General features: G+C 31.8%; 3 protein-coding genes across 3 annotated transcripts; all 3 read left to right on the top strand.

Annotated features, from left to right (window-relative positions):
- The first annotated feature begins 7228 nt into the window (after positions 1 to 7228).
- On the top strand, positions 7229 to 13968 carry LOC142628241 (respiratory burst oxidase homolog protein B-like). Its single transcript, XM_075802301.1, has 13 exons — positions 7229 to 7381; positions 7890 to 8417; positions 9059 to 9218; positions 10312 to 10360; positions 10477 to 10590; positions 11069 to 11497; positions 11613 to 11999; positions 12113 to 12208; positions 12324 to 12439; positions 12529 to 12631; positions 12718 to 12791; positions 12949 to 13463; positions 13573 to 13968. The coding sequence occupies exons 2-13, from the start codon at positions 7913 to 7915 to the stop codon at positions 13680 to 13682; spliced, it is 2658 nt and encodes an 885-aa protein (XP_075658416.1). The 5' UTR covers positions 7229 to 7381; positions 7890 to 7912; the 3' UTR covers positions 13683 to 13968.
- A 4601-nt stretch (positions 13969 to 18569) lies between these two features.
- LOC142629552 (respiratory burst oxidase homolog protein B-like) lies at positions 18570 to 27641 on the top strand. Its single transcript, XM_075803559.1, has 12 exons — positions 18570 to 19065; positions 20984 to 21143; positions 21785 to 21833; positions 21960 to 22073; positions 24845 to 25273; positions 25392 to 25778; positions 25887 to 25982; positions 26106 to 26221; positions 26478 to 26580; positions 26693 to 26760; positions 26922 to 27436; positions 27532 to 27641. The coding sequence occupies exons 1-12, from the start codon at positions 18573 to 18575 to the stop codon at positions 27639 to 27641; spliced, it is 2640 nt and encodes an 879-aa protein (XP_075659674.1). The 5' UTR covers positions 18570 to 18572.
- A 10342-nt stretch (positions 27642 to 37983) lies between these two features.
- On the top strand, positions 37984 to 40023 carry LOC142627392 (heavy metal-associated isoprenylated plant protein 35-like). Its single transcript, XM_075801242.1, has 3 exons — positions 37984 to 38237; positions 38344 to 38419; positions 38794 to 40023. The coding sequence occupies exons 1-3, from the start codon at positions 38160 to 38162 to the stop codon at positions 39777 to 39779; spliced, it is 1140 nt and encodes a 379-aa protein (XP_075657357.1). The 5' UTR covers positions 37984 to 38159; the 3' UTR covers positions 39780 to 40023.
- Positions 40024 to 58031: the final 18008 nt, after the last annotated feature.

The following is a 58031-nucleotide window of genomic DNA, read 5'->3' as shown; positions in this document are numbered from 1 at the left end:
TCTTTTTTATTCTTATATATTAATTAAATTAATGTTTATTTAATATTTTTATATTATAAATTATTTCATTTAAAATCTATTTTTCTTGTCTTTTGAGATGCAAATTGACTAATTAAATTTTTGTATTCAAGTTCTCCTTACATCTCATTTTCAATCGATAATATAACTAATCTACTTAATCTTTCTTAGGACATTGTCGATCTTGGACATAATCTTTCTTCTTTTTTGAGATGCAAATAGACTCAATTAATTTTTCTTCTTTTTTTCTTTTTTTAAGTTTTTCATATCCAAATGCATATTTTCTAATAGACATTTCTAGTCAAACAATATATTTATAAAGACTAGAATAAAAAATAACTTTCAAGTGTAGAGCAAATAAGAAATAGAACTTGATTTATATAAAAAGTATTGTTGTAGTTTTACCGAATAATAACAAGTTTTTAGTAATTTCAACCTGCATAAATAAAGACTTATTCAATATATTACCACTAACTAAAATATATATATATATATATATATTTATATATAAACACAATATTAAAATTTTTTTTAAAAAAAATTTAAGCCTAAGCATAACAAAAATTTAAGCACAGCCATAATACAAGACAAGGCTTATTAATAAAACCCACCCACAAAAAAACACAAAACAAATCCTATCTATAACCCAAAAAAACAAACGTAGGCTTTAAATAAATCTTAAAAAAAAATTGAAGTCCCAAACAAACAAAACACATACAGTGCGCAAATAAAATATTTATACCTTAATGTCCAGCCATAAACAAATAGAAACAGGCCCAATCTATCTTATTATCTCTAACACATAAAATGAAGAGAAAGCCCCAAATATTTATACCTGATAGTCTGATACGGTGAGCAGTTGAGAGAGGTGGAGAGCAAACTGCAAAGAATCAGATTCAAAGAAAGAATGAGAGAGGCGGATAAAGCTTGCTTGAGCAATTGAGAGAGGCGGTCCAGGCAAAGGAAGCTTGCAACTTGCTTGAGCAGTTGAGAACAGTGGAGAGAATCAAAGAGAATGAGAGACACTGAGACAGAGAGAGGTGGAGAGCTGAGAAAAATGTAAAATTTTTAGGGATTTGAGTTTTATTTGTTTTGATTTGTGATTGTTTTATGGTTAATCTCTTAAACTGGATTTGTAGTTTATCTGGTTGATTTTTGGTTTGTCTAGAGGATAATAATGTTATTTTGGGCAATGATATTGTTTAAAACCAATGTTTAACCGAATTTACCAAAATTTTTGTTTTTTGGTTAAAAGGATATACTAGATTTTTGTAATTCAACCGAAACTTTTTTTTTTTTGCTCTTGCTACCCCTTATTTTCTAAAATTTTGGGGCCCCTTTCACTTGGGGGCCTTAGGCAATTGTCTAACTCGCCTAAGGGAAAGGTTGGCCCTGGTTACAATTTTTAACATCAGTCCATATGAAAATTCTAATAGTGCAAATAGATACTCTTTTACTTTTTCATAAAATAAATCTTCATTTTCAAAGGTATATATTCACTTAAATTTTAAGAGTGAAATTTTAGTTAACTTTATTGGTAAAAAAAATCTCTTATTATTGAATAAGGAATTTCAATTCGAATCTCGTGATGACCAAAAACAAACTCATTAACGTCTTAATCTAAAAGCATGAAGCAATTAGTATAAAGTGGATAATATAAATTTCAAGTCATATAGCTTCTAGGAAAAAAAAATCTCTATTGCATTTATCGTAAATAATGAAAATATCACTTTACGTAAATTAATATATATATATATATATATATATAGTTGAAATATCACTAGATCATATGATCATTAGTTACATCAAATGTTGAGATTTACAAATAAAAACGATATATGCATCTCTTTCTTTATTTTCTTTTATTTTCGTTTCTAAGTGGATCCCAATGCCATTGAGTTTAAAAATGTACTCTTAAAACTGTTTTTTGAGAATGTAAGTTATGAATTCTAAAATTCATTTTTACCATAGTTTTACGATATGTTATCTTTTTTTTCTTTTTTCTTTTTTTAGAAAAAAGACATCAAAAATTTTATTAAGAAAAACTGGCTAGATCAATTTGAATTACTGAAATAAACTGTGGTGAAACATCCTCTATTCACACAATATAATCTAAGATATGTAAAGCATACTTAACTAGACTTTGGTGAACCTTATTACCTTCTCTCTTAGTACGAGATTAACGTAATTCATTAAAAAAATTGGAATAACATCGTACACCTGCAATCAATAAACCACTAGTTAACAAAACCTCACTATCATTGATCAATCTTGTCATCAATACTTGGGAGTCCCCCTCTAAAACAACTCAACTACAACCAATTTCCGAGGCAAAATGAAAGCGATATGTTATCTTGGAAAATATTATTTGCATCTTTTCTTTTTCTGATTCTTTATAGTAAAAGTTAGGTAAAATTATAAAATTGACCCTTTAATTTTCACTCTTTTTTATTTTAGTTCTCTAACTTTCAGTTTTGTTAATTCAGTCCTTTACCTTTTAATTTTTGTCAATTCAAGATTTTGTTAAACCCAGTTATGGGCTACTGTTAACTTTTAGTTTTTTTTTTTAAATAAATAATTTTGGAATTAAAAGAAAAAAAGAAAAATCTGTAAAAAAAGAAAAGAAAAGAAAAGAAAACATTTAAGGGGAAAGGCTTGTCAGACTTGATGCTGAGCTCATCGGACTTGATACTGCATTACCAAATGGACCACCAAATGGATTTGATTTTGGAGCAGTTGCAGTAGGGGTTGAGCCAATACCAAATGCACCAAGGCTTCCCAAACTAAGTTATGCTGTGTTACTTGTTTTAGGAGCCTCCTCCTCCATCTCATCCTCTTCTGTTTTTACAACATTCAAACTTTCATTCTTTTCTCTAGTTATGCTTGCAGAAGTTGGGAGTGGTGTTGGGAAATGGGAATAGAACACGTGCAGTAGATGGCTTTGCTGGTTAAGTGGTACCTCCCCTTATTTTTTATTTTTTTACAGATTTTTTTTCTTTTAATTTTGAAATTAAAAAAAAAAATTGAAAGTTAATGGTAGCCCATAACTGGGTTTAACGGAATCCTGCATTGACAAAAATTGAAAATTAGAAGATTGAATTGACAAAACTGAAAGTTAGAGGACTGAAATGAAAAGAAAAGAAAGTTAGAAGGCTAGTTTTGCATTTTTGCCTAAATGCTAACAAAAGTTCTAAGGCGTTAGTTTAAAATATAATTTTAGAAACTTTTTATAACAAAAACAGCTTTTTATATTTTTTATAAAAGTAGTATCAAAATTTTCTTTAAATTATTAGTCACTCTCTTCAGCCTGTACACCAAAATATCTGCAACATGATTCTCAAACAAAATATATACAAGATAATCATCAACAACAGCATCATTGCTTTTCAATTTAGCATCGTCTATTTCAAGATTGGTCTAGAGTCGGTAAAAAGTGGTTACCACTTTATGACCCCATATTAACAACCATACGAAAGCAATTTTGTTTTCCCACGAATTCAGGTAAAAATTTTCACCTAAACTTTCACTCGCTTTTGACATATTCCAAAGATGCTAGCTACTAGAATATTATGAAACACATGCAGCCAAGCTTTAACTCGTTTTGACGTATTTTTCTAATGTCATAAATCTTTTGGAAAAATATTGCTTCCCAAAGGTCAGAGATCTAGTGCCTTCAAATTTGGACTGGTTTTTAGTGAAACCAAGAGGCAGCGATGGCTGGTTTTACATAACATAATTAATTAACATTCATTTGGCATTTTCAAAATGCAGTCCATGCTTTATATATCTTCCACCACCTTTCCTCTCTTTCAGCTTGTATAATTAAATTCATTATCTTCGTCTTCTTGACTCCTAAATTAAAAGTCAAAAGTTTGGGCTTGGAATCTTCCTGGAATTAATGTACAACAGCACAAGTTAACCACAATTGTTCTATTTATTAATATTAATCAAGCATAAAAATATACGTGCTTAATATCTCCTTTCTAAAATGTTCCCCCAAACAATTCTTTGATTTCCAACCAAAGAGCTTCAAATATTTATTAACATAAAATCTTAATCATGGAATAATACTGGTATTTTAGTTATACTTGACTGGTTTTTGTAAGTTGACCCATGCTAATTAAGCATATCGTGAGATCTTTCCGTAGACACCCATTTCACTATTTTCACTTCTCCATATTTACTACATAATTAAGGCTATTTAAGACTTTAACTATCACCCAAAGAATTCTGTTTCCTTGAGAAAATATTTTTCAAGAATAAAATATCCTGGTAAATTAAAATCATATTTAGGTGTCTAGAATTAATAATCTAAAGTTTAGTTTCTTAAGCACCTCACAGTTAGCTCAAATAGAAAATTCATTTATGTGCAAAAGAAAGAAAATCAAAATATAATGGAGCATTAATTAGTAGAAATTTAGGCTCTTCATGATATTAATGAGATCTTAGATTTAAAACTTTTGCCAACATCTAGGGGCCACCCTTGTGAGATTCCTCTCTGTAAGTGTGTATGGGACGGGAGAACTATATACACCTGATGGAATAATCAGATATTTAAAAAGGTCTAAATATTTTTGTTTGTAAAAAAAAAAACTCATACTTTTCCTTTTCATTTTTTTTAAATGAAAATTGCAACCACATGAAGGTTTTTAAAGGGATATATGTTAAATGGAAAAGTTAATTGATGTCTAAAGGACATTTGTTAATGAATCATTTTGAAAAAAATTTATGAAAAAAGAAAAAGTAATTAGCTTTTTTTTTTTTTTCTTATATTTTTCATGAAAGTGATATTAAAATTTAAAATTTTCTTAAAATAGTTTATTAACAAATGTGATTCCACTTGCTTGGAATGTAATTAATGAATGCCTTAATAATGACAAGAATGACTAATTCTCAATGAGGTTTTACCCAACTACATCTTGGACCTAATCTTTTGTGGTCCTCAATTGTGAGGTCAATTGTCGGAGGTCATCTATTGGAGCTTCAATGAATCAATCACCAATATGTTGTTATTATATTATAATGAGTTTGATTATTAGTATTACCATAAGAAAGTCGCCTTTCAAAGCGGGATAACCATGAACACACTGGAGAAACTATAGCTTACATTTATTATTCAAAATCATGGAGTAGTGGCAATGTCAATTTTTGGTATTATTATAATTATTGTTGTTGTTATTATTATCTTTACCACGTGATGGTCGTTATCACTATCAAAGGCTTTTTTGGAATCTGTCTTGCTTCAATAAATTTAACTAGATTTTTTTTTTATAATTGAATTACGCTCAACAATCTGAAATTAAATTTTTTTTTTTCTAAATAACTCGTTAATTCTAACCATTTTTCTTATTATTAACGAAAGTGTTCAGATTTTTTCGAGCATCTAGCTATTCTCTCATGTGTATTCAATCTCCCTGTTCCACGTACATTATATTATTACACAAATGAAGTTCACATTCTCGTGATGGTAGCCTAAAGATAATGATAAGAGATTTCAAATTTAAAATGTATTTATTTTTTAAACATAGAGAAAATGTTTTTTTTTTTCCTTTTTATTAGGGAGGATGTTTACATCTATCAATTATTGACAACATGTGTAGTCCTCCGACACCAAGGAAAACATTTTAACTTTATGTGACTCGTGTAGTCGTGGAAATGGACTTGCCAATTGCGAAATATGAGCACATTGTGCATTTAGAAATATATTATTTACAATTTTTGCGATAGGTTTTTGTTTTTCTGACAAGAGTACTGTCCCCTGTTCGAGATGGCTTTAATAGACACAACAAAATGTGAAATCGTTTTCACCATATCTTGCTGATATTTGCGAGGGTGTCATGCTATTATACCAACAATATTAGGTAGAATGCAAAACATGAAGCAATAATTTGATTTGACATAGGGCCAACCCCTATCCAAAGTAGAGGACGATATTAGGTTTGGCAATGTCATTTAGTGGTAAGCAGATTATTTGTTTCAACAGAACCTAATCATGGCTTTATGTCCTATGATTGTTAGTTACGTTTCCACAATTGCTAATTTGTTTCACTACATGACTCAGACTGTGTAGCTAAAGCATCTGTAAGTGCTTAGTGGTACCTTAATTTCTTTATATTAATTTTCTTCTTTTAAAACTATGATAGATTTGAATTTATGAAATCCTTTTTATGATGACGATTCATCAAGCCAAGATGTTACTTGAATTTTTTATGTAAATAGAATTTGAATTTAAATCCCTTGTTCAAAGATAATAAACTTTATCAATTAAACTAATTGAAACTCATATCTTATCTTATATTTGTATCGCGACCCATGTCGTAGCAAGTGGCATAAAAGCATAACATGTATTTTTTGCTTAATTAAGTTAATAATTTACATTCTTTGCCACAACTTTATTAAAGTTGACCTTAGCACCAATCAATTAAAGTCTTGGATAAATCATATTTTTTGCCTTTGTATGTAAGTTCAGTTTGATCCATCAAATTTAAAAAGATTGAATTTGTTCCCTGAAATTAGAAAAGGGAACTATCTCCATCTATTTTCTATTTAAATTACAAAAGTGAAGTAGAAATGTCTCATATTTTAGAGATCAAATTAGTCAAACCACATATTAAAGATTTATTTAGTACTCTTTGAAAGCAACACTCTCCCTTCACACAAAAGATAGTTCTCTCTGTGAATCTAATTAACAAGACGTTTTTATGTAAGAGAAGGGCGCATTATTCATTGACTACTGAATAATTACTCTTTTTTACGAATTAATGTCAAATGAACCCAATAATTAATGGCACAAAATCAAATTTTATATAAAAAAAAATCATACATTTAAGTGAACAAAAAAAAAAAAAAAAAACTAAGCCCTTTGACAAAGGGACAAAATTGTTCTCTTTTGAAATTTGAAGCACAAATTAAAATCCAAATTTTTTAAAAGTGAAAGATTAAAATTGTACATGCTGAGCAAAAGCATACTTTACCCTCAATCTTTTTAATCTTTATTATGATGGTAAGATTTTCACTCTCTCATATACTGTACATCTTTTTACTTTTTCTTTTCTTTTGGTCGAAACTGGGTTGTTGATATGTTTGAAAATTGACAATTTGACATATCACTAGTTTGAAGCCTAACCACTCCCACACAACCAACACACTCAGCCAACCCAGATGCGCCCATGGATTTCTGTCTTTCTGACTTGTCCACCTAGGCCCTAGCTAGTTCTTTCACATTTAGCCACCAATATAAACATTCCCACCCTCCTCAATTTCTTATCCAGCTTTCTCAATCTTTCTGACAAAGTGCAATCTTCTTCTATTCAAGACCAAACAATCATATTACATTTCTTAGAAACTCCAAAGCATTCACAGGGTAAGGCTCTGGCTCAAGCCTTTCACACACATTATCCAGTTGTCTAAGAAATGTTCTTCAATTTATTTGTTATTTCAATTCAATAATTTCTCTATAAGTTTCCAAGTTTTCAATGTTGCTCAGTCTATCAAATTCTTTGACAGTTTGCCTTGCCTCATAGGTATCTTATTCATCAAAATCTGATGAGCATTTTTTAGTTAGCTAGTAATATTAGGAACTTAGCAGAGGTATTTTTCTAAGAATGAGCCCCTTTATAATTAGCTTTAAAGTCATACATTCCCTTGCATTAAACATGTCTTAAGGCTCGTATAGCGCATATTAATTAGCAGGGTGTACTTATTTGTTTCGTTGTCAAGAAATTAGCACCATGCCCCTTGTTCTCCCAATGGAAGTCTTGGAATCATCATCAATATAATTGCTTTCCTAATCCATAACTAATTTTCTTAGTCATTATCAGGTTTCATTGTCAGGTTTGTAAACTTTTTGTACTAAAATGTTTTCTTTGCAGAGCATTGGTTTAAGCTGCTAGACATGGAGATCCAAGAAAACCAAAGTGACTCATTGTCAGAGTGTGACAGCACAAGTAGCACACGAGTAGGCTATAGTGGCCCTTTAAGTGGTCCATTAGTCTCCAACAAAAGAAACAGCAGCAAGAAGAGTGCAAGATTCAAAGATGAAGAATGTTATGTAGAGATCACACTAGATGTACGCGATGACTCAGTTTCAGTGCAAAACATTAGGGGAGGAGACTCAGAGACTGCATATTTAGCGAGCCAGCTTGAGAAAAGGCCTAATTCATTTGGTTCCCAGCTCTCATTTAAACTTAGGCAAGTATCACAGGAGCTAAAGCGAATGACATCTTCGAAGAGGTTTAACAAATTTGATAGGACAAAATCTGGGGCTGCTCGTGCCCTCCAAGGCCTAAAATTCATGAGCAAGAATGTGGGAGCTGAAGGTTGGTCCCAAGTTGAAGCTCGGTTTGATGAATTGGCTATCAATGGGACGCTTTCCAAAGCGCGGTTTGGCCAATGTATAGGTACGCAATTGTTTGATTTCTTAGTTTTGCTTGTGTTTGTATTTGTTTCTTTTGCATATATTTTCAATACACCTGTCCTTGCTAGTAAGAATTTGTGTCTAACAATAGACTAAGAGCATCTATATATTGTAACTCTTCAAAATGGCAAATGTTTCAATCCTAGCACCGATTTTCTAACTCTTAGTCAAACTTCGTACACACCAATCAACCAATTACAAAGTGTAGACATACGGTATTCACATTTTTCAAATCAATGTACGTGGAAATTAAAAACGTGAGACAAATAATTTGCCGTTAATTAATCCCCTAAAAAGGAAACAAACTTATATTTTTTTTTTGTGTGAATAAAAGTTACTGACTTATTTTGATCAATATATAATCTCTTCAATAGAATTATAAAAATAAAAAATACATGCGACTCCAAATAGTTATTGAGTATACATAGTCATTCCTAAAATTTTGAGAGTAGACTTAGTTGGTGTTATTGTTATAACATCTTGAATATGTATTTCTAAAAGAAATTATTATTATTGCTTATAATGACATCGTTTTGATTGAAAATTTCTAATTTAGGCACAATTTTATTTTTGGACTATTAATTTAACCCAAAAGTTGATGAAATTTAGTGTGATTGTGGTTAGGGATGAAAGAGTCGAGCGAGTTTGCAAGCGAATTGTTTGATGCATTGGCTCGTCGAAGAGGAATAACATCATCTTCCATAACCAAAGCTGAGCTGCATGAATTTTGGGAACAAATTACTGATGAGAGCTTTGATGCAAGACTGCAAACTTTTTTTGACATGTAAGTTTTTGTCATTCTTTTACAATGCAACTTCTGACCACGCTTCAGTTATGTTCCTCTCTCTCTCTCTCTCTCTCTATATATATATATATATATATATATATATATATACATGATATGTTGCTATTCCCTTTTTTTTTTTCTGAATTCCAAGTATTTTATATACGAGGAGGTACCAATTCAACTTCCTGTAATACATAGATAGAAGATATATTGAATTTATAATATACTTTTTTTTTTTTAGCAAATTATAATATACTTTTTAAGTCAAGCAAAGCATCAACCAATTTTCATGCATTTTGCATGTGTTTTCTATGGTTATAAGAATACTGCTACAGCCTGCAGACACCATTTTTCTTTCCTCTGATTGTGACAACGGATGATGTTATTTTAATAATTAAGTTGTCTAAACACGGAAACTTTTATGTGGGGCTTAGCATGGTGTCGTAGAAGATAGAAGTGTATCTCTTTGTAGATAAGCTTTAAGTTTATCATAGTTCTATGATTATACATTTGCGCCGGAAATTTTGACAATAATTGACAGGTTTGAACAGGGGATTTTTTTTTTTTTTTTTTTTTTGTGTGCGCTAAATAATTAACAATAATTGTACAGAAACATGTGAGAATAATGATTGTAGTCCAAAATTAGAGACTCACTGAATTATAAATTATAGATTCAAATACAATTTCATTTTAAATTAGAGTAAAATACTACTTTGATCCTTAAACTTTATTAAGAGTTTGTTTTTTCTTCCTAAACTTTAAAGAGTTCTCTTTTCATCCTTAAATTTTGTAAAAAGTTTTTTTAATTAGGAATGAAAAAAATAATTTTTTCAATATTTCAAGGATGAAAAATAAACTTCAAGTCAAATTTAAAGATAGAAAGTATAACATTTTTAACAATTTAGAGTAAAAAAAGAAGAACATTTTAATAATTTAGAAACGAAAAATGAACTTTTTAAAGTTTAAGGATAAAAAATAAATTTTTGATAAAACTTAAAGATCGAAATAGTACTTTTTCCTTTAAATTATAATTTTTTTTTAAGAAGTTACATTATTTTCATAAGCACTAGCTAACTCTATCCAAATGCAGGGTCGACAAAAATGCTGACGGTAGAATTACAGAAGAAGAGGTGAAAGAGGTGAGATTATGGAAATTAACATGTAAAAAATGAATTAATTTTAAATTTTTACTACAATTAATTATTTGATAGAGAAAATATAGATGATTTTAAGTTTAATTTGCTTAATTTTCCAGATTATTGCCTTGAGTGCTTCTGCAAATAAGTTGTCAAATATCCAAGACCATGCCGAAGAATATGCTGCCTTGATCATTGAAGAGCTGGACCCAGACAACCTTGGATACATTGAGGTTTATATCTTATTTTATATAATTACTTTTACCTCAATACCACATGATTTAATTAGAAATGCACGTTGGGCTGAATGAAATGGGCTTAGATAGTTCGGCCAGTCAGAGCTTAGCCCAAAAGAAAGATCATTAGAACAAGTTTGACCCAAATTTTCCGTAGCATAGGAGCCCAAAGTATAATCCAGAAATTGAAAATTGACTATAACCTGTTTGGAAGTGAAGAATTAGCTTTTCTTTTATGATTTAAAAAAAAAAATGATATGAAAACTGTTCTCTGAATGTTTCTCCAATAATTTATTTTACACTTTTGTAAGAACCCATTAACCATTGAATGCAAAACTGGCCGAATTACTCATAATAGGGATTAGCCTTCCTAGATTTCAAGCAAATGGGCTGAGTTCACTTTAATTGGGCCAAGTTAGAACTTAGTAACCAAGTCCCAAAGGACCAAAATTTAACCAAAGTTTATGTCTTGCAGCTGTTCAACTTGGAAATGCTACTCCTCCAAGCTCCAACAAAATCAGCCGACAGAGGGGGTGATAGTCGTGTTCTAAGCCAGCTACTGAGCCAAAAGCTAGTCCCAACCAAGGAGTATAACCCCATCAAGCGGTGCTACCGGGGAGTCACCTACTTCATCGAAGACAATTGGAAGCGGCTTTGGATCATTGCCCTATGGCTTTCAATTTGTGCAGGCCTTTTCACTTGGAAATTCATTCAGTATAAGCATAGGGCCGTGTTTGATGTCATGGGCTATTGTGTCACAACTGCTAAGGGTGCAGCCGAGACCCTTAAGTTCAACATGGCCCTAATTCTTCTACCCGTGTGCAGAAATACCATTACTTGGCTTAGAAGCAAGACCAGATTAGGAATGGTGGTACCCTTTGATGACAATATTAATTTCCATAAGGTACATTATTAATTGGAAACTCTATTGCCTAACTCAATTGAATCAAAATTCAATAAAAATGAGAGCTTACTAAATTTCACCTTTAGTTTTTATTAATTCAACTCAAATTCTTCAGGTAATTGCTTTTGGAATTGCAATTGGAGTTGGGCTACATGCTGGTGCACATTTAACATGTGACTTTCCTAGGCTACTACATGCGACTGATGAAGAATACGAGCCAATGAAGCAATTTTTTGGTGAAAAGAGGCCGGATGACTATTGGTGGTTCGTGAAGGGAACTGAGGGTTGGACCGGCGTGGTTATGGTGGTGCTTATGGCTATAGCATACACATTAGCCCAACCTTGGTTCCGTCGTAGCAGGCTACACCTTCCAAAAACTCTAAAGAAGCTCACAGGGTTCAATGCCTTCTGGTACTCCCACCACTTATTTGTTATTGTCTATGTCCTCTTTGTAGTGCATGGATACTACCTCTACCTCTCCAAGAAATGGTACAAAAAGACGGTAAGCATCTCATATTCTTGTTCCAATTTGGAAATGGCCTTTTTCTGTGTTGTGGAATTCGTTTTCTCCCAAAATATTATTTCCTAACTTTGATTTGTGCTACATTGTCACAGACTTGGATGTATCTGGCTGTCCCAATTTTACTCTATGCATGTGAACGCTTGATTCGTGCATTGAGGTCTGGCTACAAAACTGTGCGGATATTAAAGGTACATTTTAATGACACTGACACAATCATCATTTACAAATTCAACAATGAAAATAAATGTGTGGTTTATTTATCTCTACGAGTTGAAGAAATTAAATTTTGTTGTGTATTTTCAGGTTGCAGTGTACCCTGGAAATGTGTTGGCATTGCATATGTCTAAACCTCAAGGCTTTAAGTACACTAGTGGACAGTATATATTTGTAAATTGTTCAGCTGTCTCTCCCTTTCAATGGTAATTCAATAGCTACTTCTTATTATTATCATCATCAACATTATTATTATCATTATGATTATCATTGATGAGAACATATTGCATTTCAGGCATCCTTTTTCAATTACTTCAGCCCCAGGAGATGATTATCTAAGCATTCACATACGCACCTTAGGTGACTGGACATCACGACTCAAAGCTGTTTTCTCCAAGGTTCATTTTCCATAATTTTACCAATCATTCAAGAAAAAACTGTGTTCTTTTCTATGAGCCTAAAGATTTTCTCTCTTCTTTTATAGGTATGTCAGCCTCCTTCTAGCGACCAAAGTGGCCTTCTAAGAGCCGACATTGGACAAGGCAATAACAAACCAAGGTGATTTTTAATATTTTGTTTCAAAAATAAAACATCTAGTCATTTTAAAATAATTTTAAAAAATAATTTCTCACTTTTCCTCAATTGTGTACTTTCAAAGTGTAAATGAACTCTCAATATTGATCATTAATTATGAAATTTTGGAACATATTAACAGGATGCCAAGACTAAAAGTAGATGGACCCTATGGAGCTCCTGCACAAGACTATAAAATGTATGATGTCCTACTCCTCGTTGGCCTTGGCATTGGTGCCACCCCTTTAATTAGCATCGTTAAAGATGTGCTTAATAATATTAAGCAGCAAGGGGAAATAGATGAAGGGATGGTAGAGAGTGGTGTAAAATCCAATAAGAGAAAACCTTTCGCTACCAAACGAGCTTACTTCTATTGGGTTACTCGCGAGCAAGGATCGTTTGAGTGGTTTAGGGGTGTGATGAATGAGGTAGCGGAAAATGATCGAAATGGGGTAATTGAGCTTCACAATTACTGCACTAGTGTTTATGAAGAAGGAGATGCTCGATCAGCTTTAATCACTATGCTTCAGTCGCTACAACATGCTAAAAATGGTGTGGATATTGTCTCGGGCACACGGGTCAAAACCCATTTTGCTAGACCAAATTGGCGTAACGTTTTTAAGCATGTAGCCCTTAAGCACCCCAATGAAAGAGTTGGTAAGTCTTCCATTTATTTAACTCGATCACATGGGATTATTTCTATCCAAAAAAAAAATTTAATGTTGAAATTTAAGTTAAGCTGATTGTGTTGTTTCATTTGTTGTAGGGGTCTTTTACTGTGGTGCGCATGGATTGGTTGGGGAGCTAAGAAGTCTAGCTCAAGACTTTTCCAGGAAAACCTCCACCAAGTTTGATTTCCATAAGGAAAATTTCTAATTTCGTTCTTTATCCTTTGGTTTTTCTACATGAAAATGTATTATAAGTATAGGTTATGTGTTTGTTTTTTGTTCATAGGTTTTATCCCTTGTTGGGAATACAAGTAATAGAAGGGTTGATTCATATTGTAATTTATATATAATTAATTAATCTTCATACTTTATTATTTCGTTCGCTGGATGTAAATCAGAAAACATGAATTGTATTTGTAAAAGAATTGCACAAATCAAAATTGCTTGTGCTTTTTCGTATTTTCAATGTAGAGTACTTCTCAAATTGTAAATGACATCTTAACCTGTTCATTTGCTGTGTGCTCTCCAATGGAGTGGTCAGGCTTCAAGTAGACGTACTATATATGATTTTATTTTTTCTACTTAAAGGAAAAATTCATTCCACAGAAACTCGCAACACAGAGAGAATGGAGGAAATATAATGCATTCCTCTACCATTATAATCACAAGCCTAACTAAAATTAGCTCGCCTTACTACATGAAATTCTTTGCGCGCACACAAAAAAAAAAAAAAATGGAAAAGAAGAGAAGAAGATTAAAAACATGACAGAGCATTAGAGATAATAGAATCTACGCTTTAATTAGTGGGACAAAGAAGTGGAGAAAGGGAACAATTTAATATTTTAATGACATTTAAAGTATCTTTATCCAAATATAATTCTCGATAAGCCTTTTAGATAAAAAGTAACCCTTTCGACTATAACGGGAATTTTAAATTTTCATGTAAAGGTAAATTTTATCTTATTTTCTAGCAAAGTTGTTACAGTTCTCATCAAGGACTGACGCAAGGGAGGGCCTGAACAGCCTGGTTCTAGGTGTTTGTTTGTCTAGACCCCTCAAATCAGATTATTGAATCTAATATATTAACCAAGTGATTACTTAGATTAATTATTCAAATTTAGGTTAAACAAGCATATATCATATTATGCACAAAAGCAGAAAAGTAAATAACACCACGATATAATGACCTAGAAAATTGATGAAACTAACTGTTTCAAGGTAAAAATCTGGGGAGGATTTGACCTAGCTATCCTCAAGGTAAAGTAAATCCACAAAAGATAATTGAAGTTTTTACAATCAGATTTAACCCTAAATCTATTGCTACCTCATGTAGTAACTTACTAACACAACCACATGCAAGCTCCTAATCCATGGACTCCTTCTCTTCTCGAATTTACACCAACACAAGCACCATTGCTTGTGACTTTAAGATCCCACTCAAAGATTTAGCAACACAAACTCTCCAGTTTGTGACTCCAAGACCACCCTTGAAAGGTTAGATCATCAACTATTGTTGATCTTGTTACAGCAACTTCAGATCTATCGGATCTAATGATATGCAAATGATTTCCGATGATGACTTTGAAAGAGGAAGGCACAATACTTTTAGATCTCGCAAGAGCACCTCCAAAGTCTATAAGAGCTCTGAAAAACATAGTTAGGGTTTTCCTTTTATACGTGGAGAAGTTGAAATGAAACCCTAAACGTTTAAGCAGAGTTTGGGCTGAAATAGAATTTTGTAGAAATTTCATGTCTTCGATTTTTGATCGGTCGGATCTGATTTCCAATCGGTCGGATTTCACAGAATTTGAACTCTCCTTTTTGCAGCTTGAATGTTCTTATATTTTGACTTGTAACACCTTGAGTATTATCTAATAAACTCTATAGACTCTAAGATCTATATCTAGACAAGTATGTGCTTACAGTTTGTCAATTGTTCTAAAATCTTAAAACCTAACACTAGGAATTTATTTATTTGTTTGTTTTACTACTTATATTTTTTTTTTCATTTTTTACAGTTGAGTCCCCCTCTTCCAAAACCTTAGGCCTCCCTCCCATCCAATTAATGTAGTTAGCTCAGCCTATTTAACAACTACTCAACCCAAAATAATTAATAAAAACAAAACTTAAAAAAAATTAAAAAATCATAGCCAGCTTAGTAGTCAGTACAAAGAAAAAAAATATCGTTGTGTGTGTGTGTTTTTTTAAAATCTTTATTGATAAATGATTGCATCTTAATGTATTAAGAAACAATGATTTTGTTCATTTATCTTAATTGATAATTTGTTAATACAATATGAATATCTATTTGGATTTTTTTTTTTTTTTTTGCTTATATTCCAGCCCCTAACTTGAAATCTTGAGTTTGTTCTTGGTTCTCATATTTTTTGAAAAATTTGAGAAATAAATGTCCGCTACCATAGAAATTAAATTAAAATGAAGTATAAAAAAATTAGTTTTTAAATGGCAAATAATAATAATAATAATCATAATAATAATAATGTTCTTTATTTTTCTTTCTTTCTTTCTTCCTTTTTTTTTTTTTTCTCTCTTTTGGTTAACAAGACGCTATTACAAATATTAAAAATGATAGTTATTACAAACATTGACAAAATGGGTTGAAACCCGTTTGACAAATCAAAATCTGGCAAAGCTTTAAGTTGCAGCCTTGCAGCTAAGATATGTACAACAAAAGGTCATTGTAAATCCTCCACTTTATGCATTTAACCCTGGAGCAAAATGATAATTTCACATCTCAAAGCTTAAATTATAATTTTGACCGTTAGATTTTTAATTGTTTTGCATAAAATAAATCTTGAAGTCTTAATAATATGTAAAGTTTTAGACCTCAGGAAAAATAAGTGTTTAATCTAATTTATTAGCAAGTTGTTACGTAGGTTAATTATTTAGATTTAGGTTAAACATTCATCACAATCAACATGAAATCTAAATAACACAAGCAATGATGATTCAAGAAAACCAATAAAACAAATTAGCTTCAGAGTAAAAATCTAGAGGGAACGATCCTAAGAGAACAATCCACTATATCAAATTGAGATTTACAGTTAAGAATATCAATTCGTAGTAAATCTAACTACAGTTACCAAACTAAGCTCTGAACCCCTCAGACTTATTTGATTTTGATTTGCTCTCACATGAACCTCCAATTCACGCTTTAGATCTTTCACATAGACCTCCAATCTATAACTCTAAGACCACCTTTGAAAGTTTAATTCTAGCACCTTTGATGACTAGTATACAACAACTTCAGATTAACTAATTCTAATAGTATGTAGATTGATCTTTGGTAATGACTTTAAAATGAAAAGGCATAGAACCATTTAGATCTCAAAAGAGAAGTTCCAAAATCTCTACCAAATGTGCCTTAGGGTTTCCTTTAAATACTATGTGAATTAAATCTAAAACCCTAATCACTTGATAGGTCAATAGGTTGTTGGACCAAAATTAAGATTCTACAGAAACACAATTCGATCAGTCAAGCATGGCATGTTTCAAATCTTGAACCTACAGCTTCTTTATTCTTGTATTTTGACTTACAACACCTTGAGTATTATTTAATGTACTCTATCGATTCTATGATCTATACACAAACAAGTTTATGTTCATAATTTGTCAATTGTTCTAAACTTTTTGAACCTAACACAATCAAATTATATATCATGATAGCTTCAGCCTCCAGTCTGACTATCAAATTGAAAGATAAAGTTTAATCACATATGATTATGATTATGACGGTTAATTTTTAGTAGTTCCTTGAGGAATTAATAATATCACTGTTTTTGTAAGTAGTATTTTGACTTTATCCATAGTCAACTTTTTCACTTATCGATAGAGACTATATATAATTAAGAATTAGGTTCTTTAAGACTTTAACTATCACCTGCTTCTCCAAAAAAGAAAAAAGAAAAAGACTTTAACTATCACCTAAATAAATTATTTCCCTGAGAAAATTTTTTTATTCTATTTTTATAAAAAAAAAAAAGTGAGTTTTCAAAGGAATATGTCAAATGCCAATTTGTGGGATTAATTAAAAATTAAAGAAGGTTGAATTACAACGACCATAGACCATCACGTGATTTTAGTTCTATAATAGCGTTAATAATGACATGCATGAATAATGAATGACTAATCCTCAACATTGTGGCTCCCCAAATACATCGTTGACCTAATCTTTTGCGGTTCTCAATTGTGTGGTCAATTGCTAGGGGTTATCTATTGGGCTTGAATCAAATCAATCACTGATATGTTGTTATTATACTAAACAATTATTTTTATTAACCTTTCACTGCAGGAAGAACATGAACATACTAGAGAAAATTCTCTTTTACTTTTATTATTCAACATCGTGGAGTAGGTTATTCGGATTAGAAGTTGTTTCCAAATGGATGCAGTGGAAACTTCAACCATTTAAGCTCCTTTTTCTCGTTTTCTATACCGTGAACCTGTCAAAATTTGGTATTATTATTATTGTTGTTGTTGATGTTGTTGTTGTTTGAACTTATGACATTTGTTACATGATGATTTTGTTTTATCATCAGGTGAAGACGGTAACTGGTTTTTGCTGTAGTCAAGATTCGAATTCAAGTTTCAACAAAATTCTTTACCAGTTAAGCTAACTAAAAACACCAGTTATTTTTATTATCATTGATATTATTATGATCATCATGTCGTGGTTATCATCCTTGTCATAGGTATTTGTTGAAAATTTTTTACTCAAATTTCAGTTTTTTAAAATATAAAATGATTGAAGTCATTAATTTTAGGCTAAGCAGTCTGAAATCTCGTGGAAGCCACAAGCCTTTCCCCCCCTATACCCCATTAAATCTAACCATTTTTTTTAAAGAAAAAACAAAACACAAGGAAGATATTTTAAGTTTTAACTTGATGTGGTCTTGGAAATTGACTTGCCAATAGCGAATTCTACAAGTCTATATAACATTTTAAAAAAAAAAAATCGTTTTCACCATATCTTGATGATATTGGCGAGCTTTTCAGGCTACAGTACCAACAAGTTTCATTTTCATTTCAGAGCACCGGTTTAAGGCTACCAACACAAAGCAATACAAGAGAAATAAGGATGAATAATCAAGAAAACCAAGATGACTCATATTCTGAGTCTGGAAGCACTAGCAAACTAGTAGGCTATGCCCCTTTAAGTGGTCCATCCTTCAAAAGAAATAGCAGCAAAAAGAGTACAAGATTCAAAGAAGATGAATGTTATGTAGAAATCACAGTAGACGTACATGATGACTCGATTTCGGTGCAAAACATTAAGGGAAGGAACTCAGAGACTGCAAGTTTAACAAGGAAGTTTGAGAAAAAGCCTTCTACACTTGGTTCCCATCTCTCATTTCAACTTAGACAAGTATCACTGGGGATGAAGCGCATGGCATCTTCAACTAGGTTTAACAAAGTTGATAGGACCAAGTCCGGTGCTGCTCGTGCCCTAAAAGGCCTAAAGTTTATCGGAAAGAAGGTGGGAAGTGAAGGTTGGTCCCAGGTTGAAGCTCGGTTTAAAGAATTGGCTGTCAATGAGATGCTTCCCAAATCTAGGTTTTGCCAATGTATAGGTATGCATTGATTTGGTTACAGTTTCAACATTTCTTACATTTGTATTTGTTTGATGTTCCTATGTTTTCTACACGCGTATGATAGATCTAGCATGGGTTGGGTCAAATTGAGTTCAAATTAGGCCTATTCAAGTTCCAATGAAATAGGTCAAGTCGATCGGGTTTCATGTTGGTAGACATGGCAAAACGGGCGGGTCAGGTCAATCTAATTACAGGTCAAAACGGGTTTAGGTCAATCGGGTTGTGGATCGGGTCAGGATGACCTGTATTTTTCACATAAATTTTTTTTTTTATATAAAGAAAACATATATTTGTCATTTGGACAGTTATACTACAAATTACTTAATGTAAAATGCATTACTTTAAATTCACCACTTATATAAAAAATGAACTCAGTTAAACTTATTAGTACTTATTCAATAATTTTAAAATTATACAAATCCTAACATTGCTATCTAAAACAAAATTACATAAAGATAAGTAAAACAAATACACAAGTTTTATTTCTACATAATATCAACATTCCAAAATATATTAAAGAAAAAATACAAATGACTTATTGAATAATGCATTTGTTAAAAAATAAAACATGTAAGAAATTTACAATCTAATTAATTTTATAATCTATTATCAATTTTGATTGACACTCTATTTCAATTTGAGATATACATTAAAGTTTGGTTGTTTATTTATTTATAAATTGTCTCTTTTATGAATATCATATCATTGTTAAGTAATACACACTCTAGAAAATATCATAATTTATTTTGAAAAGCCGTTTATTTTGAACATAAATTGTTTAAAAATAAGTCTAAGCATTCATAATTTATGCTAATTTGATACTTTGGCTTTTATGTTTTTAACTTTACTGTAACCAAATTATTTTGGCATGTATTTTGCTATTTCATGTCTAAAAATCTTTACTCATTACAGAATGTTCAACCATTCATCTTTCAATTAATTTGCATGTAGTTATGTAAATGTATCAATTGTTTCCTTAAAACTCACAATAAACAATTAAACCATTATTTTCTTAATTTTACTATTTTTTTTACCCAAAAAAAAATGTTTTAAAAAAAATGGTTCGGGTTCAGGTTGGGTTGCAGGTCGGGTCGGGTTGACCATCAAAAAATGTTTTAATGTCTAAAAATCTTTACTCATTACAGAATGTTCAACCATTTATCTTTCAATTAATTTGCATGTAGTTATGTAAATGTATCAATTGTTTCCTTAAAACTCACAATAAACAATTAAACCATTATTGTCTTAATTTTACTATTTTTTTACCCAAAAAAAAAAGTTTTAAAAAAATGGCTCGAGTTCAGGTTAGGTTGCGGGTCGGGTCGGGTTGACCAGCAAAAAATACGGGTCGAGTCACGGGTCAACTCGTTTTTGTTTCGAGTCAAAAACTCAAGTTCAGGTTTGGTATTTTTTTGGGTCGAGTTAGAAAATTCTGACCCGTTTTGCCATGTCTACATGTCGGGTTGAAATGTTTTCTCAATAGGTCCAAAAATCTCAAATTCAAATTTAATTTTTTCCTTCGGGGTGGGTCAGGTTAACGGGTTAGGGTGGAATTTTGTCAGTTCTACATATATACTAACTATAAAGTACACACTCACAACAGTAGTAACTCTTGGAAACGCCAAGAGGACCATTCAAATTTCAATCCTTCAATTCCCTAAAAAAAGGGAAAACTTATATTTTTGTTTGCAAGAAAAAAGTAACCTATCTTGATCAACTTTGTAATATGCTGTACTAAAAACGGACCAAAAAAAAAAAATATATATATATATATATATATATATATGTCGTAATAATCTCATGTTAATTGGTATTTTCTAATCTAGGCACAAATTTAATGTTAAAACGAATCGTATAACTTTTTAAAGTTTATGAAATTTGGTGTGATTGTGATTAGGGATGAAAGAGTCAAAAGAGTTTGCAAGCGAACTATTTGATGCATTGGCTCGTCGGAGAGGAATAACATCATCTTCTATATCCGAAGCTGACCTGTTCGAATTTTGGGAACAAATTACTGATCAGAGCTTTGATACAAGATTACAAACTTTCTTTGACATGTAAGATTTTACCATTCTTTTGCAATGCTGCTTGCGACCAACAAAACTTCGGTTATCTGTCCAATTTTTAATTGCTAGAGAATTTTGTAAACGTTGATAAGTAGATATATTGAATTTATGAATACTTTCATAGTCATTCAAATAATCAATACAACCTTTTTGTGCCAGAGTGTGAAACAATAATTATCTTTTTATCAAAGTGTATTATTAGAAGAATCAAAATGTGGTTGGCATTTTTGTACAAAACAATTAACAATAATAATAGAAAACATGTGAGAAAAATCATTCAAGTCCAAAAATAGAGACTTACATTTTCAAGTACAATTTTTGTAGTCTAAAATGTTTAAATTTCAATCAATATTTAAATTTCAAGTTTTTGTAGTTTAAAATTTTGTATAAAAAATAAATTCATAAATGAAATAGTAAATAAAATCCGACTATTGCAAAATTTGACTTAAGTGTTAAGAATATAAAGAATATAATATCCAATGGTTCAATTTTTAAAATATTTAACTATGTCAATTTTTTTAGTAGGAGTTATAGCCAAATTTTTTTCCTTAAAAAAATACGTATAAAATTTTGTGAAAAACTTATATTTTTGTCATAAGCTCTGGCTAACATATATTACATACCGAATGCAGGGTGGACAAAAACGCTGATGGTAGAATTACAGAAGAAGAGGTGAAAGATGTGAGATTTATGAAAATTGATAAGTCAAAAATGAAGTAATTTTACATACTTTTAGTACAAATAACTGATAAGTATTCAATATAGAAAATCTAGATGACCGTATATTAATTTGCTTAATTTCTTCAGATTATTGCCTTAAGTGCTTGTGCAAATAAATTGTCAAAGATCCAAGAACAAGCCGAAGAGTATGCTGCACTGATTATGGAAGAGCTGGACCCAGACAACCTTGGATACGTTGAGGTATATATCTTCTTTATATAAAATTTTTAATTATACATATGTATACATTTCCTCTAAAACTAAGGTTCTATTTGGTTGAAAATATGGAAAGGTAGGAGAATAGAAGAAATTTTAGTTTTCCTCATTTGTGTTTAGTTAAAAGGGTGGAAAACTTTTTTTTTTTTTTTGAAAAGAAAAATGGAATAATAAAAAATAGAATTTGTATAAATTTACCCATATGCCCTTATTAAAAAATGATGTCCAATTAAAAAAAAATTAAAAAGGCATTCACCCAAGTTTATTAAAAAGGAAAAATCATGACTAGTACAAAAGAAAAAAAAAAAAAAAAAAAAAAAAAAAAAAAAAAAAAACAAACAAACAAACAAGCAAGAAAGGGAAGTCACGTATCACACCCATGAAAAAAAAATATATGAAAGGAGGGATAGTTTAGTCATTTGACTACAACTACTATTCTCCTCTCTATTTTCTCCCCAAATTGGGGAGATAATATTTTAGTAAGCTTGGAGAGAAAATATCAGGGCACCACCAATTTTCCATCCTTAAAATCCACCCAACTAAACACCCCAAAAAACATTTTCTCTACTCTTTTTTCTATCATACTAAAATCCATCCAACCAAACGGATTAAGTGCCCTTTTGTTTCAACGTTTTGAGCCCAAAAAGTCACTTTTTCAAAAAGCTAGCTCTTTATGTGTGTTTGGTTAAGCACAAAACGCAACTTTTTGAAAAAAGTTGCATTTTGTATTTGTGAAGAAACGCGCAAGCCAATTATGGAGCTCCGGAGGTCCATAACCAAAAAGTTCATGCACGTTCTGAAGCTATCCGTTGGGCTCTTCCAAAAATTACCAAATTACCCATGAAAAATCATCAGTTCTCACGCTAATGCTCAAGCCCTGACCTGAGAAATTTTTTTCTAGGAATAATTCTCAAAGGTACCGAAAATTACCAAATCACTAACGCCTCTCAGCTAAGGAAAATAATAATAATAACAACTATCCAAATCCAAACACACAAAAATTTATAACAAATTCCCAAATCAGCTAAGGGAAAAAAAAAATCAATCCCTTGCAAATTAGGATTCCTCAAAATGCAAAATAAAAAAACATCAGAATATACCAAAATTTTTCAAATGGAGTTCTGTGGACGGATGATTTCTTGACAACGGATGAGTAATTGGCCATCCCACACAAGGGTTTCTTGCGGTAGCTCTGTGGACAAATAAGTTCTTGCACAGAAAAAAAAAAAAAAAAAAAAAAAAAAAAAAAAAAAGGAAGAGGAGAGCTCTGTGGAATGTCTTGAGTAAGGACGAAGTGGCTGGAGGAAATGGCTAGGAAGAAGAGAGGAAAGAAGGAAAAAAGGAAAAGTGTAATACGTGGGTGGAGGAGAAAAAAAGAGTGGGAAAAAAAAAAGAAAAAAAAAAAAGGAAAAAAGATGTGGTGCAGTACGTGTGTGGAGGAGAAAAAAAGAGAGAAAGAAAAATGAAAAGAAGAAGAAGAAGAAAATGCTATTACAATATTTTCACAATAAATTTTAATATAGGAGAGAAAAAAATAATTTTTTAAGAAAGAAAAAAAAAATAATTTTAATAGTACGTTCAAATTAAAATTAGTATCAATTTTTATCACAATATTTTCACAATAAATCTTAAGTGATAAGTGAGAAAAAAATAATTTTTATAGAAAGAGAAAAAAATAATTTTAATAGTATGCTCAAATTAAAATCAGTATCAATTTTTTATCACAATATTTTCACAATACTTTCACAATAAATCTTAAGTGGTAAGTTATTATTAGCTAATATTGGTGAGAAAAAAATAATTTTTTTAGAAAGAGAAAAAAAGAATTGTAATAATACGTTCAAATTAAAATCAGTATCAATTATCACAATATTTTCACAATAAATCTTAAGTGACAGATTATTAGCTAATATTGGTGAGAAAAAATAATTTCACAATATTAATTTAAGTATGAAATAAACTTCCTTATATAGACATTGTCATTTTTAGTAATTTACTCCTCAAACTGCCACTTTTATAAGTGCTAGCCAAATACTCAGCTTTTTCAAAAAGCACTTTTTAACAGTTTTTACCAAACACTCAGCTTTTTGAAAAATCACTTTTTCATTATACACTTTTTAAAAACTCAACTTTTTTATTATGCACTTTTTCAAAAAGCCCAACCAAACTCACCCTAAGGCTGTTCTAGTTAGGCCAGTCATAGCTCAGCCAAAAAGAAATACCATTTGATTAGACCTAGTTCAACCCACATTTGCCTTAGCCTTGCAGACCAAACTATAATCCACCAATTGAAAATTTGAATATAGCATGTTTGGATGTGAAGAATCTGCTTTTCTATGATATTTTTCAAAAATGAAAATTATATGAAATTTGTTCATTTAATCTTTCTCCAATAAGGTCCAATTAAAAAAATTACCTCTCTCTCTCTCTCTCTCTCTTTATATATATATATGTGTGTGTGTGTGTGTGTGTGAACATTAACCTTTGAACGCAAAACTGGCCAAATTATTTAGAAAATGGATGAGCCTTTTATGATTTTAAGCAAATAGGCAAAGTTTACTTTAATTGGACTAAGAGCATTGTAACTCAACTGATACTTCTAACGTGTTTAAATTTTGATGAATGAAAATATCTAGAATTCAAGTCTCTCCTCCCAAAATATTAATTTTTAAAATATATATTAAAAAAAAAAAAAGGAGGCTTACAACTTACTAGCATTCCAAAAGAACCAAAATTTAAGACTATTTGACTTGCAGTTGTACAACTTGGAAATGCTGCTACTCCAAGCTCCAAGCAAATCAACCAACATGGGGACTGATACTCATGTTCTAGGCCGGCTACTAAGCCAAAGGTTAGTCCCAACCATGGAGTACAACCCCATCAAGCGGTGCAACCGGTATCTTGTGTACTTCCTCAAAGACAATTGGAAACGGATTTGGGTTATAGCCCTATGGCTTTCAATCTGCGCAGGTCTTTTCACTTGGAAATTCATTCAATATAAGCATATGGCCGTGTTTGATGTTATGGGCTATTGTGTCAACATTGCTAAGGGTGCAGCCGAGACCCTTAAGTTCAACATGGCCCTAATTCTTCTACCCGTGTGCAGAAATACCATTACTTGGCTTAGAAGCAAGACCAAGTTAGGGATGGTGGTTCCCTTTGATGATAACATCAATTTCCATAAGGTACATAATTAATTGGCAACAAATCTATTGCTTAATTCAATTGAATCAAAGCAGAACAAATACTTAGAGCTTACAAGATTGCACTTCTTTGAACAAAAAATTCACCCAAATTCTTTAGGTAATTGCTTTTGGAATTGCAATTGGAGTTGGGCTACACGCCGGTGCACATCTAACATGTGACTTCCCTAGATTATTACATGCTTCGGATGATAAATACGAGTCAATGAAGCCATTTTTTGGTGAGAAGCGACCAAATAACTATTGGTGGTTTGTGAAAGGGACTGAGGTTTGGACTGGCATGGTTATGGCGGTGCTTATGGCTATAGCATACACATTAGCCCAACCTTGGTTCCGTCGGAACAAGCTAAACCTTCCAAAAACTATTAAAAAGCTCACAGGGTTCAATGCCTTTTGGTACTCCCACCATTTATTTGTCATTGTCTATATCCTTTTATTAGTACATGGATACTACCTCTACTTCTCCAAGGAATGGCACAAAAAGACAGTAAGCATCTGAAATTCTTGCTCTAATTTGGCCATGGCAAAACAGATTTTGTGCTAAAGATTTCCCAAAATTGTATTTTCTAACTTTGTTTCTGCTACGTTGTCTCAGACATGGATGTATCTGGCTGTCCCGATTTTACTCTATGCATGTGAACGCTTAATACGTGGGTTTAGATCTAGCTATAAAACTGTGCGGATACTAAAGGTACTTTTGAATTTCACTGACACTCTTTTCTCTTGATGATGTTCATCATTTTTGAAATTATAGTAAAATGAACGCATGCTATATGTATAGTTCAAGGAATTAGACTTTGTTTTGCATTTTCAGGTTGCATTGTACCCCGGAAATGTGTTGGCCCTGCATATGTCTAAACCTCAAGGCTTTAGATATACTAGTGGGCAGTATATATTTGTAAATTGCTCAGCTGTCTCTTCCTTTGAATGGTAATTCAATATTTACTTCTTATTATTATGATTAATGTTACATACAAAAAAATAAATTTTAATTTTTTCACACATGTTGAATTGGTAAGCTTTCATTAATTCTCATCTGAGTTCACACTGATATTACTTTTGTACTTAATATTAACAATCAACCACGTCAAGATGTCAAATAGTTTGTATCGATAGACTTTGTATATTATTATTCCAATCATCAATATTGTTATCATTATCGTTGATGATGATGTGTCGCATTTAGGCATCCTTTTTCGATTACTTCAGCGCCAGGGGATGATTATCTAAGCATCCACATACGTACCTTGGGTGACTGGACATCACAACTCAAAGCTATTTTCTCCAAGGTACATTTTCAATAAATTTTACCATTCATTCATGGATTTTTTTTTTTTGGTCTTCATTTTTTAAAGTCTAAACATTATTTTTCTTCCTTTTAAATTGGCATGTTAATTATAGGTATGCCAGCCTCCTTCTAGCGACGAAAGTGACCTATCTGACTCTGCACAAGACAATAACAAACCAAGGTTCCTTCTGATATTTCAATTAGTCATTTCAGAATACTTTAAAAAAAAAAACTCATTTCTAATATTATTTTTATTATTCAAAAAAGTAATAAGTATTTTTAAAATGTAAATGAATTCTCAATATTGCTCGATAAATTTTTATTTTTGGAACATATTCACAGAATGCCAAGGCTCTTGATCGACGGCCCTTACGGAGCTCCGGCACAAGAGTATAAAAAGTACAACGTCCTCCTCCTCATCGGCCTCGGCATTGGTGCCACGCCTTTAATTAGCATCGTTAAAGACGTACTTAATAATATTAAGCAGCAAAAGAACATGGAAGACGGGATTGTAGAGAGTGGTGTAAAATCCAGTAAGAGAAAACATTTTGCTACTAAACAAGCTTACTTCTATTGGGTTACTCGTGAACAAGGCTCTTTTGAGTGGTTTGAGGGAGTGATGAATGAGGTAGCTGAAAGTGTTTGTAATGGAGTAATTGAGATTCACAACTATTGCACTAGTGTTTATGAAGAAGGAGATGCTCGATCGGCTTTAATCACTATGCTTCAGTCGATACAACATGCTAAAACTGGTATGGATATTGTCTCAGGCACAAGGGTTAAAACACATTTTGCTAGGCCAAATTGGCGTAATGTCTTTAAGAATGTAGCCCTTAAGCACACCAATGAAAGAGTTGGTAAGCCCTTCCTTTTACTAAACTTGATCATATGGGATTATTTCTATCAATATTTTTTATATAATTGAATTAAAGTTGAGCTGATTGTGTTGCAGGGGTGTTCTACTGTGGTGCGGCTGGATTGGTTGGGGAGCTAAGATGGCAAGCTCGAGACTTTTCCAGGAAAACCTCGACCAAATTTGATTTCCATAAGGAAAACTTCTAATCTTTTTTTTTTTTAAATCAAAATGTATTATAATTAAAGGTTATGCCTTTTTTGATTGGCCGTAAGTTTTGTCCCTTGTTGGGTATACAAGTAATGGAATGTTCATGCTTTATTATTTACTGTCCTCCGGAGGTAAAACAAAAAACATGAATTCGTCCTTTGAAAAGTGCAACACAAAATTTGCTTGTGCTATTTCATAATTTGCATGTAGTCAAATTGTCAATCACATCTTAGTCAAATTTATACGCTGATTAAAGGGCATTTGCATGTAATGGGGGAATTGATCAGCTTGTAAGGTAAAATTTAGCTTTTTTCTAGCAAAGCTGTTACTGTTGTTCAAAGGATGGAAGAAATTGATGCAGTTGGTGCTTGTGTCTGCTTAAGCTGCAAGTCGTTTTCTAATCAAAACACAACACCTACAGATTACAATATAAAAGGGTCATGCGAGAAGCACATGCCAACTTAAGTGAGTCTCACATGCTGCTATATGCTTGTTTAATTGTAAATCAGTGAGTTATTTCAGTTTTGAATGTATAACTGCTAGATTAGGATTTGTTATTTTCTGTCTCTAACTCTGTATTATTGTATATAGATACAGGGCTTCGTTAAGACTTAAGTGTAATAGATTAGATAAAATTTTCAATTATATTAATTCCTCTTGGAAACAGTTCTTTTAACATGGTATTAGAGCTCTAATCGTGCTCATCCATTGTTTCCAACACAAATCACTTCTAATCTTGCTGCCGCTGCAACTTCTTTGGTAGATAATGCTTTTAATCAGGGCCGGCCCAAGCGTTTTGGAGGACTAAGGCAAAATCTTTAAATAAGACATTTGTGTTATCACTTAAACAATATTCAACTAAAAAAAAAAACTAGCATTTTGTATAGTAATTTTTTTTTAAATTTATTCTTTTTACTTTTTAATATGATTTTTTTTTTTTGAAAAAATGCCAAAGGTATAACAAATTTTACTACAAACTGGTGTTGTAATGAATGTGATCAATGACATGAAGCTTACAAAAATATTAGAAATATTATAAAATTTACAACATGAGAATTACAAAAATATATCACCAATTACAAATATTCATTCAAAAATGCATTCAATAATTTGTTGAAATTCACTTATCATATTCATTGTCACATCAAATTATAAAAATTATGGAGACCATTACGCGCCTTTGGTGCAGTGATCACTGTCTCCATAAGTATAAGTTCTTGTGGTGTGTGGGGGATAATGGCCGAGTCGCACACATATACACTTATATTAGGCTATAGTAGAATTTTTATCTTATATAAAAATAATTAAATAAATAAAGTTATGTAGTAAAATTTATAGTATTTTTAACATTTTCCTATTTAAATTACTTGTGATTAATATAACATCTATTTGTAAAACCTATTTATTTAAATTTGTCTTATCTCTATCTCTAGCATTACTTAATTCTATTTAAATTTGTCTTATTTCTATCTCTAGCATTACTTAATTTTTTAAGCCTTCTTAATAGTGAAAAAAGATGTAAACTAAAATGTTTTAATATCTCTCAAAAATATTTATATATAAAAAATATATAAATAATTTGCCCCAAATTTGGGGCCTTCTCTAGTAAGGGGGCCCTAGGCAATGCCCTAATTGGCCTAAGCCTAGGGCCGGCCTTGCTTTTAATCCTTAATTACTTTCTCCACAATGGTGACGATAATCCTAGCATGTTGCTAGTGACTTGGCCACATGTTGGTGAAGACAATTACCCTTTATCCAAATCCATGGTCACGGATTTAATAGCCAAAAACTAGATAGGTTTTGTGAATGAATCAATTCCAGTTCCAAATCCTTCTTCACCTTTGTTCAATTCTTGGACCAAGTGCAACACCATGCCACGGTGCTCTCATGGATAATTTATGCTATCAAAAAAATATTGCTTCCCGTATTACGTACACAAGTTTGACATCTATCTTTTATAATAAATTTTGATTTAGAATAGGTATTCTCAACCCAAACTTGTATTTTTCTATTCTTGAGTAAGTAAGTACATTAAAATGGACTGAATGGACCAAAGTGGACTCAATGGTCCAAAGTAGACCAAATGGACCAAATAGGACTGAAATGGACCACAATGAACCAAAGTAGGGGTGTGCAGCCAACCCGCCAAAACCAACCCGACCCAACCCAACCTGCCTATTTGGGTCAATTTTTAGGGCTTGGTGGGTTGGGTTGGGTTACAAAAAAATTTTTGATAGCAAGTTGGGTTGGGCTTGGGTCATAAAATTCCAAACCTGCCAAACCCAACCCTACCCAACCCACTCATATATTTAATATATATATATATATATATATATATTTAAAATATATTATATAATTAATAAATTTTTGAAAAATAACTAGCTCTTCCTATCCTATATAAAAACCAATTAGTTCACACAAATCCTAGTAAATTACTATTGTTGTTTAGTCGTTAGTATTGTTTACCTTTAAGGAGTTACATTGATACTAATCTTTGGGTTTTTTATTATATTTATATTATTTTCTACTCAATTTAATAATAATAAAATTTGTCCAACCCATGGGTTCAACCTAACCCATGTGGATTGAGTTGGGTTGGGTTGGGTTGAATTTTTTTTACCCACCATGGTAGGTTGGGTCAAAAAATCCCCTTAACTCGACCCATGCACACCCCTAGACCAAAGGAACCGAAATAGACTAAGTGGACTGAATGGATTGAAATGGACCTAAATGGACTAAAGTGGACTGAAATGGGTCAAACTAGACCAAATTGAACAAAATGGACTAAAATGCTACGCTATAAAGATTAATGCCTATATGAAACACTAAATAAACATCCGATGTCACTTGTAGGAATAATGTAACTTTTACTACATCTATTAAGTTGTACAGAATATGAAACAAATGTTAACATAGTCATAACTAGATCCATCCACATATGATGAATACCAAGTTTTTTCACAATTTAACTCAAAAAGTCTCATTCAACTCAGTCATAAGCCTTGCTCATGTCCAATTTAATGGCCATTGAACCTTTCTTTCCATGTCTAAAGTCTTGCATTGAAGCACAGATTCAAAAGAGACCAAAAAATTTTCAGTAATTAGCCAACCTGGCTGATGTAGGACACAATTTCCTATTTGATTATTATAATTTATTAATGTTGGTATTTAATTTGTAATTTTTGTTATTTTAGGTTTAAGATTATTATTTTCTTGTTTTTAGGTGCTTTTAATGCATTTTAGGTCAAATTTGGTTCCTGTTATAGTTAGGTATCAATTAATAGTTATTTTAGAATATATTTTCTTCTCTGTCAAGTTTTAGGGAGCCCTTAAATAGGCCTCTAAGTCTGTACACTTTTTTTAATAATTATTCAATCAATAAAATTTAGTCTTTTAACTTTCTATTTTCTAGCGAATTCGGGGTTATTTTCATAAGCAAACGTGTTTTGCTTTTTATTTTTCAGAAGTAGATGTGTCCTAATTTTTAACGCTTCCACATCCCACATCCCGCATCATTAGCACAAAGACGCTTTGATTGTCTAATATAATAAGAATATGACTCGGAGAAAACACTTTCTTCAAGATGTTAGCCTTGACCATCAAAAATCAACTTGAATACCAATACCACATTACACAAATTAATTGGGCAGTAGTCTGAGATACAAGCTGGGTTGTCACTTTCGGGATCAGCACAATATAGGTTTTGTTGACAGGTTTAACTATATACAACCATTAAGGCATGAGAGCATTAATTAATTGCATATACAATACTAAGGGTGTTTGATATGGAGGTTTAAACAACAGTTTTCAATGTTTAAACAACATTACATGTATTTTTACACACTTTTTCATCTACACGTATTTTTACAAAACAACAATAATGTTACTAGAAATCTCTTACCAAACAGGTCATTACCCACTACACTGCCCATGCTAACTTTGAAGTATTGCCAATGGAAATCCTCATCCTCGTGTGAGCAAGATTCGATCCTTATGATTCTATAAGCTATCCCAATGGAAGTCCATAATGAATATTTTCATTTCATATTATTTTTTGAGAGAGTGCAAATACCTCAAAACCTTTGAATAGTCCTATTTCAATATCTTTTTTTTTTTTTTTGTTTAATCAATACCACCCTAGAGGAATATACTTTCTTCCTCCTTTTTTATTATTTTTTTTTATATATTATTGAAATATTTCCGTCATCAAAAATATTTTTATTGATATAGTAATCTGTGAAAACATGATTTGGATTACATTTAAGATCTTTTTTATTTTTTATTTTTAAAAGAAGGAATCATATATTAATTTTATCTCCCTCCAATCTAGGTCATTGATTCTGGTTCACGACAGGATTAAGCTAATCATATTCAATTGCGAAAGACAGATCAAATTAAAGTAATGGGAGCAATTAGTTGGACCACTAGTCTTAAACCTTTTTTGTTTTTTTAACTTTATTCTTAATGCCTTCCAAGAAGAAAGTTCCTCTTAAAGCCCATTGGGACCAAACCAAGCAATGTTTTATTTTTGGTACGTACCCTTCTCCTAGGGTCTAGACCCATAGTATAATAATTACATTCATAATTCTGCCTCTCCACTCCCCCAACTCCCAATAACTGCAACACTGACAAAAGCATACCTGTAAAATAACAGTTCATGAATTCACTGCTTCTTCTTCTTCTTTTTTTGGGTTAAAATATATGTTCACCACCTCCAGGCTAAGCACCTAGTCCTAACCTTGTTTTGGACCATCATATAATTTATAAGTCGAATCTTTTACAAATTTTTAAATTACTGAAGGTTTTTTTAACTAAAATCATAATAAAATCTTCAAAAGGTGTCTCAGAAAAAATGAAATGATTTATAAGTATAAGTTATTGTCATATATTTTCAAAAACCTTATACTGTAACATTTGTCGAATGCTTTCAATGCCTTGGGGCGTAAGAAATGAATAACCGGAGGAAGTTGGAAAAAACGTAGATAAGGTCCTTTATTTTTGTCATTAACTGTTGGCAATTATGAAGAAATGTTGCTGAAAAATTCTGCTTAGAATTATATATATGTTACTGTATTTCAATATTTTTTGGAGAAGATTGGTGTATGTATGATATATAAATATGAGTTGGATTCAAGTTATACTTAATGTAACTCTAAGTAACTTGAACCCAACCCTTTAAATATGCGTCACTATGTTTTAATTGCAAATCAAAGCACTTTGAAACCATAAAATTGATGGATAAGTGAAATCATACTGATTAAGTTTTTTTGAGAAGATACTAATTATGTTAATCTATCAACAACAATAAAAAGTTAATCTTAGATAATATTGTTGTTAGGGTCATATTTTTTTATGTAATTGGCTAATCTTTTGACAAAGCTTATAATTGAGTATATCTAAGTTGGGTTTAATGTATCTAGAAGTATGTTGTTCAAACATATTAAGTGGTTTCATTAAATACATGAAGATTTATCCAAGAAACAAGTGAAGAAAAGTTTATTCATTAAGTCTCGACAAAAGCTCAATAGATACTGCTATCGAGGCTAAATAAGAAGCTCAACACAAACTCGATCTATTGAGAATTAAGATTTTAAAATTTCCAAATCTAAAATTCTAAAATCCAGCCCTATATTATTTGATTAAAGTTTCTTTTCTCATAACCCTAATCATATATAAGGCATATTTTAGAAGCCGTCATATATGGATATAGAGACCTAGAATTCATATATTTTGTGTGAAGTTATTACATTTGTGCGTCATAGGGTTTTGTAATCAAGTGCTTCTCGATCTTCATCGTTTATGAAGTAAAGAACTTTACAGCCAACAACAATCATTCAAGTTGCTGGAGTTAGTCGCGTACTAAAATCCGTGCAAAGGGGTTAGTCACAGATTGAAGATTTATGCAAAAAGGAAAGAAGGCTACTATATGATCAAGTCTAATTGGGTATTGAAGCGAAGATTCAACTGTAGGTTGGTATTTTGGGATAGACTAGGGTAGTAGTAAGATTTTTTATACTTGTAACCGCTTGATTATTGATTAGTGAATTCTTGTGAGTAGTGACCTTAAATTCAATTGATGAGATTTTTGCCTTGTGAAAGGTGTTCCCCATTTGTCAACAAATTATCGTGTCAATTTATTTTCCGTTGCATTTAGTTTCTTTGGTGATTTGTTGATACTTCCACGATTTACTTGTAATTTGACTTAATTAATTAATTTGAATAATTGAAATAATTAAACGGGTTCAAACTATCTTAACCCAACAATTGTCTTTCCATTTTTATGGTAGATTTTTTTATAATAAATAAATATATATATATATATATATATATTAATTTGAAGATTAGAATGGAATTTCTATGGCATCATAATGTACATTTTAGATTTATTGTTGGAACTTTTTTATATTAAAATTTTATTTTAATAAATTAATAAATAATAAGTTGATAAATTTAATGACAAGATGTGGGAGTTTTATGTGGTGATTGAAAGTTAGCTTGTCAGTCAAATTTGGAATCTCATATTGATAAGGAGCGAAGAGAGTAAACATGGAAATTTACTGGGTTTAAATGCAATGCAGAAAAAAATGGGTTACACCCACATGCACAAGAATGTGGACCAAACAACATTATTGGATTAATTGTTGTATCTTGGAGAAGACAAGACAATAGAAGTTTTGTTGCATAGTCTTGAGCCTTGCCAACCATAGATGGCTTGAGTCTATAAAAAAAAATTGTTGAGATCTTGATATAAAATTGTTGATAACTTTTCTCAATTGCTTTTGCTGAATGTGATAGCTCCATGCTTGTTTTGTTAGCTTGAATATACAGTGGTATCAAAATTCAATAAATGTGAGATATATTAGTAAAAATTAGCTTACTAATAAATGAAAAGCATGTGTTAGTAAGGCTGTGTTTGGTTCGGCAGTAAATGGTTTCCGGATGTAAAATGATTTCAGCTGAAAATATTTTCGGGAAAAGAAAATATTTTTAGGTGTTTGGTAACATTTGAAAAAATACATTGAAAAATATTTTCAAGTGTTTGGTTGTCATCTTGAAAATATTATAAAAAATACATTTTGTATTTGTTGCTCACATTTTCTCACATTTTCTCAACTTCCAAACAAATATCATTTCCTGATCTAGAACAACAAAACCCAAAAAAAAAAACTCATCAAATTTTCTCAATGAAGCACAACAAAACCCAAAAATAAAAAAAAGCTCATCATCAAAAACCAAATCCGGTCAGATAGAACGAAGACAGAGAGAGAGAGAGAGGCGACTGGCGATGGCGAAGGGGAGTTCGCGCCGGCGCGGTGCGGCGATGGCGAAGGCGAGATCGCGCCGGCGCGGTGCGGCGATGGCGAAGGCGAGATCGCGCGGCGCGGCGACTGGCGATGGCGAAGGCGAGATCGCGCGGCCCGGCGATGGCGATGGCGAAGGGGAGATCGCGCCGGCGCGGCGATGGCGATGGCGATGGTGAAGGCGAAGGCGCGATCTCGCCGGCGCGGTCTGGGTGCTCTCTCTCTCTCTCTTCGTGCTCTCTCTCTCTCTCTCTTCGTGCTCTGTGTGATAATTTTCTGGAAAATTTCAATTTGAAGGTAAAATAGACATGGAAAACGTTTTCCGGGTGGGGAGGGTTTATTTTCCGGTCAACTGATTTCATTTTCCGTTTGACCAAATTTTCAGGTGTTGCCAAACACCCACAAATGCTGAAAATATTTTCCAGAAGTGATTTACTGTCGAAACAAACGGACCCTAAGTAATTACTTTTATAATATGTTTTTCAATTATTGAAATTTGATATAAATAATGCAGTATTATTTGATTTAAAATACTTTTTCCGTTGAGAGACATCCACGTCCTATCAAATTAACGTTGAGTGGAAGGTCTGAGTTAGCGGTTCAAAAAAGTAATTAATGAGATATTAATTGATTTGGTCCTCAATCTAGCTTTTAGGGCTATAGACTATAGTAGAGTCCATTCAAGTTAGGGTGGTGTACCATTCTCATAGTCGGTTGATCCTCAATGCTAATCTCTTTGAACAAAATTGCCTAATGCCCTTGGGCCATATATCACAAACCCACACCACTAAGCTACAAGGTTCTAACCGGTTATGTTATGCTAAAATGTTTGTTTGTCATTGTGCCATTCAAAATTCTTCTATATTGATGCCCAATTAAAATAAAATAAAAACCTTCTATATGATTTATAATATATATAAAAAAGTATGTCTCTAGGTTTAAATTGACATATCAAAACACTTTGGAATCATAATGTGACAAGTAAACACATACCGATTAATTTAAAGGAAGCTTTTTGATATAATTAATTCCTATTATAAGATTAATCATGAGAGTATGACTCTAATTAACTATTGATTCCACTGCAAAGAAAAGAAAAGGGCACAATATATATGAATATAATAAACTCATACGACTGAAATCACAATGAACACAACTTTACTTGCTTATAAATACTAAAATGTTTTGATAATAATATTAGATACCGTAGCCTTTTTCTCTATACATTAAACTTTCTTGATATTTTCTTCTACTTTATGCAATTATATATTTTTTACTTTCTGAAAGAAATTATTTAAATCCATGAAGCTCGTTCCATAATGTGTAAGTTACCAGTTGGTCAAGGTATGTGGTTTCTTAGGTTGAAAGGATGCTAACTGGATTTCCTTTTAGGCTTTTGCATTTTTTTTTTTTTTGGGAGGTGAGGAAGAAAGTTAATATATATATACACACACACCATAATCATGGTTATGGCTCGAAAAAACTTCTAATTTACCTTTTTCTTAAAAAAAAAAAAAAAAGACTTGATTGAGTAACTTCTAGAAATTATTTACTTTCGCCTAAGACGAGGAGGGAGATTTCTGAAAAGAAGAAATCACAACTTTTTAATTTATTAAAATGTATATGGTAACAAGTATTAGAATTCTGAAATGAAAATAGGAAGAAATTTTGTTGTTGTAGCAAATTAATGACCATAGTTACCAACCTATGGTTCCATTTATATTTTAGTTTACAAATCATAAATATCTAACAATATTAAATGCTTGAAACCTAACCCAAACCCATCTATCAAAAAAGGAAAAATAAAAACCTGACCGCTCATTGACAGCACAAAAAATAAAACAAAAAGAAAAAGAAAAAGAAGAAGGAATTCCTGCCCTTCTTAATCCTAATCAACCTGATCCCCTGCAAATTAATGGTAGTTCTACTTCTAATCTCATCTTATTATCCTTTTTTAATCCAATGACAGACTTGACAGTTACTCTCTACTCATAATTTGAGTATTTTTCTTATCTATTTTCTTATTTGTATTAAAAGAAATACAAAGATAATAATAATAATAATAATAATAATAATAATAATAATAATAATAATAATATTATTATTATTATTATTATTATTTATTTTCTACATATAAAAAAAATATGGGTCAAGCTGATTACTCCCAACCCTCCAAGTTTTGATCTTAACTCAAACGAGACCCAACCTGACCTAATACAATCCATTTAACAAGTCTATTTCCAAGGTAATATCTATAAAAAAAATGTTTGAAAATTTTAATAAGTTAAATATATTGTCCTTACATTTTCTAGTTATCGTAAATGAATTCATTTAAAATTTAATGTATTGTACAGAACAAATTATTATTTTTATTCATAAATAATAAGTTTACCATTTTTATATATTATTTTATAAATTATCTCCAATTTCATACTTATACTGAACATTTATTTTATATTTCCTCTTCACAATAAAAATCACAATAAGCCACATAAGAATATTTATATATAATAGATTGTAATAAATGATAAAAAAAAATGTTATACTAATTTCTAAGAACTCTTTAGGGCCATTGCCCATTAGGCGGACTCCTCCCCACATAGGCGAAAATAAGCCTTATAATTTTTCCTCAATTGTATTTCCTAAACACCTACGCAAAGAAAAAGAGTTTTTCTTTTTGCTTTTTTTGGAAAGAAAAAGAGTTCCTTCGTCGTTAAATAAAGTTGCACAAAACTCACTTATTATATAAATGAAAATGCCTGTAATCTTGGCTTCCAAGAAGCATCAATGCCATACCTGTCCATTAGCCCAAAAAAAGAAAAAGAAAAAAATATATCACTATTACTTAATGCTAAAAGGAAAAGTGGAAAAAAAAAAAATTATGGGGTGTTTGGCAAGCTAACTTAAAACATTTTTTCACATTTTAAATAACATTACACATATTTTTACACCTACACTTATATAAAAAACGTTCGTACAAGATAATGTAAACCCCTCCCCCGAACACCCTATATATAAGATTAAAATATTACTAATTCTTGCCACCCCACCATGCACCAACAACCAGGCCCATACTTTATTTTTTCTCTCTCAACTCTTAAAGGTTCTTCATTCCTTCTTTTTAAGTGAATTCTTCACACTCTAAGCAGCCTCTTCCTCTCTCTTTCTCTCTCTCTCTCACTGAAAAACCCAACTGCCTCTTTACCTCTTCCTCCAATGGCATCCCCAGAAGCTAAAGAAGCACCACCTAAAGAAGTAATAGTAGAAGAAAATTCAGCACCTCTCAATTGCAAGGTATATATACAAAACATGGTTTCATTAAACACCCACTTCTTCTCTCTATACTCTCACACATGCTTCCAAGTTCTAACCCCTTCTTATCTCTTATTTTTATTCTCAGAAATGGGTCTTGAAAGTCTCCATTCACTGTGAAGGATGCAAAAGAAAAGTAAAAAAGGTTCTACATAGCGTTGAAGGTAACCCCCAAACCCTAATGTTACATCAGTTCTTTTTTTTTCCTTGTTTGAAACTCAGACTTCGGACTTTCCTTTACTTTTCTCATATGGGTCTTTTTCATTAGTTTTGCCTTAGTTTCATCATATCCTTTAGGTTATTACTCTCTCTCTCTCTCTCTCTCTCTTAGGCGCTTAGCAGCTTTTCTTAGCTGTTTTCTTTCTGGTTGTGTTTTTTCCTATTTAGTTTCACCTTGTCACTGAGTTTTCTTTGCTTTTCTCATTCATTTCCATATTTGGTTTGTTTCAGCTTAAGTCTTCAGGCCTTCCCATTTCTCATTCCCTCTAATATCATTCTTGCCCATAACAAATTTGCTAAATTCTTGTTTGATTCTCAGGTGTTTATGAGACAGATATTGATTTGAAGCAACAAAAAGCCATAGTAACAGTGAAAGGGAATGTACACCCTGAGACTTTGATTAGAAAATTGGTAAAGACAGGGAGACCTGCAGAGCTTTGGCCTGAAAAAGAGAAAAAGCAAAGTAAATCAAAGAATAAGAAAGAGAAACAAACTGATCAAGAGAGCTCTGAAGAAAGCAACCATGGTGAAGGCAAGGAAAAACAAGCAGTGAAAGCTGAAGTTCATCATGTCCAAGACCCTTCTAAACATAGTGAAGGTGGTTGTCCAAGTAAAAATGGTGAGGGGACCAGTAAAGCCAGTGGACAAGTTAAAGAGCAAAAGCCTGAGGCGAAGCAAACTGTGACCTCTCCAGCCGGTAGCCAGCCACCGGTGGCTGAGAAGATTAGTATTGGTTGTGAAAATGAGAATGGGGCTGAGAAAAGTGGCGGCGGCGGCGGTGGTGGTGGTGGCGGCGGCGGCAGTGGCAGTGGAGGTAAAAAGAAGAAAAAGAAGGGGCACAAAGCGAGTGTCAAAATTGATGAGGGTGTAGAGAATCCTGGCGATGCACCGCCAAGCACTGGATCACCAATTCATGCTCATGCTCATGCTCATGCTCAAGCACCTCATGGTCATGGTCATGGTCATGGTCAAAACCCATATCCAGCCAATCACAGCTCTCCACCTCAGCATGTGTACCATCAAAGTTCACCACAACATTATTATTCACAACCACAGCATTATTATTCACAACCACAGCCAGTGTATGCCACAAGTTATAGCATGGCACACCCTACTAGTAGCCATGGTACATCATATTATGCCTCACCAACACCACCCAATTCACACGTGTACATGCATGAGACCGAGTACGAGACTGATCATCCTCCACCGTCCGATTATTATGATGACTCCTATCAACCACATCCATCAGATTCGTTCGAGCTTTTCAGTGATGAAAATCCAAATGGGTGCTCAATTATGTGACATTTTGTGCGTGGAAATGGAACATGTTGAACATTTGTGGGGGATATAGCTAGGCCAGCTTATACTACTTGTATAAGCCAATGGGGATAATTTTTGTAATGTATAATGTACATATGAAAAAAAGGAAAGTAGTAGTTTAAGTTAGGGGAAGGGAAAATAAATGGGGTTGGGTGAAGTGGGGTTTTGTGGCTCTATTAAGTACGTACTTTTTTCAAGATTGGTTCAAAAGTTACTACCCTTGTAATGCTTAGTTGTTTGTTGGCCCCCATTTCTCTCTCTTACACGTATAAGGTAGATTTGGTTTATTATGTTTTCTGAATAGAACTTTATTGATCAATGAAACTACTAATATTTGCTATAAAAAAAGAAAAGAAAAAAGAACTACTAATGTACACATAATGTCATTATGCCTGCAGCTCAATACTCACTAGTGTACTCGTGGGGCTGTTAGCATAACAGGTATGATGATCAATTTTTTTGTTTGTGTAAGCAGGATATTATTATGATAGTATTAATTTTTTTTTTTTTTTTGGTATTTGTAAATAGGATATTATTATAGTAACGCTAAAAACTTTTACCTTTTTATTTTACCTTTTTATTATAAAAGAAATGCGGTTATGATAGGGAACAAGTGCTACGGATAAGTCAATAAAACCATGGTGAGTAAAAAATATTTTTTGACCATTGTTTTTTGTTTTTTTAGAATCATTTTTTGACCATTCAAAGTCACAAAATCTGGCTCAATTGGGCACGTTTCTAAGGGGCTGAAATTTGGGAGAACTTATATTCTTAACAATTCAGGTCAGTACTAAACATTGTATACAGTATCATTATGCCATGTAAGCTTTGCAGCCCTGTTAAGTTAAAGCTTTGATAATGCTTTTGTGTATTACACTTGGTTGTAAATGCTGGGTTGTTTGTAGGACCCTTGAGATCCATCAAAGCCACTAGCTCTTATGTGTAAAGGGAATTCTGATTAAGGATGTAAAGGAGATCAATATAATTAATGAACTGGAAAGATTAGTTTACAAAGTGGATGAAACTATGAGGTCCTGGTTTTTTGTGTCCCTTTAATAAAAACATTTCTTGCTTTCAATTCAATGAGTCTTTTAAAAAATTGGCTTTGGGTTTGATGGGATTTCCTTTCTTTATTGTCCTCCATTCTTCTATTCCTTTTGAAAAGCAGTCTCTTTCTTACAATAAAACTACCTTTGGAGTGTGTGATAGCCTGTCTGTCCTTTTTTTTTTTTTGGCTGTCACTCCCTTCTTTAACGTGGAAGGTTATTAGGCTGCCACCTCGGATCAAAAGCAATGGTTGCATTTCCTTCTTTTAACAATTTTCACAGGCTACCACTTGCTGATAATAAAATAAAAAAAAATAGTAAGCGCGTGTTTGATAATTGATATACCATTTTAAATTTATATTTTTATATTTTAAATAATATTATACATTTTTTTTACATATTTTTTTACTCACACATATTTTAAAAAATTACAAAATTTTCATTTCAAATTATTCTACCAAACACCCCTAAGTTGATGTGGTTTATAATTTTGTCAGTTATAAGTTGTCACGTGAATAAATTATAATAAAGTTGTAAAAGATTGTTGTAATATCAATATGTAAATAAATTGTGGCAAAATTATAAAAAATTATTACAATACTAGTCTCATGAATAACTACCAGATTTAGTCAAATTAGAGCCTTCCCATTTTTTATCTAAAAAAAAAGACGTAAATGAACTTTTAGTCCCTACATTTTGGTTTTTTTTTTTTTTTTTTTTTTTTTTTTCATTTTGGTCTTTACATTTTATTTTTATCACTTTTAGTCTCTAAACCAATTAACGCGTGACATTTAAGTCCTTATCGTCACCTAACTAACAGAAAATGCTGATGTGACTGATGGCACAGTAAAATAATAATTAAAAAATCTATTTTGGCATTAAAAAATTGTCACGTCAGCATCTAAATTAATTTTAATTAAATTAAAAAATTAAAAACAAAAAATTATATGAATTGAACATCGAACCCAGCAACGACATCAAACCCAAAATCAAAGAACATGAACATCAAACCTATAGGGAAAAAAAAAATTAACATCACCAAATCAAAGAACATGAGTAAGAGCAAACACAGGAAAACTCACACGAAACCACACCCAAACCAACAACAACAAACCCACACCGATCAGACCAACAACAACAACAAACCCTACAATCCCAACCAACGAACCCAGTCGAATCCAGCACCCACCAATAAGCTCCCTTCCACTGAGAACCGAACCGAGATTCCTATTGGAAAAGCTATGCCATTTTGGCCAAATACCGGTATCGAGAAGACCGATAATGACATCGGATTTGTAATCGGAATTGGCCCAGAGACTGCGTTGGTTCTTGAGGCGAAGAAACTGAGGAGACCAAGTGGTGTGAAGCTCAAGACGACGGTCCTCAAACACAATGAGGACTGAGGGGTTTTTGCTGATCGTATCGGCTTTGCTTTGCGTGAGAGAGGCAAAGAAGCCATCTCTTTTTCTAAACCCAGATCCGATCAAACCCAGTCAAACCCACCAATGATCGCCGATCAAAGTCGAAGAGAAAGCCCAGATCCCAGCAAACCCAGCACCCACCATCTCTTTCTCTAAACCCAGATCCCATCAAACCCAGTAGCAGTGGTGTGTCGAACTCTCCCTCTTCGTCGACACCGTCGTAGTGCTTGAACAAATCACACCAATCAACAAAGATCTAATCTTTTCTAATCAATTCCCGGAAATCAAATCAAACAAATCAACAAAATTCTAATCTTTTCTAAGCTTCAATCTTCAACCTAAACCATAAAAATCCCTCACTTCATTTTTTTTTCTTTTCTCCTATTCTTTGGTTTCTCTCATCTGTGCAAATTTGACGGAGTGAGCACCACACCACCACAATTAGATCCAAACCCGCGACTGCTATGAAAGCATGAAAACCAAATCTAGGTTTCAACTGTACTAGGTTTGTCATATGGGTAGCTGGGTTAGTTTTAGTTGCGACGGATCTTATTTTTTTCATCAAAATTTTGGGTTTGTTAGTGAGTTTTGATTTTGACGTGGCAATTTTTTAATGCCAAAATATATTTTTTAATTATTATTTTATTGTGCTATTAGTCACGTCAACATTTTCTGTTAGTTGGATAATGGTAAGGACTTAAATATCACGTGTTAATTGGTTTAGGAACTAAAAGTGGTAAAATAAAAATGTAAGGATCAAAATAGAAAAAACTCTAAAATGTAGAAACTAAAAGTGCATTTATGCAAAAAAAAAAAAACCTCCGTATTTTCTCTCGAAGAAACCATGCCCATGCTAGTTATTCATCTTAATTAGGTTATTTTTGACTTGAAATAGATGGTTTTTTTTTTTTTTTTTGGTGAACTAAAATAGGAGTTCGCTAGGTTACGCTAGCCCTGGGTAGGACGCTAAAGTTAAAGCCCTTGGGCCAATCCGTATAGATGCCCATCAACGGACTCCTACTCGCAGCGGGACTCAAACCTAGGTGGGTTAGACGAAGTATCTGAGCCTTACTATGCTTGAATTTTTTATGAACAATGCTTGAATTTTTTTATTAGGATATAAGATATGTGATTTTCCAAAGAAAGAAAATATATATCTGATTTTTAAATCGGGTGACACTTAGCCTAACATAACTCCACTACGATCCTCAAAAAGAAAAGGAAAAAAAAATCCACTATCTAATTATATTACCAAAATATCCCCCCTACTTACTGCGTAAGGTGCAATTTTTTCTCCTTTCAAACTCAGGGGCACTTTGGTAAATAAGAATTAAAAACAAGCATTCCATTTCCATGGGTCCTACATATCAGCACACCTTCTCTTTAGTCTTTATAAGGTATCATTCCCTTTCATATATCTTTGAAGGGGATTTATGGCATCACCATTTTTTAACAACTTTGATCACAATTTGATAAAGAAAAATCCAAAAACAACCAATGCGTCCCTTTGATAATCTTTTTCAATCCCTTAAAAGCGTTTTTTGGCTTTTATTCTGTTGGCCACTAGAGTGGAATTTGACATTCCAAGCTTTGATATCATGGAGAACCTTTTTTTTTTTTTTTGTTCTTATTCTTTCTTGAGGTGACCATATATGTAAAAACACAATTTTTAGAGGGCAAGTGTGAATGGAAAATTGTTCATAAAAAAACTGTGAATGGAAATTTAAAGTATGATTGAGAAAACTTTGTTCTACCATTGTATTGTTAGGAAGACTGTAGAACGGTAGCTTTTTGATCAACAGTAATTTTGTTTCATATATAAAAAAAAAAAAAAAACTGTGATTTTGTTATTTTGCCAATTCTCAACAACTTGGACAAAATGAATCAACAGTGACTGTTTAGGTTGTCTAAAAGCTAAATAATAGGGAGAATTAGGATGGATATATATGTGTGTGGAGAGAGAGAGAGAGAGAGAGAGAGAGAGAGAGAGAGAGAGAGAGAGAGAGAGAGAGAGAGAGAGAGAGAGAGAGAGAGATTAGCAGAGAAATACAAGATAGTACCGAAATATGTGATATTTATCATAGAAAATAATGAAGGTAAGATGAGATAAGTATAATAATGTCATGCAATCTCCTATCACATGAATAGTATAATTCATCATAAATTTAATTCATGTGACCCACTATTATGTGGGACGAGGGAATAAGGCATTATTGTACCTTCAGAGTTTTACCAAAGTGAGATAAGAAAATTAATTATTAAGTGCTCCTTTAAGATAGGGACGTAATACCCGCTTCTTTCACATGAGTGATAGATCTACCATGAATTTGATTAATAAAATCAATTATTATATTAAAAAAGGAATACCACGAATTTGATTAATAAAATCAACTATTATATTTAAAAAGGAATACCACGTTATTGCTCATCCAAAACACTAAACAATTACTTATAATATTGGAATTATAATAATCGATCCCTCAAAAAAATTCTTGAAAACATAACAAAATATCAAACAAATAAAATAATCCAACTACTAGAAAATTAACAGTCAATATCTCAAATATCCATGATATTCTTTTTTTTTTGCTAGCCATTTGTTAAAGATAATTTTGTTATGATCATTTTGACTATATTTTTAAATGGTAGCTTGTGTAAAGTAACAATATTTTTGTATAAGTCAATAATTGTCACCACTATTATTATATAATAATAATTATAGTAAAGTTATAATTTTTTTGTATAATTAAATTTATTGTTATTTAAAACCTTATAATTGTTAGCAAAATTTCACTTAACGGAAATAAAGTTTTTCTCTAAACTAGTTTTTAAAAAAATCTTCAAACTTCTCGTATATTTATTTTTTTAGTGTGAATTTTGAAAATCTAACCATTAAATTTCAAGTTTCCTATGTTCTTAATATGTATATCAAATTTTGTTCAAATCGATGTTATTTACTCTTTAATTAATAAACTTATTTTTTATATACAATTTTAAATCGTAGAAACTTGAGATTTTAATATTTTTTTTATGACATAACAATTGATTTTTGACCTTTTTAAAATTATGTAAACATTAATGATATAAAAAGAATATACAACTTAAAAAGTTAAAAGTTAAAATTTTAAAATCCACACATAATAAAAAAATATATAAAAAGTTTGAAGCATAACATAAGATAACCCTAAACTTCAAACTCACGAGATGATAAACTACAAGGACTTCGTACATTTGAACGACCAACTCCTCTGGGGATAAAGTAGAAAGGTGAGGCTTAAAGTGGAGGCGTACGAACCAAATCATAATTGTGGTACAGACAGCATAAAATGTGTTAAGAGACTTTAGTGTATTGGTATGGATGAAAGTAATTCACGAGAGAATCTTTATTCAAGAAGCAGATAAATTGCATGTTAGTCTTCAATCAATCAAGTGCAATTTCTGTCACAATTTGCCTATACCTGTTGATCATTTTCTAAGCAACTATTCCTTTATCAGGAACCTGATTCCTTCAATCCAGTCCATCTTCCTTGTCAAGCTTTCTCACTCATTTCTGAAAACTTTTCATTGGCTTTCAGAGGTAGAGTGTGGGCAAGCGAAATTGGTGTAAAAAGGACACGGTCCTTATCTGCAATCCTCAATTTTTACTCTTCAAGGTAAAAGAATTGTGCAGTAACGTATTGTGCATCAAATATTCGTTAGTTCCCAATTTTTTTTTTAAGGATGTTACTAAATTGTGGCCTTTGTATATCATTTGTAAAAAATATTTTATAAAAAATTAAAAAAGTTTTGACAATTTTTTCAATTCCCAATAAATTTTTTCTAAAAACGGATTTGTTAATATATGCCCTAAGGGCATATATTAACCGGATCTTTTTTTAATTATATATATATATATATAAAGATAATGAATGCTTTAAAGTATTAGTTTAGAAAATATTTTTTTAATTTTTTTTTATAGAAGAAGATAAAAAGAATTGAATCTTTAGATAATTTTTTATATTTTCTATGGAAGTGATATTAAACTTTCTTAAAATAATTCATTAATAAATGTCGTGTGTATTTGTGTGTGTCTATATATATATATATTTATATTTATTAAGATGAGTTCAAGTTACACCTGGTGTAACGTTACACTTTTTTTATACAGTAGATTTTTAAAAGATCTAACGGTTGAAAAAAAAATCATTAAATACTATTCCTTTCCCCCTCATTACCTAATTAATATTTAATACTACAATTTTTTTTCTCTCTCCTTATTAAATTCTTTCCACACTTTTTTTTTTTTCATCTTTCTTTCTATCCGTAGAGCATAATATCATTTTTTTTTTCTTTCCGAAGAGCACTATATAATTTTGGTGTGGACAGAAACTTCAGTACAAATCTATTTGCAAGAAATTCAAATGGTACCAGATAAGTTAAGAGACATAATAAGTACAAATCTATTTGCAAGAAATTCAAATAAGTACCAGAAATAGTAAGTACTAGATAAGTTAAGAGACATAATCATGGCTATCCCTAACATTGATTTTTTTTTTTTTTTGTGGAGAAATTGTTAGGAATTTGGATACTAAATAGTACTTGCTCCTTTAAAATTTTATTTTATTTTTTTCATTAATTTGCTTTATCCAAACGCACATGCTCTCAGTTAACAAGTAACCAAGACACTAAACAATAATAAACAAGAACTCATAATAGCCACACCATTGTAAGAGCATCCACACCAGTTCTTTTAAAATCTTTTAAAATAGAAAAAAGTACAAATTTTACATATTTTGAGCAAAAAAACACCCACATCAGTGAGTGTAAAAATGTGTAAAGTTGTGCAAATTCATTTACGAGCTACAGTAATCGTGTATATTTACACGGTTACTATAGTTCGTTTATCCATTATTTTAATAGTTGTATCTCTCTCATTCACCTCACTCTCTCAACTTCTCACTCTCACCTCTCTCTCGTTTTATCTCTCCCTCAGTCTCATCGATCTCACCTCAGTCCAATCAATCCACCGATCTCACCTCAATCCGATCACAAAAGCTCCGATCTTATCTCAGTCCGATCACATAAGCTCCGATCACGTCGAATCCCTTCAAAAGCTCCGATCACATAAGCTCCAATCTCACCTTAGTCCGATCAGTCCACCGATCTCACCTTAGTCCGATCACAAAAGCTTCGATCTCACCTCAGTCCGATCGCATAAGCTCCGATCACATCGAATCCCTTCAAAAGCTTTGATCACATAAGCTCCGGTCTCACCTCAGTTCGATCACATAAGCTTCGATCTCACCTCAGTCCGATCTCACCGTTGCTGGTTTTTTTTCCTGGTTTTTTGGTTGATTGTGGGTGTGGGTCAGTGAGTTTTGATCTTGATCGGCTTGTTTTGCTGGTTCATTGGTGGGTCTTGATGATCTTGCCACCGATTGGATGAGTGATAATTTGGCTTGACTGGGTTTCGGGTTGGGTGGGTGATTAATGGGTATGGGATTGAATGTGTTGGATTTCCTTGATGGTGCTGGTTGGGTGGTGATGATGGTGGCTGGGTGTGGAGTGATCATTGGTAGTGATGGATTGTGGCTCTGTGAGAAAGAGGGGCAGTGAGGGAGGGAATAATAAAAAATTGTAAAAGAATGAATATTTTATTGAATAAGTGTGTATAATAAATAAACTGATATGAGTGTTTTGTAAAAGTGATGGTGTAAAATAGAAAAAGTAAGTTTTTAGTGTAAAATAGACATAAAATTTTAAACAAATTGGTGTGGATGCTCTAAACAAGTAAATCCGTAACAACAAAACCACTTCTAAGTTCTAACGTTAACTTGTAGGAGAAAATAATAAAAAATGGACACCTACTTGAAACTAACTTCTCCATAGCTCTTTCTCAAAAAAAAAAAAAAAAAAAAAAAAAAAACCTTCTCCATAGCATCATGTAGTGGCACTAATTTTCAAATTAAGTAGAAATGTATAAGGAATTATAAAGAAAAAGTTTCTCAAAAAAAAAGAAAAAGAATTTCAAATAAAAAGGAAAGAATGAATTAATAAAGAGAGAAAGAGAGACGAGAAATATTTAATGAGGAGAGAGATACTGGGGAAACTATTAATTAGGTAAGTATTTAATGATATAATAGATAAATATGTCTTCTTTTTTAATCGTTTGATCTTTGGGAAATCTATGGCTTAAAAAAGGTGTAACTCTTGTGGAGTTATACTAGGTGTAACTTGAATCCATCTCATATTTATTTTAGTATAAGAATTTACTTTTCTATTTTTATACAACTACTCTTTTTTTTTTTGAAAAGTTACAACTACTCTTTAAAAACACTCATATCATATTATCTATTTTAAATTACATGACTTTACATAATCTGATGTGGGTAATTTTTAAAAAATAAATATGCAAAATTTAGTACTTATATTATACATGAATTGATGCTGGTGCGCTTATGATTTATTATCATATATACTAGTTGTGCAATGCTCTTCTCACAAGTCACACGGACTTGAGAATTATTTTGTGCAATGATTTATACTATATGCAATTGTAACATAAGATATCACCTCCTATGTGACAAATATTTGTATGCAACTATTACACAAGATAATACTTCCCCAATTACCGCGCATTACATCACAAATATGCAAATTAAGTATTATAAGAAAGATTAATCTAACATATATTTAGCCAACAACCATAACCTGACCTTAGACAATAAGGTCATATTATGGTTGAACTGGCCTGAGAGAGTGCTCGTGCATACTATCTAGACCCTTCCTTTCTTCCTTTTTTTTGATAAATCTATCTAGGCCCTTGTTATTATTAGTTCATCAGTGATTAGGTATTATTCTCATAATACTTTAGGTATCTAGACCCTTCTTCTTCTCTTTTTTATTTTATTATTATTATTATTATTATTATATATTTTTTATAGCAAAGTATCTAGACCCTTCACGTTTGGCCTACCCCTGTCCTTTTTATGTAGGAAAAAGAAAAGATTATAGCTCATTTACAGAGGTTACCAAAAAAACCAACCATCTATACATGTTTTTACCAATGTACTAGAGCATCCACAGCAGTGGAGTTAAAAATTTAGCAATTTAGCTCCACTAAAAGTTATTTTATCTATTTTACCTACACACATGCTGCAGCAGTGGATCTATTTTAGCTTTCAACACAATAAAGTAATATAAACATCACAATAAAATAATATATATACCACAATAAAATAATACATCTCACTACAATAAAAATACCACAATAAAAAAGGTAATGTGAACACAAAATAAAAAATTAAATTTTTTTTAGCTCTCATGAACAGTGCACATCTATCTATAGATGTGCGCTGTAGCAATGAGCTAAAAAAATATAGATTTAGCTCTACTGCTACATGCTTCTTTTTGGTGTTTTGGTAGAGTTAAAGTAGCTATATAGCTATTTAGCTCCACTGCTGCAAGTGCTCTAACTCTTTTTTTTTTTTTTTCCAGGGAGAGCAAATAGGACATACTTTCAATACCCTTTTGAAATCAACAACCCGTTTCCCTTGCATTGTTGTTCCCCTATACTTTATTTGATACAGTCAAATGATATTTCAGTTCTTTTAATATCGTTAATTAGGGAGACTTGCCGCAATTATTGTAAACATATATAGTTGTCTAATAAATAAGAAGTCTGGAAAAAAATACATAATCTATTTATATTGTAGGGACAAAGGGGAGGCAGGTTTAAAAATAATTGAAATAAATAATCACAACCATAACAACTATTTTAAAGTGGTGGTGCTAATCATGATGATAATGAAGATAATTATGACAAATACAATGATGCAACCACCTCTAAGATGCTGAGTAATCAGGATTACCATTGGCTTAAAAGCTACCTAACTTATCTATTCAAGAAAAGATTCATACCTTTAGAAGAAACGTTTCGCTAAAGGACAAACATTAAAAAAACATTGACATGTCTGATTAATAGGGAAACATGCCTTATAAAAGTTGATTTACAACTGGTTTTGAGCCACATTGGTAGTTAACATTGATCCTGCTCACTGTTACAAAAGGTGTGCCACAAGACAAAAATGAACACCTTAGTCATAAGCATAATTATTTATTATTTGATGTACTAAACTCAGATTTGTAATCTCAATCATGTTAGGAACATCATTAAAAGATTAACCCATTTCAAAAAAATGTGCTTTAAAGATTATGAAACCAAGTGCTATAGATTCAATATCTATAAGAAATAATTAAGATGAAAAATCATTCTGACTCAAATAAAGTGGATTTGGATTCTGGCAGCATGTTGCAAGGAATCATAAAACCTCAATTTCGAATGTCAAAATTCCTTAAGTTGTTGACTGCTGAGAAAGCAGAGGAAAAGATTCTAAGTCGTCCAGAAAATCTAGTCTTCACAAAAATCCAAGAGAGTAAAGTCAAATGTCCATTGAAAATGATACTCTTCAAAAAGATTTTAATTAGCCATTACAATAACTAATTAGCAAAATTATCTGAAAGGTGTTGTATTTTACAAAATAGGTATGTCAATTGTGTCCTATTCCTATCTCATAGCTTATACAAATAAAAGCATGTCTAAGAGATAGGATAGGGGCTTGATCGGAGAAAAACAATTGAAGAGACAGAAAAACCATAGGGTGGTGTATTTCTAGCTCTTATAGAGGATGAAATGTCAATATATCACTTTCAACAATGACATGCATCAGGTGGTGGTAAAAGTTACCAAGTAACTTAATTTCTGATACCTTTTCCATGAGTTATCTATATGGATTAAGTTAAATCATTTCCTGATCCATTGATTAAAATATAGCATGGGGTTTCCATATGTGGCCAATGCATATTTTGCTCAACTATATTATATGAGTGCTGTCAATTCCATCAGCCTTATTCTGCATTAAGAGCCACATCTAGGCAGCCCACATTAAAAAATAGTGTCTTCCACACCTTTATTAGTATTATTGAAGTAAATCAAATTGGGTGTGAGAACTCGCTGGAAAGGCGGCCACTTTTTTTCTTTAGCAAATTCACTAGTGCACCTCTGTTGGCTTATTTTTCCGCACTAAAGAGGAATTTCCCTTAATTTTTATACAGCGTTTTTAGCCAGTCCAGAACTAGGACTTATCGAAACATTCAATAGACATATTCTCTAACACACACAGGTTGAATCTATCAAGACATGGTTTGTTTATGGCTTTGGATTCAATGTTCAGGCACTCTAGTTTGTGTGGGAGTTCTATGTGAGTCCATTGATAAACAAGACCAACAGCTTCAATATGTGGGTATGAACTTAAAATGCTGTATCAATCACAAAACTCGAATCTATATTATAATCCAACGGGTTAATATTGGGTACTTCGGAAGCATATTCCCTTCTTCTTATATAGGGGTGACTCCCATCCATCATGAGGCGCACCCTAATGTGAGAGAGAGAGAATATACTCTTGAACTACCTAATAAATTTTCATAACTCAAATATAAAACTTAAATATTCAATTAAAAAATTACTTTCCAATAATATATCTATATATATATATATATATATAAATATAAAGAATGTTGGAGGAAAATATTGGTAATGAAATGGGAGTTGAAATAGTACATGCATGTGCTATAAGTCGTTTGGAAAAATAGTCAACGCTGCAGTGCTGAGTCATTGTAATGACAACTTTGCTATAGGTACTGTTTATTTACCAAAGGCACTAATACTCAGCAGACTGCTCACTGCTCAAGATGTCAGGTTGATTGAGTAATTCTTAAGTATCCACTGAATCCGAGAAATTGTATTCTTTCTTCTCACATTTATGATGGGGTCTATTTATTAAATTCACGGTAGATACCACTATAAATATGAGAAGAGGAAGTACTATTTGTCCATACTTTAAGTGTATCTAAGAATTTTCCAGGTTGACAACCATGGTCCTTAATCAGGTTTAGAAGTATATTGAAGTCATCCTAACCTATGTCGTGTACTTGGCAAACAACTTGCACAATGCAATAAGTGGATTGATAAGGAAAAACAGTGAACCTTTCTACCTGATGAAAATCCTAAATGCATTGTTGGACAATTGCTTGAGGATTAAGGTCAAGATTCATATCATGTAATGCAATTAGAAATCAAATAGTCAAAATTACAGTTTTTCCTTGTGAAGTGGTATGCAATGGGATGCAAGGTGCAATGCAAATGAAGTTAAATAAGAGTTGCAAAATGGGATGTATGCAACATGCGACCCAATTTGAGAAATTTTCTAGAGGGATGTCAATGTCACATATGGCAAAATTGTATTCGTCTAGATGCTCTTTCGACGACACATGAAGTAGTGGCCCAGACGGAAAATTTTACCAATTTAGTGTGTATCTATGTACATATGAATATATGTACATATGCATATACACAATTTTTTTTGTAGAATATACATACACCATGTCCGTGTCATTCTAAAATACCGTTTTCAAAAAAACGTATACATGTGTGTGTGTATATATATACACTTACTTTTTAAAATACATCATATTAAATTATCTATTTTACATTACATTTGATTTAAATATTAATTTTTCTTGATTTTTTAATTTGTTTCTCTTTCTTCACACATAACAACCATTATCAACTATCCGTCTTTATCTTCAAAATACATAAAAAAGAATAAAAACTAAATGTTAAATGAATAGTGTCAGTATAAATTTAGTAATGTAACTAACTTGTAAATTTATACAGTTATACATTGACTAATGTTAGTTATTTTTATGCAAAATTGTGTAAATTTTACACATTGGACCAATTGGAACCATCAAAATAAAGCCCGGTCCAATCAAAATTGTTGTCCCATTTCTTAGCTAGTCCTTTTGGCAAAAAGTTCAACATAATAAATTCTTGGGGTTCATTTTGTGCAGGTTGTACCTCGTTCCCATCCATAATTCTTCGATGTCCTCCCCTCCAAGAGTGCAAATGTTTTCTTTGGAAGATCCTCAGATTTCTTTGGAAGATCATCAACCCTTTTCTTCCAGTCGACGTGGAATTCTCAAATCAATAAGGAATTCTAAACTTCTCTTATCATGCTGGACTTGATATATGATAATGTTATACTGTAATAAAAGTCAAATCCCAATATAAATATTAATAAACATGTAAATTTAACAAGTTGAATATGATTTGAAGGAGTGTTGACATGTAGTGTTCGTGTTGGTGTGTGAAAGAAAATGAGAAATTTACCGTTTTACGTGACCCTAGGAGGATATATATGAGCCCCATGATCAATTAAATGGTGGTATGGCTACATACTTTGCAACGTTATTGTATAAGTACTACATTTCGATTCTGCATTTGGCATTAGCTAGGAACTGGACAAGATGCACTAATAAGAACATATCTCTAAACAAAGCCAAAAATTGGCAAATTTAATATATATCGAAAATTGAAATATGTGGAAGGGTTCCCAGTTCCTAGTTCCTAGTTCCCACAACATCAGCCTTATATATAAGCACTCTTGGGTTAGGACTATTTTTGCTTATTTTGGTGAAACTCATAGCAGACAACATGATAAAACTAACACTACTACTCTCATTATCTTTTTAAAATCAAATAATCCTTATATTGCACAGTTAAATTAAACTAGTTGACTTTTTGCACGATGTGCAATGCATTTTATGAAAGACTTTTCATATTACTTACAAAAATATCATTAACATGTTATTATTTTTTTTTTCTAATATTTCAATAACTTTTATTGTAATATTTATTGTTATATTTTATAGTCAAAATAGAAAAATAATAAGAGTAGTGTAGTGATTTATCATACCATATATGTGTTTACAAAATTTGAAAATTGCATGATTGATATAGATAGACATGTTTCATGTCTACTCAATAATGCAAGTATCATTTTGATAAAATAAAATGAAAATATTTTTCAATTAATTTTTTTACGTTCTTTTCTTATTAACTTTTGTTTTATATTTTTCTTTTGTTGGATTTTGTTTCAATTGTTGCAAAAATAATTAAATTTCAACAGAATACCACATTTCAAATTAATTATTTCTCATATAAATATTAGAAAAATGATATCAAATTTCAATATAATTAAATAATTAATGCACCATAATTCAAAATAAATGTATCATATTGGTTTTTTTTTTTTTTAAATTACATAGTATAAATACTCCAATGTTGGTTCCACCCCCCCCCCCCCCCGCGCGAAAACACACACACACACACACACACACATATATATATATATTTATTACATGCCACTGGAAGGAATTAGGAAATCTAAACTGCTAAGATTAATTTTTAATGGATTTTATGATGATTGTTGTCAAAGCAACTAAATATGAGGAATAATATAATATTCAAAATCTATTATTATTATTATTATTATTATTATTATTATTATTATTATTATTATTTCAAATAAAAATAGTTTCTTATATAAAATTTATAAAAATAAAAATAAAAATTCTTTTAATATAAATAATTAATGCATAACTATAGATAATTAATAATTAATATATGCATATACTCCATTGACTAATTCGATAAACTAGCAACACTTTTCTTCTAAAAAAAAAAAAACTAATACTTTGATATAAATACAAACTTGGTTGCTGTGGAAGTCTAGATAAAGAGAATATTTAGGAATACAGTATATGATTATATAGCTATTTTAGCTCCACCAAAACACAAAAATTCACACTACAGGGTAAATTTTTTTAGTTTCTTGCTATAGTGCACATCTATTTATGGATGTGCACTGTAGCAAGAAGCTAAAAAAAAAATATATATATATATATATTTTATTAAACTTCTCTCTCTTCTCTCATTAAAATAATATTTTCTCTTTTTCTTTCTTTCTCTCTCTCCGGCATCCCTCATCTCCTCTTTGCTTTGCTGGCTAGCTTGCCGGCGGTGGTGCTCATAAAATCCATATAAAACCCATTGAATTAGACACCCAGCCACTAAAAAAACACTGGATTAGACCACCAGCAACACTGATCCACCAAACCCGCATCACAAAACACAAAACACAAAACACAAACCCATAGAGATAGAGTAGAGAGAAAGATCGAAGCAATGCTGGTCCAAATTTCATACAACCACCACAAAACACAAACCCATGGCAGATCAGTTAGAGTAGAGAGAAAGATCACAAACCCATGGCACAACCCACAAACGCACCTCTTGATAACCTCCAATTCGTCAATCCCACCGTCTCCTCCGCCTCAATCGCAATCTCAGCCTTGCTCTCGCTCGCTCGGCAACTTGTGCCGGCAAACCGGGCAAGGCATTTCGCAAGCCTCAAATACGAGTTGGAACTATTCCTTGTAGACTGCGCAATGAGACTCGGCCGACATGTGAGTCTCGACGATTTGGAGGTGGCTATGGCTAGGTTGTGATGTGGGGGTTTAGGTGGCAATGGGTTTGCTGAGTTGAGAAGAAAGAGTGGAAGTTTGATCATTTGTTAGTTCATCTCGGTTCAGAGAAAGAGGGAGAGACAGAAAGGAAGAGAGAGAAAGAGATAATAAAAAATAATAAAGAAGGGATAAAAAAAAAATGAAGTGGTAAAAAAATATCATTGCAGTGGTGGGGGCGGCGGCGGTTGCAGTAGAAGAGTCGGTAGCGGCAGCGGCGGCAGCGGCGATAGTGACAATAGTAGCAGCGGTGATAGTGGCAGCGGTAGCGGTTGCGGGTGGTTATGGCTGTTGTTTATTAGAGTGGATATATTATTTTATTGTAATAGATATATTATTTTATTATGATATATATTATTTTATTGTGATGTTTATATTATTTTATTGTGTTGAAAGCTAACATAGATCCACTGCTGCAGCATGTGAGTATGTAAAATAGATAAAGTAACTTTTTGTAATGCTAAATAGCTAAATTTTTAACTCTAATGTTGTGGATGCTCTAATATATATTGATACTGATTATTACAAACAGATAGAGTCGTACACAGCTATGTAGTTTATTATAGGGAAAAAGGTAGGAGTGATTTTAAAAGAAAGATAAATAAATAATCACAGCAATATATAAAACAACTGCCAAAAAAAAAAAAAAACCATTGATACATATGGGCTTAAGAGCTACCTACCTTTTCAAATTGACATTTCTGACTATAGGGAAACATTCGTACATTAAAATAAAAAAGTTTTCGCTAAAGGCCAAGCATAAAAAAATTGACATATCTGACTATAGGGAAACATGTCCCATAAAAATTGCATGGAAATGGTGTTTAGCCACGTTTAGGTGGAAGGGGTAGTTAAGAAAAGGCGTGCCACAAAGAAACGTTACCACTATCTTTTGCACTTTCTAAACTTAAAATTTTAATCTCAACCATATTGGGAAAATCATAAAAGGTGCCCCATTAACAAATAAATGTTTTTTAAAAGAGTTTTAGTAAAGAGAAAGAAAAAAAAGTTTTTAAGAGGCAAAGGCATGAAATGGCGTGCTTGCTTGTTCAAAATCTATAAGAAATCAACTAAATGAAAAATCATTCTGACACAAATAAAGTGAATTTGGATTCGAGGAACATGTTGCAAAGAATCTTAATTATAAGCTCGACGTCGTATTTCAAACTCTCTATACTCGTTGAACACTGAGAAAGCGGAGAAAAAGATTTTGGGTTGGACTTAGGGTATGTTTGGTATAATGAACGACGATTATGATAGGAATTGTAATATTTATTACTAGTAATAAAGTGTGTTGTAATGTAATAACTAAACCTATTCATTAGTTTGGTTGTGAGTTATAGTATTAGAATAAAACTTAACATTTATTTTAAAAAATATCTTACTCATAAAATTATATCTTCTTAAAAATTGTTATTTTTAAATTTAAGAAAGACGTTTTATTTTTATGATTTTTTATTTTTATAATTGTTAGATGTATATGAAAAGTTTATTTATTTAAAAATATATTAAGTTTTGAAATAATTGCACTTACTAAGAAATAACTAATACAACTTTTTAAAGAGGATATTCCTCCTTTTGAAGAATAACTATTCATAAGGAATAACTATTCCTTGTAATAAAAACATAACCAAACTAAAGAATAACTAAACCATGGAAATAACTATTATATTAGAGCGCTTATTATAGTCTACCAAACATGCCCTTAATGATAGTCTTCACAAAGATTCATGATGGTCAAGTCAGTAATGAAAAGAGAATAATTGTTTTCAAAGATCTATATTTGCCATCACATGAATTATTAGTGAAATTTGGAAAACAATGGCAAAAATAGTGGACGATTTTATTAAATTGGTAATTTTGTGTGTGAGGTTTTTCGAGCAAAATGTATAAGAACTAGATATTTCCCTGAATTTCCATAAAGAAACATATTACCAATTTTGGCAATTAGGAATCCATCACATTAGAATATTTCCAACCCTTACCATTAAACACCAAGTTCTTAGATCCCCCCTCACAGGCAGAGACCTCCTCATAGGATTTGACCTCCTTCACCAGATACCCAGCCTCAGATGGTCCTCAAAAGGCCTCTTGCATAAACAACACCTTCTCACATGGACCCAGGTACTACATTTGTTCTCAATAAACCTTTTTGACTCCTTGAAAGCCCAGATTATCAATGAATGTTGTGCAGTCACCCACTCAGAATTCCTCCTCAAAAACCAAACCCTCTGTGGAAAAACCCAGCCTTTTTCATAACCCTCCCCTTCAAAAAGAATGAAGATGTTAACCCTACAAAAACTAGTCATAAAGGTATGAACCCAGAACACTTGTCACTAGCTAAGCAAGAGTTAGCTACC

This window comes from Castanea sativa, chromosome 3, assembly GCF_040712315.1.
Source record: "Castanea sativa cultivar Marrone di Chiusa Pesio chromosome 3, ASM4071231v1".
Taxonomy (NCBI): domain Eukaryota; kingdom Viridiplantae; phylum Streptophyta; class Magnoliopsida; order Fagales; family Fagaceae; genus Castanea; species Castanea sativa.
The sequence above is the reverse complement of the archived record's forward strand: the minus strand, read 5'-3'. Positions and strand labels throughout refer to the sequence as shown.

What these genes read in the sequence shown, in the direction of transcription:
- LOC142628241 (XM_075802301.1), top strand. Translation starts at nt 7,913, where the DNA reads ATGGAGATCCAAGAAAACCAAAGTGACTCATTGTCAGAGTGTGACAGC. An exon ending in GCTGTCTCTCCCTTTCAATG is followed by an intron (nt 12,440 to 12,528) that starts GTAATTCAATAG and finishes ATTGCATTTCAG; the next exon opens with GCATCCTTTTTCAATTACTT. An exon ending in CAAGGCAATAACAAACCAAG is followed by an intron (nt 12,792 to 12,948) that starts GTGATTTTTAAT and finishes ACATATTAACAG; the next exon opens with GATGCCAAGACTAAAAGTAG.
- LOC142629552 (XM_075803559.1), top strand. Translation starts at nt 18,573, where the DNA reads ATGAATAATCAAGAAAACCAAGATGACTCATATTCTGAGTCTGGAAGC. An exon ending in AAACTGTGCGGATACTAAAG is followed by an intron (nt 25,983 to 26,105) that starts GTACTTTTGAAT and finishes TTGCATTTTCAG; the next exon opens with GTTGCATTGTACCCCGGAAA. An exon ending in CAAGACAATAACAAACCAAG is followed by an intron (nt 26,761 to 26,921) that starts GTTCCTTCTGAT and finishes ACATATTCACAG; the next exon opens with AATGCCAAGGCTCTTGATCG.
- LOC142627392 (XM_075801242.1), top strand. Translation starts at nt 38,160, where the DNA reads ATGGCATCCCCAGAAGCTAAAGAAGCACCACCTAAAGAAGTAATAGTA. An exon ending in CAGCACCTCTCAATTGCAAG is followed by an intron (nt 38,238 to 38,343) that starts GTATATATACAA and finishes TTTTATTCTCAG; the next exon opens with AAATGGGTCTTGAAAGTCTC. An exon ending in GGTTCTACATAGCGTTGAAG is followed by an intron (nt 38,420 to 38,793) that starts GTAACCCCCAAA and finishes TTTGATTCTCAG; the next exon opens with GTGTTTATGAGACAGATATT.